Genomic DNA, 71,457 nt, shown 5'->3' on the forward strand with positions numbered 1-71,457 from the left:
TACTTTTTTAAGAATCGTAACGACCCCTGGCATCTGCTCTCGTAAGTTCGGGTGAAGAACTAACGCTTTTTACCACAAACTTAGTCACGTCTGTCACCACCCCACAACCGCTTACAAATACCGGTTCCTGAGGTGGCGGACGGTGCCCTGCTCGCTGCCCAGAGGGAGAAGTCTGTCAGGGGACAACTCCGTGACCCGGCCCAGCTCCCGGCGGCGAACCCGGCCGGGGGGACGGGCCGGGGCGGCGGGAGGAGCCCGGTTCCCGCCCTCCCCCGGCCGCCGGTGACGTGCGGCGGGCGGTGCCGCCCCGGCCTCAGCCCCAGCCCATCCCGCCGGCGGCGGCAACAGCAAGGAGGTAGGGAGCGCGGTGGTCGCTGCCTATGGAGGCGGCAGCTGGCGCTGAGGCGGAGCCGCTGTTGCCCCCGCGGAGCTGGCGAGCGAGGCGGGTTTTCTGGCGGGCCGGTGCCCGCTCCGCTGCTGAGGACGGTGAGTGCGGTGAGGCGGGAGGTGACGGCGGCATCCCCCGGGCCCGGCGCTGAGGGAGCCGGTGCCTGAGGGGGGCGGCGGCGCTCTCCCCTTTCTCTCAGAGCTTGCTCTCTCCCGGGAGCGGGGCGGGCGGGCCGGGCGCCGGAGGAGGAGCCCCCCCGGGCCTGCCTTGGGGGTCTGCCGGGGCTCGGTGGGGGTCTGCCGGTGTTTCGGCGGCGGCTGGTCCCGGCAGCTCCGCCTGAGGCGGCTCGGTGGGGCCGCCTGCGGCCGCCCTGCCTGGCTGAACGCACCGAGCCGCTATCGCTGACCTTGGGTGCAAACCTTGCACTGCTGCAGCCTGAGACGTGGCTTATTTTCTTTTTTAATTTTTATTTTTTAAGGTGCTGACAATTTTTTTTTTTTCCCCCCTCTTAACTCACTGCCTATTCGAGGTCCCACTTCTCAGTTCCCCCCAGGAAAAGGTTCCTTTGGAGACCTCAGGTTCTCTATTATCAGGGGATCACATCACTTAAGCGAATCTTCTCTTTTTGTTGCCTGTTTGTTGAGTGTCAAAAGTGCAGTGGGGTCTGAGAGAGATCCTGCACACCCGAACCGAGCAGTATTTCACTCATTGCTTGTGACTAAGCGTCACTTGCTGTGACTAAGAGTTTCAGAAGAAATTGGGTATCCTCGGTAGCATGCATGGAAAATGCGTGGATTTTCTTTCTTTAAAAACAAACTAAAACTCTTAATTGCTAAAGCAAACATTTCTTGCTAATTTCCCTGTTTTATTTTTATATTAAGAGCAGTTGCTTAGATTCTGCCCTTACAAAATTAACACTAGGCTTGTGCTCCAAGAAATCTAAAGCTTTTGCTGTCCTTGCTATCCTTTTGACTAATACTGCTCCTTTAAACAACTTTATTTTTGTCTTACTGGTGTGTCGTGTCTTGGAAGAGATAAGATCTGCATTGTGTGAGACTAGCTTGTCTCCTGTTTATGCTCAGTCTTTCTTGATTCATATCTGAATCAGTACAAAACTGTGTTGTTGCTTTTGCTCAGATAAATGGTGACATTTAAAAACTGTTTGCAGTTTTTGTAGAAAATTGATGCTGCTGAATCATGTGGAACATAACATTGTTTGGGACTCAGATCAGTGGTGCTTCTGGCATTTCTTGGAGCCTGGAGAACATTGTGCCAGTGCTAGGAGTGACTCAATCTCATCGTATCCCGTGCTGGGATTGCTGTCTCCTGGGAGGAGACAACATGAAGTGCTCCTTGGGCTTCTTCCCCTCTGTGGGAACGTTACGCTAGCACATATTTTCATATCTCTAGCCCCTGTCAGCTTTCTTTTTTTTTCTTTTTTTCCCCTCTTCCTTTTATTTTTTTTTTTTCCTTCCTCATTTGGGCCTTAACTGCTTTTGTGTCTCTTATTGGCTTAATTACCAGGTTGTTTACTCAAGGGTCCTAATTCAAGTGAACTCAAGTGCTTGCCACTTATTCTTTGTGTATGTATCTTCATATGAACTGTTTTGAAGTGTTGCATAGTAACTAATTTGTTGATATTTTATTTCACTTTGTATACTTTCACCCCTTTCTGTCTTGAATGCTGATCTGTTTGATATAGTGATAATAACTTGGGACAAATTTAAAAAAAGGACTTGATTCTCTTCTCATCTGAGTGGAGGTTTCTGTTGATTTTGGAGAGAATGAGATCAATCTAAACCTCAGTACCTTTGTTAAGCAAAAGTAAAAATGTGTAGTATTCTAGTGTCTGATTTTTCCAGCTTCACTTGACTGTACACTTTGTCAAACAATAATTTGATTGAAGCTCTATTGCAATGCACGTTACTTAGGACTTGTCTCTCTATAGAAATATTGCAGTCTTGTGGTAGCTATTTAACTACTGGTGTAATCCATATACTTAAGCTAAATGTAAGAGAGAACCTTTTCACAAAATACAAGAAGATGCATGATCTGTTTGAGATGATTGTTATTTATTTAATTTAATGCACAGTACTGCTGATGGAGCAAATGTGGCAGGAGCTGTCTCTACTTTTGTGTGTGTACAGTGTTCTTTACCATGAGAATCACGGTTGTGGAGCTTCTGTTAACTAATTAGCAAGCTGTAGGCTTTATCTGAAGTACAGAGAATGAGTCTTACTTCTTTTTAACTTTACAGGTGCTGGAGCTGATAATGACCTTTATATAAACCAAGCCATAGTATTTATTGAAGATGCAATACAGGTAAATATAATTGTTTGTTAGCTATTGTGCCTCCCGTGCTGGATATTTGTTGTGCATTCTGCTAGCTTTTACATTTTTATGTGGTCAAGGCAACCTCCACATAACATCATCTTGATTTACAAAGCAAAATCAGAATTCCAAATTCCTGTGGTATGCTAGTTTCAGTGAAGTTCTGCCTAGGAGAAACAAGTTTCTTCGTACAATGAAATAGAGTCGTCTTTGGGGGGTTGAACTAGATGACCTTTAAAGGTCCCTTCCAACCCAAACTATGTTATGATTCTCTTCAAGGTTGTCAAAAGAGATGATGATTTGTGGGGTGGTTTTTCGTTTGGGGTTTGTGGTGGGTTTTTGGGTTTCTTTTTTGTGGGTTGTCGGGGTTTTTTTTGTTTTGGTTTGGTTTTTCTGGTTTTTTTTGTTTGGGTTTTTTTTTTTTTTTGAAAGTGACTGGCCTTACCGCTAAGAGAAACTATCTGAGCAAACCTTGTAATTTGCCTCTAAATCTGACTACTTGCATATTTTAAAAGCTGGTAGAGTTTAAGGCTAATTTCAAACAAGAAGCTGGAACTCTCGCTTCAGCTGAACTTTGGAAGTCTTCATTCTGTCTTTGTCTCTCCTTTACTGGCCATTACTGCATATTCTCAGAACCTATTATCTCCCAGTTATTAGTCACAGGCAGCGGGAATGCTGTAGGGCAATTCTTGAGCTCTCTTGCTGCATTCAGATAGTGTTTGGTTGGGAGATATCTGAGGATCAGGTATATTAAAGGTGCGGATACTTCTCGGCAGAGGAACAGCGGCCCAGGAGCAGCTGCTGAGGAGGGCCTTAGCAGATTTCAGCAAAAGTGGGACAATTCTGAGTACTGGGTAGTTCCTTGAACGTAAAGCATGTTTTGTTTAAGGACATTAGAGGTCTCTTATATTCAGAATTAAACTGTTTGAATCTTATGGCTTTTTGGAAGAGAAAGACAAAAGAAGATCCATGAATGGAATGAATGCTAGAAAGGTAAACGAAATGGGTGGACCGTTTTGGTGAGTAGATAGAATAGGCGCTGAATTAGTACAGGTGCTTTTATTTTTAATGATGATAACCCTTCCTTCAGATGACTGCCACGCAGTTTGATTATCTGAGCGACTGTGTGGTCCTTAGACTAGGAAGACTTCATTAAAATCTTTCCCATTGCATGCATGTAGGCTACAGCTATGGTCACGGGTGACTGACACTTTAATAACTTGTAAAACAATTTCTTTAGCTTATTGTGAAACTGGAATTGTCTCAAGACTTGAGCTTTGTTGATTAGAATTTGGTTTATTTTGGTAACTTGATCTTTGTCTTTGAGACAGACTGAATGTAAGGTTTGAATTATCCTTCTTGCTTTCTGCCTTCAGTATCGATCTATAAATCACCGTGTGGACTCCAAATCCCTGTGGCTTTATCGATGGTACTATTCAAGAACCTGCCAGTGGTAAGAACTTGGTATTCATTTTGCTTTTTCATTTTGGAGTAAGGCTTTATTAAAAAAGAAAAAAAAAAAATCATCTTTCTTTTGTGATAAATAATTAAATAATTGTACTTTTATCCTTATAAGAATTTACTGTACGAAGCAAGTGGGTTGATTACAAGTGAACGTGATAGAAGTGGAAAGCAACAAGATATACAAAAGCGTGATCATGTAGATGGCTCTTTGAAACAGCCATAGGACTGTTGCATGAATAGACTATTGGCATGATTTACAGCACGGTGTGTTAGAGTTTTCCAAGTGTCTATTTCTAAACATGTTAAATAGTAGCGAGATTGTAATGTTAGTTTCAGAAGAACACCACCTAAGGTTATTTGGTGGTCAGCAGTTACGTTATTCTAATGTGGGTAACGGCATGCTAATTAAGTGCTGCATTGCGGTCTAACCCATTTGTCTTAAATATGATCTTATAAAGCTTGGTTTACTTCTAAGAAAATTGCTTTACTGTAAGTATTTTATTGCTCTTTTGACTCATTTTGTGGGCTTAGTGTTTTTTTGGTGTTTTTTTGTTTCATGTTTTTTTGTGGGCTGTTTTTTTGTTGGTGGTGGGTTGTTTGTTTTGTTGGGTTTTTTTTTTTTTAATTTCATCTCTGTCCAAACAGGATTTTGAGCTTAACCATTACTGTAATTCTGGCTTTGGCTTTCATTGAAAAGCCTTCTTCGCTTACTGTCACGTCAGATGTACGATACCGCCTTCCTGCATGGAATCCTCCTTGTGGCCTAACAGAAAGCATTGAGCTGCTTTGCTTTCTCGTGTTCATGGTTGATGTATCCGTGAAGGTGAGCATCACGTTCATCTGATACTGAATGAGATGCTAGGTGTGTTGGGCAGCTCAGTAGGTATAGCCAGTGTGGCTTTCCTCCATTTTATGTTTTGGGAAATGCCTTAGAACTGTTACTCAAATCTTGGATTTGCATGATGAGATTGCTTTGCTATACTAAAGGCTTACTTTCAGGAGAAATGAGAAAATGCGTATTTTCTAAATTAAAAAAAATTGTTTTGTTTTTTTTTTAACCTAAGAAATATAAACTCCAGCTTGTGTGAAAGAAGTGAAATAAATTTTGCGAAGAATACAATGATTTTGCCTTAGCTGCTTGTATTAAGCTATAAAAATTGGGGTATATAGTGATCAAATACATGCCAGTTCATTTAAACAAAATAAAAATAGTCAGAAACTGAACTTTTCTTTGGATGCTTCTTTCTGGAAAAATCTCCTTATATGCTTATTAAATGGACATTTTTCTTGCATTCAAAGGATTCCTCTCACATGGCCTGTGTGCACCACTCACTTTTACTGACCTTTATTTAGTTCTTGTAGAAAAATTCTCTGATCAGTGTATTTTTGTTTGGATGTCACAGAGCTCTTTATGAGCACTGCTGTAAAATTACAAATACTTGGAAAACAGTTGGTGCTGGCTTACTTATTAGGATATTGGAATTTATTATTAAAATAGGTTGTTTCTTTGTTTTTCCTCAGAGTTACTTAGTTGGATGGGAAGAGTTTTGGAAAAATAGATGGCTAATGGCTTATATACTGACGTTGATTGTTTCCCTTACTGATTGGATTGTATCGCTGAGTTTCCTCTGCACGGAGGTAAGAACTGCTTTCTGCAGCAACAATTAGCGGCTCTAGTTGTGGAGAGTGGCAGAGGAGCAGAACCTGCAAAGGGATAGTCAGCAGGGTGGTGGCCTATTGGAGAATTAAGGGAGGAGGGTGAGACAGTTCATGTTTGGTCTTTGATAGCTGGATAATTCAGTAAAACACAGAAAATACGTGGTGTAACGTAGCTTCTCAAGGGATTCTGTTTGATTATTACTATAAGATGTGAGGTCATTAGTAAAATTAGATAAAGCTTTGTTGCTGTAGTCTGTCAACAGTCAAACAGTACGGAGAAAACTCTGGTTATATAGCACCAGTTTTGTCATACAGTTAGAGAATTACATTCTTAACTTGATTCAATGGCAGAGTCTATGTAGTGTAAAAGAGAATTGTATAGTTTAACAACTGCTTTCTTGGATAAAGGTGTCCTGAGAGGAATGTCAGTTTTGTGAAACAGTCCTAAAAGTTTATATAATAATGCAATCTCCCAATTGGTTTTCTCTGTCATAACATAAATCTGCATGAAATTAGTTTTGTTCACTTATAATTATCATTAAGAAAATACAAATATGGTAAAAAAGCTAGGAAGTGAATGAGGCAGAAATCTTGAATTTTGCTTCTTATATCAAAGCCATTATCTGTTGCCTTCAGATAACTTTCAAACCTATTTCAAATTATTGTCTGTATTAGGATTAAGTTGGATGCAGTTGCTACTATTAGTAACCCACTGTTGAGCTGTTCAGGCTCCAGTGGTTATAGTTGACCACTGGTCACTGCTGACCAGGATGTGATGTAGTATCGAAGAGATGATCTTAAAATGTTGAAAGAACATGTTGCTTAAGCTTGTAAGTATCTAACTATAAGAAAAATGCATATGTCCTTTTTGTATTCAAGTCAAATGAATATAATGCAGCTGAAAGAAGGATTGTGCTTGCAACATGGGGACTGTGTCTTGGAAAGAAGTGATTGTAAAACCTTTAGGTGTGATAGTGGACGAGTAGTTTGAACAGGAGCCTCCCATACAAAGCAGCAGCAGAAGGAGCAGTTTAACTGCCGGGATGTATGAACAAGGAAATAGCGAGGGAGCAAGTGATTATTTTTTTTCTTTTTTTTTTTTTTTTTTCCTGTTACGTGTGGCCCTGAGAAGACTGGTTGTAAAATGCAGGATGCTGAATTACTTGAAGTAGCTGATAAGTCACAGAAATAACTTGAAGGCTGGCAAGTGTCTTGAATGCAAGAATCAAACAGCTTAATTGCTTTAATGTATGCTAAGGAAAATACAGGCAATCACCTTTTTGAGTCCTGCTAGAGGCAGAAATTGCTGAGAAATAAGCAGGCCCTTTAATTATAAAAAGGAAAAAAAAAAAGGGCTGAAACTTGAAAGCAAGCACTTATTTTCAAAATGTGTATCTGTTTTTATTGACAGTAGCTTGCTATTAATTCCCTTCTTGAAATGGACCTTGGCAGAAAATATGCAAATGCCATCTCTTGACCTGCTTGTTATGTCTACCAAGAAGTGAAGGTAGATTATTTATAATTAGCGGCCTGATGAGGCTATTGAAATGTCAGTGTGCATTTTTAAAGCAATCCCTCATTCTTTTAATGAGGCACTCACTCATAAGTATAAAATCTTTGTGTGTTTTGTGACTTCAGTGGGATGGATTTAGCTTCTGAGCACAACCTTTTTATGTTATACTGTTGATAGGTGTATCACTGCTTTTTGATAAATTTGTATTAAAAATATTTGTGGCCTTAATCTTATGTGAACTCAGTATCTGATCTGTTACTTTTTGCAGGATGTGAGAATAAGAAGAATTCTTCGTCCTTTCTTTCTCCTTCAGAACTCTTCTATGATGAAGAAAACATTAAAAAGCATCAACAGCACATTGCCTGAAATGGCAAGGTAGGTCATAGCATAGAAAACATCCTTTTGCAGCAAGAATAATACTCTTAGTATTCTGGTGTGTGACATCTGAGTAGCTTCCTTCTTGATGGCCTAGCTAGAGTGGTTGATGAGGTCGGGCAGTGACAGATGGAGGTTGTGTTAACTTTTTGATTCCTTTTGCCTGTAAAATTTCTCAGAATGCATGTGATGTGACTCTAGCTTTTTGATACTTGTTGAGTGGTGTTTTTTAATTCTGTATATGTTACATATGGCCCCTTTGTAAGGGAAGAACTGAATTATCATCTGGGCAAAGGTCTATGCTGTGTTTCTCCAAGGTAGCCTCTCAGAGGTATGGGTAGACACACGTGTACTTGTCTTCCAATCATGAGTGCCACGCAAGAAGATACCTCTATCTTTACATCTTCAGAGTGCTTTACTCCAGCTTTTTCACTTCTAAATGGCTTTGGCAATATGTGTGTTAAATTTTGCCACCATTAGAAATTTGAAGTGGAAACCCTACTGGTGAAATCGTAACCAGACAGCATGACACTTTTTGAAAGAGATCTCTTCCTGTCACATGGGTCGTGTATGTGCACAGCTTATGGAACTCGCTGGCCTTGCCTGTTACTTTTTAACTACCAAGTCCCAGGAGAATTAAAGGTGTATGGAAGCCAAGATGTTGTATTTTGATTGGAGGGTATAAAGAGGGTCCTAACTTTAGAAAAACAAATGTTAGAATCTCATTGACCTCACAACTGTCTAAGCTCATGCTGAGGAGTCCTGAACAAGTGTGATTCTTATTTTGAATCAAAACTTAGATCATCTTTTGTTAATTCCATATTGCTTCTTAAAAATACCCCTGGTTTTCTTTATATGGCATCCTTTTGTATTTTTAGCAAAGGATATTAAGAATAAGATAAAGTTGGTATTAATGCTTATGTTTTCTTTCCAACAGTGTTGTTCTACTATTAGCTGTTCATCTGTCTCTTTTTACCATGTTTGCCATGCTGCTGTTTGCTCGAACAAAGGTAACCAATTATAGTTATGCTTTGGTACATCTTGGTGTTCTTTTTTCTTTACTTCCATAGCTGCTAGTTTTATAATCAAACTGGTGAAACTTATTTCCCCTGAAGAGGTCATGTTACCTTGTCAGACTCACTGGGATGAGTTTAAAGTCCGTTTAGAGAGATTTAACGTGTGCATAGTACCCGTGTATAGTGCTATTTCTGTAAGCGTGCATTAGAATGCCCCTCAGAATAGTGTTAGAATCCCTTCATCTTTTAGTGAAGAATTTTTTCCGGACTGTGCTTTGCTTGTTAAGTGATAACACTCCTTCCTGCTTCATAACTGAAATCTTTCTCTCTCGCTATAAGCTGTAGCTTATTATTTTATTAGTGTAGCTCTGCTTCTCAGAGCAAAGTTAGTTCTATGCTAAAATGTGGTTGACATCTTTGTTTATGGTCCTGCATGTTACTGGTATTGATGCCATTATCACAGGTTTGAAACTGAAAGTCTGTTTATACAAGTGGCTTTCTTACACAATTCTCCAATTTAATCCTTTGCTTACTTTCTCTGCTCTTGTTGAAACCTACACTGTTCTGTGTCCAGAGCTCTTAATCTTGTCACTTTTTTGTTTATATTATCACTCATTTCTTTTCTCTTTTCCTTATCTAGCTTTTTGCTAAGTTTAGTTTCTTCTGTGTTTTCTTATCTTCCAATACTGGTATCCCTGGCCATGCCTTGGTAGGTTTTTGCCTGCATTATTTGGATGTTTTGATTTCTGATCTTTGTTTTTTTCCTCTGTTTTTTTTTTCTCTTTGTGCTTCCGAAAAGCAAATTTGAAATTTTGTTGTTAAAATCACTTTTGTGTTCCAGTACTCTTGGTATGTTCCCTCTCTCCTAAACTTCCTGTACCTTAACGGATCATACTCAGATTTTTATTTTTTTTTGTCCTTACTTTTTAAGATCTTTCATAAATGTGTTCCTATGAGCACAAAGATTTGTTGCATACTTCTCCCAGTAATTTTAGCCTTCTCCTTAATCTCAGTTTTGCAGCTTCGTTCCTACTGCAATTTGCACTTGAGCCTGCCTCTAGTCTTCCTCATGATTGGCAAATTCCTCTAATCCCTGTGTTACAGAATTTCTGAAATTAGAAGCAGAGCTCTATTCCCCCCCCTCTTTGTGTAGTTGCATGCTAGATCTTTGTATTATCTCTGTATGTTGCATCTAATTCCAGTTATGAGCTTTCCCAGCAGATGGGAATATAACTTGTACACCTGAATCAATCAATTTTGTGTATGTTTAGGTGAAAAATAACAAATTAGAGAGCAGTCTGTCTTTCCTTTTCTGATTTGCTAGTCTAATACCCCTACAAACTAATTGTATCTAACAAAAAAAAATACTGAAAGCAGGTTCTAAAAATACATTTAGTAATGAAACTCCTGCCTCTAGATTTTTGCATTGTCTTGTGTATGTCCTCTAGAGGTACATTTTTCCAGTCTTTGCAGCAGATGCAAGGCCTGTTTGTTCTGTGCTACATGATTCATGTTTGTAATGTTTGCACTCTGCATCTTTTTTAGCTGTCTCTAGTTGAGCTTGGGGAAAAAAATAACTATGTGGATGATCCCAGATCAGCCTCTCAGTGCATTTTTGATGAGAATTCTGATACCGCCAGAGCTTTGGATGTTTACACTGAGCCACAAAATAATTTTGATGACCTTAGTCGCCGAAGTATTTGCAAATATTTTTTGGGTGCTGTAACACTGATCTCTGTCCCCCATCCCCCCCAGGATATTTAAGCTCTATGTGATATTTGCATTGATACCTTACATAGCATTTTGAATCTTCATTCTTTTCAAAACAGAACAGTTGCCTGTTTTCCACCTGCCCAACGGCTCCTGTAATGTGCACTAGCACTGGTTATAGCATAGTGCTCTTATCTGTGTAAATATTTATTTCCTCTAGAATAAGATGAGTATCCTTGCACTTGTACTTTAAGTACATCTTTACATACGTTATTGAAAAGAGACCTAAAACTTGTCTGACTGTGTTCTGTGTAGACCTTACTGTGACTAAACAGAACCTCCCACCCCGAGTATTTAAGGGGATAACAGGAGAAAGGGGAATACCTTTGTTCTGAGTAGTGGTAGTAACTTTTGTGCAAATAACTGTTTCGGAGGATGTTAAGTTTTCTATTCGGAAGTCAAAGGGGAAGTGAGAGAGACCTTTCACAGTAAGTATGCTAGTAGAGCTGTAGGTGTTTGAGAGGAGCTCATAATCTACCAGCAAGGATCTTTTGTAATATGGTAGTCATTGAGGCAGCTCTTCATTACTGAGGAAGCTGGAGTGTAGTCCTGGAGTATACAATTCAGGGTGATTAGGTTTTCATCTATGCTGAGGTACAGCATGCTGTAGCTGGAATAACAAAGAAAGCTGCTTTTACTAGATGTTAATTTTTATAATGCAAGTTGAGAAGATGGTATTAGTCTGTGATTTTTTTTTAATAATTTTTTAAAATCATGCTTAGGGAATCCCTTTATCTCCAGTACACTAGTATCTCTTGCAGGTTAAGAGGTTATGCTTTTTGTGTCAGTCAAGGGTGGCTTCAGATTCCTATATTGTCTGTTTGTGACGTTATTGTTCTTCCTGGATCTGGGGTGCTAGCTAGACATAACTTCTGTATTGAGCTTTTGTGTCTGTCTTAGCTTGCTGTTCTTCCTATGTTTTTTTTTTAATGTCTGTTAATAAGTGAAGTGATTGCACTGTATTCCTAAACATTGTCCTAATTTTTATGCTTGTCTCGTGCTTTTTTCACGGGGTAGATCTCATTGTGTGTGTAAGAAATTGATTAGTTGACTGATACATTTTATTTTGATTTTTTTTTTCCTATTCTTTGGTAAGACAGTCTTAGTGATTCTTCAGTGTTTCCCTAACAATGAACATCTCTTTGACTAGGATGGCCAGCAGGATAAGGAGTGGATGGTGTATTTCCGGAATTTGCCAGATTCGCTGACGTCACTGCTGGTCCTGCTAACTACTGCAAACAATCCTGATGGTGAGCAATGTTTCAGAAATAACTCTTGTCTTTCTTTTCAAAGAATAATAGAGTAAGATTACTTCAGTCTACTATAACCATTCTTTCAGCTGATAGCTCTTAATACAGCCAGAGGAAGGTTACGTAAAGATTTTTCATGCCTTTAGTAACTTGATTTTTGCCTTTCCTTTGGTGTAATTGTATGTGCAACTCTAAAGCTGAGCTATATAAGAGCTTTTAGCAGTTGCCAAAAACTGATAGGGGTCTCCCGCTTTCATCTTAAGCATTAATTTCTTATTTCCTTTTTGGTTAAATCTGATATAGTGATGATTCCCGCATATTCTAAGAATCGAGCGTATTCAATCTTCTTCATACTCTTCACTGTATTAGGTAAGTTACCGCTTGTCTTCAGTAATTTAAAGGCAGTTTTTAACTTTGATACTTATACATACCAGCTACAGAGTGTTTTATTTTTCTAGGAAGTTTAATCATAAATTTATCCTTTTTTTTTTCTGTTTCCTCCAATTACTGTGTAGTGTCTTGTAAGATAATTTTCATGGAAGGTACTTACGGTTTGGTTTGTTGTTGGTTTTGTGTTTTTTTTTTTTCAAAACATAATAGTAACGTATCACAGGGGGATGGCTATGTTACATTGTGTTCAAACATCAAAAACGTTTTGGAAATCAAACCCAAGAAAACTTATCCTTTTAATGTTCTACATCTGATTTACTGTATACATTGAAGCTTCTTTGAGAAACAGACATGTATTTCAATAATTCTTACTGCCTCTTTTTATTCCAATAGGCAACTTGTTTCTGATGAACTTGCTTACAGCAATAATATACAACCAGTTTCGAGGATACCTTCTGGTGAGTAAAGCATTCCTAATTTCTGTGTTCTACCATAACCTGAAAACTTTGAAGCCCTGAGTATTAAAATTTCAACTGTATATTAAAGCAATATGCCCCTCCTGGTTGTAGATACAGTTTTAAGAGACTAAATGTTCTTTGATATATATACTTTTCCCCTTATATGCTGTTGTAGGTTCATCCCCTTCCATGAAAAAATTACCTGGTTGTATACTTCCATGTACGTGGTGGATCTGCAACTTTGACTATTATAGGGGAGGAAAAAAAATTAAATCAAACTATTATAAAACTGAACAAGGACAAGTGAACAAGTAACTTAAACTTGGTGTCTGTGAAGAAAACCTGCTGTACTATTTAAATAACTATTGTTGCAGATCCTAGCACTTAATTTCTCTGAGTAATGCAACATTAGAAGCTTTCAATAAAAAAGAATCACTGACTAAAACATCTTCACATTTGGCATTTTTCTATTTTACCCTTGCCATGGTGGGTGAATGTGATGTTAGAATGATTAGGGCAGTCTGCTGCCTCTAAAAGGTGGACTTGGGCCTTGTGATTGACTTGTACCAGAAGCAGTTGCCAATAGGTATAGTAGTTATTCTTGGTAGTATTCAGTCTCAAATAAAAGGAACCTGTGCTTACTCTCCATGAAATGCTAGTCATCAGTGTAATACTTTAATGTGCTTCTAGAAGACGCCTGATCATATGTGGTTCTCTTCTTTTTGTGGAATGTGAATCTGATGTGTAGTGTAATGACCTTTTTTGACTCAGGTGTCTATATGAGAGAAATAGAGGCTGACAAAGTAAGCGTACTTTTGCATGTTGTTCAAGAAGCCTGCAAGCTCGCAATCATCACTAAAGTTCTTTTCCCTTTATTAACAAGCTGTGTGATGTGCTTTGTTGCATTACATACACCAGTTGTTTAGTCTTCAACTGTGAATGTAGTCTGGATTCCTTTAGCAGGAAATAGTGTAAGTGCTTTTGTTTTCTGTATGAGATAGTGCAGTTGAACAATCTGTGACGAATAGTAATAAGCTGAGGCAAGAGTATTTTAGAAAACAGAAACAAAGTAAGTCAAATGAAAGATCATCTTGGTTACTTTCAATAAAATGTACTTCATCCAAGAGGTTAAATTTGTCACTTTCCTATTGGTATTCCAAAAAGACGTAACTGACTGCATAGATGGTGGAAGGGAGACAGAACATCCAAGGTGCACTACAGCCACTTAGCAGTTTACACACATAGTAGATTAGTAGAAATAACACAGTGCTAGGGTAGGTATTAATGGCCATCACACTGATGGCACGCAACTGAATCTTTGGTCAGGCAGTCATCGGTCAAAAGGGCAGCTGTCAGTCTCTTGCTCCTCACAACAGGCTGAGTCTTGATCTTGCTGAGGTGCCATCTTCAAACTGTTTGGGATTTTTCTTTGAGCTTTGTAGTTTCCATGCTGAAATTTTTCTCTCGAGTCTTGAGTTAGTTCCTCAACAGTTTCACTTCCACAGGTGTTTTTTAATTTCCTCTTGCATATTTTAGAAGACTTCACAGCTCAACAGCTGTGAACAATGTTTTTGTACCAAAACAATGGTTTTGGTAAAGCTGAGTCAGGGTAGTGCTATGCAAAAGCACTGGAGTCTGACAGCTAAACATCTGGGCTGTACATTAAGGGTTTTTTTTTTTTTTTCCCACTTTGTGCTTGTATGATGATGGTCTCTCTAGCTTGGAATTAACAGCAGTTCCCAGTTGTGTACGTTCCAACTGGTCTTTTCTCATGCCTATGGTTTCCTTCAGGTTTAGTGGCAGGGGAAACTTGGTGACTCTGACTTTGGGTGTGATTTCCCCCTTACTTACATATGGTCTTATAGTTCCTTCACTACTTACTTCCCCCTTTATTCATATATAGTTTTATAGTTCCTTCCCTTTACTTACATAGTCTTACAGTTCATTGAGCCTTTCATGGGAGGGGAGTTGAGGGCTTGGGTGTTAAAGGGAAATAATAGCTGCTCTAGTAGAGCTCCAGAGAGAAGATAAAGTTTGTTGGATAGTAAGCCTTAGGCAATACTACACAGAAGGAATGGCCCCCACCCTCTTGTGGGAGAGCGGTGTTTAAACCTAGTATGTGCTAAGAGGGATTTTTGTAATCCTTTCCTCCTGCTCTCTTTCTTCCCTTCTTTCTCAATTTTCCTCTTTCCCACGGGAGAGCATGCCGTAATCTGACTCCCAATAAAGTATCTGAGTTTGAAAGTGATTACTATGAAAAACAACAGGAAAAAAAAAAAGGCATGAAAAACTGTGGCTCTGGCTTTCTTCTTTTTGGCAAGAAGCTGAAGTTGGTCGGGCTGTCTAACTCTTCTCTTTGCACAGTAGTATGAATTTCTGTGAACATTCGAGCTTAGCGGTTGCCATTGTCTCCAGAAGCGGCGTGTGCCTATGCAATCCAGAATTAAAAATAACCCATGAGCTGGATGTTTACTTAAACTCCAGAGACTTGTTTGTTTGCTTCCTTCCTTCTCGTACATGGTGTTCTTGAGGGGAGCAAGGCTTAGGGGAGTCTCTTATTCTGATCTCTAATCACAAATCTGGGGTGTGTGCCAGAGGATCAGTACATTGTCTGACCACAGGACACAGTACTGTATGAGGAGCTGGGTAGCCCTGATCTTCTCCAAGCCCTTCTGGTAGGAATGGGCTTCACTGACTTCAGCCTATGACTCTTCATGGTATTCCTGTTAAACTGCAGAGTGTCTGTCTATCTGGGCCTTGTGGACAACTAGATCTAGTAGCGAATGATGGGAACTTTGACGGTGGGAGAAAGAAAACAATATTTTGCCTTCCTGAAAAATCATTTTAGTTGAACAGATATGGCCATTTCTTAGGCTTGCAGTAAGTTCTCTCTAAGGGCTCGGTAAATAATTTACAAGTCTTATTTTTATCATCTAGTTGGATTTCCTTTAAACAAGTGTAAGTAAACTGTCTCCTCTGTGGTGTTTTTACTATGCAGAAATCGGTTCAGTCCTCCCTCTTCAGGAGACGATTGGGAATCCGGGCTGCGTTTGAAGTGCTTTCTTCACTGAAAGAAGCTCCTGCTAATGCACAGCAGTAAGTGAAGAATGTTGAAACAGTAGATTATTTAGGAGCAAAGAGCAGATTTTTGGTCATCTTGTTTTGTTTAGTATATTTACTTCTTGAAAAATGTCAGTTTGTTGCTCATGTCTTTTATTTTATTTTTTTTCTTTAACTGGATGTTTATAACACACTGGGACTCTTATGGGGTCAGTTTCCTTTTTATTTCTACTTCTAATTTTATCTGCTTTTCAAAAAAAAGAAAGAGGCAGGAATGCATTTGGAACAGCTATTTTTGCCATCAAGACACTTACCTGTTTCAGGGCCTGTCCTGTTTTCTTTTAAATAGGTCGTATGTCAATGTTGGGGCCTTACAACAAGTGCTACAGAAAGTTGAAATGGATTCTCGCTGCAAGCAAGCCATAATGAGGGTAAGAACTGGATTTTCTTAGCCATTATATTGGTGACTGTTGAACCCCCTGATGGAACAGCTGTGGAAACTGAAGTTTCCTTAATCACACCATTGATCTAGGAGCAGTAACTTTCAGCTCAGCTTTCTTTATGATGCTTTCTTTAAGTATGAACAGAGGCCCAGCTCTCAGTGTCTGTTCATTTCTGGTCTTCAGAAAAAACCCTGTCTCTAGGCAGTGATTTCACCTTAAGATTGCTATTTCTTTGGTTGGTGTGATAAGGAATGCATTCACCTACAGAGAGATGTAGAGTAATGAAAATCTGTTTTGCAGAGCTAATTTCTTCATTTGCTTTACTTTCTCTCTGGAAGTAAAGCATTTCTCACTGTGGTCTAGAGCTGCTGTCTATAGCAACTTCCCTCTGCCATTTGGAAATATCTTTTTTTTTTTTCTGTTGTATTTTAGCTGTGCTGCTCCCTCTAGGTATTAATACTTGTATCAGGCTACAGGGAGAGTGGTTTTGCTTAACTAAAGACTTAATTAATGTTGCAGTTCATGCCATGATTTTCAGAAACTAGAGAAATTATTTAGCTCAAGTAGGAGATGTGGAGATTATTGGTGTGATTTCAGAAAAAATATATAAAAGTAATGTTGCTTTTTGAGAAAAGCATTGCAGCAGGTTTTGGAAGTCCATATTGTAAGGTCTTCAGCCAAAAGGAAGTGACAGTTCAGAGCTGATGGTTATAGTATCAGGAGTTGCCTGGCTCCAATGTGAAGGTTGGAAGTGGAATGAAGAGGTATCCATGTGTTGCTGCCAGTTGTTGTTGTCTGGGATAGGGGATGTGTAAAAAGTTGCCTGAAAAGAAACACTCTGCTCTGTAATCGTGCTGAGATGTCCATTGCATTGTTAGTTAAGTACACAAATCCAAGTTTTATTTTTTGTTCTGGTTTCTGGTGGGTTCTTTCCATTTCTTTTGTTCCTGTGCATGCTACAGTTGCAGTTAGTGTTTAGCATGCTATGGAATTGTTGTCTTCATGTCACAATTTGTGAAATAATTCCATCCTTTCAGGTTGTAACTTCTGCAGAACAGTGATAACTGACATAGTGTCTTAATTCCTTGCATCATAACATAGTAATGGCAATACTAGATGACACTAAAAATTCAAGAATGTCAAAAGAGCATGCTCCTTCTAAAGCTGCATGTGATCCCAGAGTAGGGAAAATAGAAAAGACGAGACAAATCCCATAGTCATGTAGCAGTTTTGTGTTAAAGCAAAGCAATATTGAAGCTCACTCTAATACCTTGGTGTAGGTTGTATTACATCTCTGTTGCTAGACTTTTAGGATAGCCTGAAGGTGTTGGCACTCCTTGAAGACGCATCTATTGCAGGTGTTGATCTGAATTTTTCTCTTTCATGTGAAGTCACTCAAAGTGTGCTCCTGTGACCAGCTGTCAGCCGCCCAGTTTCAGAAGCTCTTTGAAGAACTAGACAAAGATGCCATTAGACAAGTATGTATCTGACAATCACTTATAAAATGTCTTGAGTGTGGTCCTGCACGAAAACAAATGATGATGTTCTGCTATGAAGTGTATAAACAAACTTCACAACTTGTTGAATGTGGGGCATGATCCCATGTCACTGATATTTATTTTTTTTTAAGTTGTTCATGAATTGCTCTTATAGTCAAACATGGCATTGCTTTGGGGACTTTTACAGCATTAGTTTGGGGGTGCTAGGCAGTGTTAAATATACAAAATGCAAGGTTGGTTGTTCTGTCAGCATTTTTAAGTGACTTGGCCAGGCAAAATAGATGAGGGCTCTGGATGTGTATTTTGTTTAATAGGAAGATTCATTACGAGGAAATGAGCAACAGGAGTTTAGAGAAGGGTTGGATTCTCTCCCTTCTTTGCCGTTATCTTGTATTGTGCCATAGTTGCCAACCCATTTGCTAATCAGAAATGATCTCTTGCTGCTAATAGCCAGAGCCTGAAAGCACCTTCCTACTGAAATGTCAAAATTTAGCATGTGGCCTTGAAAAGTTTTTTGCTTTGAAAAGGTCTATCTCTTAAATATGAGGCTTGGTGTTTTTTCCTGCATCATTATTAAAATGTTTATACTTTATATCAGCAAATCCTTTGTGTTCTTTTCAGCATCCTCCCAGCCCAGACTACCAATCCCGTTTTATGCAGAAAATGCAGTTTGCCTTTGGCCATCCCTACTTTGGCTATTTGGGGAATGTTGTAGCCCTTGCAAACATTGTTTCTATCTGTGTAAGTAAAAAGGCTTTTTTGGTTTGGTGTTTTTTGTGTGTGTTGCGTTTTTGTGTTTGTCGGGTTTTTTTCCCTTGCTACAAACTTCAGTTCTGTTTTTTGTTTTTTTTTTTAGTCTCTGTTCTGTTAACCACTTTTTGCAGCAGATGTCTGTGATTGGTGTGCTTTAGTCATACTAAGTCTTAGAGAATACCTGCAATTAAAAATTATGTGCTGGGAATGCTTGAAAAGGTCTGTGCAAAGCATAAAAATCTGTTTTGTTCATCAGTAAAGCAGTGGATTCATAAAATATTTCTTGTTGTTTAAGGTGGTTTTGGTGATGGATGCAGATAAGCAGCCTTCTGAAAGAGATGACTTCTTTCTGGGGGTAAGATCCAACAGTATTCCTACAATTATTGCGGTTCCCTGAGTTGTCAATAATTCTAATTATTATTTTTTTTTGGGGGGGGGGTAAAGGCTATCAACTGCTTCTTCATCCTGTACTATCTGCTGGAAATGTTGCTGAAAATCTTAGCAATGGGCTTGAAAAGATACTTGTCGTACCCAAGCAATAGATTTGATGGACTTCTGACTGTAATTTTGCTGGTAAGCTTTTTGTTAACTTCTGTATTCCTAGATTTTTTGACTAGGATGGTTGGGAACTGCAAGAGCTAGTGGAATTGCTTTTTATTCAACACTTACATGCACAGTTAAACAGCATGAGCTAGTGTTATGGTTTTCAGTGGCTTGTACGTTTTGGTCGTGCATAGTACTCTTAGTGTCTACTTTCTGGTGTCAGGCTTCTTTAAATTCATGGAAAAGGTGAGCTTTCTTATAAGCAGACTTTCTAATGTTATTTGGAAGCATTCAGCACTTGGAGTCCTTACATAAGGAAGTCTGTTACATAGCTAAAAATCACTTTGCTTATTGGATAAATTAAAAAGTGGCAGAAGATTATTGCCATTATTTGATGAAAGCCTGAAACCCATATGACGAATGAGGTCAAATTGATGGCTCTTGAAAATGTTTCCTGTCAAGAAACTTACATAATTTTTGAAACTCAGAATTACAAAGTAAGGTTTTGACCTCTTTTCTTTTTTCTTTTTTTCTTTTTTTTTTTTTTTCTTCCCTAACTGAAGGTCTTGGAGATTGCAACTTTTGCTGTGTACGGATTTCCTCATCCTGGTTGGTGTGTAATCTCTGTGAACTCTTGCACTTTGCTCTGTGTCTGGGATGGGTCAGGGGAATGTTCATACATGTCCATACACACTTATGTCGTTATACTATGATTGTCAGCCTAGTCCATAATTTACTGAATCTAGTAAAATTTCTTACCCATTTAGTCACTAGAGGCCATGCAATATGGACAAGTGAAAGAAAATTACTATTTTTTCATAAAATTTAGAGTTTTGTTTAGCTATTCTGAGAAAGATGCATTTTTATTACGTGTAATCTGATTTTAAATAAAATCTTAGCAGACCTATGCTTACTCAGGGTGCAGGAAGGAATTTGGTGCAACATAAACAACCAGCTACTAACCTAGCATGCTTTAGCATCAGATTGTGCATAAACCCAACTACATGAATTCCTAAACAGCTGGCGAAGCCCCTTCACTCCTATGTCTAGATTGAAGTCCAAGTTTTGTTTTGAGCTGTAAAATTTAATAGAAATATTCCCATGGACTTAAACTATTTATCTATACTGGAATAGCAAGAAGTTGTATTTTGATTTTCCCTAAATTCAAGCAGTTCTTGGATCACTTCCTTGATCTAGTTTCTTTATCAAGAGCATAAAAACCATTGTTTCGTCTCTTAATATTTGAAAACTGCCACCACAACAAAAGAGGACTTCTGGAAGATTTCCTGCCTCTTACTTTCAGGAGTGATTTATAACACATTCTAATACTTTGTTTCTTTACACAACCTCATTCTTAAGACATTTGCTCTCCCTAATTTTTCAGGATATTTGTTATGTTGCAACCAAGAAGTTATCTAAATTTACACCAGTATCTGAAAAGAGACCTGATAGATGTTACAGCTAGAAATTGATTCATTTTTGAACCCTTCTTGCATTCCTATCACTCAAAAGTGAGGGCTGCCATAAGGATATTAATTGCTAATAATTTAATGGCATTAATTATTGATCTAACTTTATAATTGACTATATTTGGGTTTGATTTTTGACCTTTGATTCTTGAATGTAGACGATTATTTTTACTATAATAGTATCTTGAAGCACCAGTAATACTTGCTAGATCTTTATTGTGTCAGTCACTGCAAACGGATTATAACCGGGATGAGTCATTGTGAGTCCTGACGCTGCTTATGGTGTGTGCTGTTGGTAAATGCTAGGTCTGTACATGTAACATCTTCAGGACAGGTCTAAGTCATGACTGTTATTCTAGAATATGTGTTCTATGCAGTATTGTCTTAAATGATTTGTTTTATTATTAGATTTGAATATATTAGTGATGCAAACCATGATTTAGCATCTGTGTTACCAAGGAATTTTTCCATTAACATCTGTTGTCCCCCAAAACCTGCCCACCTTTCCAGCAAAGAAGCATCCAGCATGCCAATGTAAAAGTCAGCTAAAACTCAGGCGGACATTTGGAGTGTGTGGGTATCATCTGTGGAATACGCATGTAAGGTGGTGGGGTTTTTTTATCCCCAAATTTTTTAATATGCCATAGATGTTAATCAAAAGTTATGGGTATTTTACAGTTACCTGCAGCCCAGTAGATTTAACTGTGTCTTTCTGTCATGGGCTGTGTCTCTTATTTGTTATTTTCTTCCATCTCTCCTAGGAGACCCGAGTTCATAGGCTTGTTATCCTTGTGGGATATGGTGCGACTGGTGAACATGTTAATTGTGTTCAGGTTCCTGCGGATTATTCCTAATATGAAGGTGTTTATTTATCCCTCCACACTTCTTTTTTGGTCGGAGTATAAATTTCATTAAAGCTTTTTAGAATAATGTGTAGTAGACTGCAATTCTCTTGCATCTGAGTGAGATTATAACTCAGCTCTAACTGTCCCCACTATTGCACAGCACCTCACAGACTCATTCTCTCTTTGGCTGGCTTTCTCTGTTGAGGTGGTAGGGAAGTTCTGTTGATGTCGCTGCGATTGATGCTGGTATTCTGAAGTGGGCAAATGCATGCAGAAACATTTTTGCAACTTGCGTAGTGCTTCAATCTTAATTAGATGAGTGGATATGATATTCTTGAAGAACTTTGTACTCAGGAGGTGATAGACTTGCTTTGACTAGATACTGCCAGACATTTTGGTTATGCAAAGGGTTATTTGGGACGAATCCCTCTTTCCACTTTTCCGGTATGGGTATTCCCACCAGACTACATGTGCTTGAATCTGAAATCACTTTGAGTTGTTTGATTGCTTATTATAATCCTGCATTTATACTTGCTTGAAAGCTAAGCCCAAACTGTTGTCAGGTGTAGGACTTGTATCTTAGTTCAGTAAGCTGTAAATATCTGATGTAATCAGAGGTCATAATATCAGTGGAAAGTATAAACTAGAAATTATGTGGATCAAATATGAAGCAGTCCCTCTGGAGCTGTGGGGCGCTTGCGATTTTATTTATTTATTTATTCCCCTATTCTAGTCTTGATAGGCATTTAGCCCTTTAAGTCACAGTGCCAGTGTATGTTTAAAACTTACAATGTCTGTGTATGAGAAGGACTACAGCATTGTTCATTCATTTTAAGTACCTCATGGAAATAATCACTGTATAAAAGATGACCTGCATTTAGGTATATGTCACTTTCCTGGCTAGTATTTCTTTGTCCTTTTAGTAAAAATAATTTGGTATGGATTGGAAGCATGTTGAATGTTATGTATATGAAATTCTGCTTTGTTTTAGTTCATGGCTTTAGTTGTTACTACACTGCTGGATCTGGTGAAAAACTTGAGAGCCTTTGCAGGAATCCTTGTGGTAAGTCATGATGCAAGACTGTAATTTCCTTTCTTAGTTAGCAGTATAATAAGGGTATGTCTTCAACAAAGTAAACTAGGTTCTTTGAATGACAATCACCACTTACAGTAACAGTTCACCTCAATCAGTCAGTTCTTCTCCAGGACATGTCTTGCCAAGCTGCAGCAAACTACTGTTTTGTTTTGGGCTGCGCACAGTGACACCGCCTCATTTATCAGTTTCCTTCAGGAGTGCCTTTAAAAGATGATTTAAAACTTCCTCAGAGTGCTTGGCTCAAGCTGGAGACTGTAGTTTCAAATAAAAAAAAATCATCCGATGTTGAAAGTAGCCTCATTTTCCTTACCCTGGCTTTCTTATGTTAAATACCAAACAACTTTAATTATATTTTTTCAGTTGAGAAGGTCTTGAGATGGCACGTTTGGACAGGATTTTTAAAAGCCTCTGCCATCCAGTTTTAGGTGTGTCTTTGTAGAGCATGTACTCTGTAAACATGTGATTAAGGGATAGATCACAATACGTGATGTCTACTACATAAATTCCGCGTTTCCCAACTCTTGAGTTTCTGGCTTTGCAACGAGGTCTTCCTGGTGCAGAAAATGAGTGCCTGGGTGGCTTTTTTCTTGTTGTTTGTGTTTTATTTTAGGATACCTTAATTTGAAATAATGGTTAGAGACCAAGGATTTGCTGTGTTTTAGATATTGTCTAAAAAGTTGTTCTAGACTATATACTTAGCATGCAATTTACTCAGAATATCTGGTTTTGTCATTATTAATCTCTGCTTTTATCTGTAGGGGAGGGGCATTAAGTTGCAGTCTGGAAAGGTTTATGTTGCAATTTGAAATAAGGGTATTGGTTTGGACAAAGCTGACTTAGTATCCACTTTGTTGTGCTGTACAAGTCACCCTTGCCACTGGAAACTGCTCTTGAAACTGAGAAATACCTTGGGAGTGCACAAACTGTCCTTGATGCTGGGTGTGTGAATTGTAGTTTTTCACCAATTGTGAGGCAAGTTTGCCATGGTGTTTGCCACTTCCATTAAATTAATTTCCTTTACTTGAGGCTACATGGAAGCTGTCAGGGAGCTTCTACCATAATGAAGTCTGACTCCATTACCAGCTGATTCAAAATGTCTTTCCTAACGTTAGCCTGGAACACATGCTGCTGAAGTAATGTAACTGATTAGCTAATTTCTCAGGCGGTGCGTGTTTTAAATATATCTTTTTCAAAGAATAAAATTAACTTTCTTATTGTCAAACCAGATACCCCATCTTCTGGCAGGCTGTGGAATGTCAGCTTCAACTTAATCCAGTAGTGTTCAAGGTGCTGTGGCTCATAGGAGCGATCTCTCTTCTGCTCCTCCCAGACTTCCCTCCTGGGTGTGTTTTGTAGCAAAATACAGAAATATGACTAATGACACTTTCATTTGAAGACTCAGCTTGTTGCGAGCCATCCTAGGACAAATGACTCAGAGGAGTGAAGTTGTAGGTTTTTATCCTATAAAGATTGTTCTAGAAATAATTGCCAAATCACCTAGGCAGCTGCTGAAGACTGTGAAAGGTATCTCTTTAAAGAGAGGCTTGCGTTTCTAACGACTAAAAGGCAGAAGTTCCCAAATCCTTTGGTTATCAAAACCTTTGTTTTTAAACTAACATAACATTTTAAAAGAAGTTGCTGATGTAATATAAAATATTGACTTAGTTTTGTCCTTCAGTTAAGTTTAGTAAAAGCTTATTTTCCCTGAATCTAGCAGAAAGGCACCTGGATATTTAGGTAATTCCTTGTAAATAAAAGTACTGTTTTTTCATTTTTTTTAAGTCACTGTTCTACAGTGTTAATAGTTAAACATCAGCATTCTGAGACACAGAAAAATAAAGTAGATCATAAAGTAAAGTGATTTAATGCATTTTAACAAGTGAAAGTTAAATAAAATATTAAAGAGTAAGAGAAAACAGTCAAGTAATACAGATGTTGAGAAGTATGTTCACTTTAATAGCTTCAGGCATTGTTCTTGACCAAATTCCTTTAACTGTGGTACTATTATGAATTCCATGTTAATTGCCTTATTTTCTTATTTAGGGACAGAAATATTCAAAAGTAATACTTGCTTATATTCCTTCCAGGTCGTTTTCTATGCATTTGCTATAACTGGCATAATGCTGTTTAAAGGTGCTGTTGTTCCCATGGGAAATATCAGGTAATATTCTAAACATCATTATTCAGAAAGAATCTGTTTTTCAAAAGCATCTGCAACTCGGTACCTCTGAGTTGTTTGGTGGGTTATTCTTGGAGCCACCCTTCTTTTAATGTTAAGTCACACAGGCTTTTTTCATCTGTTACTCCTGCTTCTTCTTGCTGTATTGAAGCTGCAGGAACGCTTATCTGTAACTTGCAATTTTACCCTGCTGTGGCTTAAATACTTTTTTTTTTTTTAATGACTTCTCTTGTTTCCTGCCCATATGAGACAACTTTCTACAAGGCACTTGGAAGAATCTTGTTCTTAAGGTAAAGTATGTAGAAAGCTATCCTCACATCAGCCTGTAATTCTGTTTTAGTGCTGTCAATACAACATATGATAATGGCACTCTGCAGTGTGGGACCTATGAACAGCTGGAATATTGGCCAAACAACTTTGATGACTTCGCTGTGAGTCTGATCACTGTCCCTCTTTCCCTCTCTGCTTGTCTCTTCCCTCATTTTCTGGGGCTTAAGTGTGCGATATAGCCACCCAACTTCTGTTTTACGCATGTTATTTAGGCAGCAGTGGTGACCCTCTGGGATGTGATGGTGGTAAACAACTGGCAAGTCTTCTTGGAAGCATTTTCAAGATATTCAAGTCCGTAAGTAGCAATAATAATACTGAAAAAATCCTATATAAATTTAGTTTATAAGGTAACTGAACAGGAATTATACACACTGCACTATCATCTGCTAGGAGGGGTGCCACTTACCTTATTTTTGGGTCCATTCAGGTATATAGGAAACAAACTTAATACTTCATGTCCATTCTTTAACTTGTGTAACTTGATGATTCCTCTAGCGCATGGTGGATGCCATGAAATCTATGGTCACATTTGGTAAGGATTGGGAACTGGCTTCGTATTCATTTTGTTTCAAAAAAGAGTGAATGGATTGTAAACAGGCTTGCAACGCGTCTTAGGTGGGTGGCTCTTGCTATAGAGCCAATCTCACAGAAGTGAGATATTAGCGAATTGCTGTAGTCCATTTTGAGCTGCTTCTCTATTTTCCCAGTGGGTAAAATATTTTTTGTAGACTTAAAACCTTAGACATATCTTTCATTTGTATTTAATTACTTTATGGGAATGTTTGAATAAACTGGATAGCCTCTGGTTTGAGCTGTTCTGGTGATCCTTGGCTGGTTAACCCAGCATGTAGTTAAGTTGTGGAATGATTTTCTACAGGCTGTTGTGTGTGATAAAAGTTTAACGTGGTCTGGTGAAGACTGGACAAGTTGTGAAAGAGAAATCCATTGGGATCTGCAATGAATGGAAGCTACTTCTAGCTCAAGAAATCTCTGAACTGCAAATGGTTGGAGATAGGGAGAGCACTTAGGGGGTAGCATCGTAGGTACTTTGCTGTGTTTTTGCACTCTTTGCTGTGCTTCTGCTTTTGTCCGCTTTTAGAGGGTATTAGCCTAGATGGATCTTTTGCCATGATTCAGTACAGCTTCTACTAGGCTGCTTTTCTGTCCCTTCAGAGTTTGGTTAGGTATATTAAGTGGGGGGAGCAAGTCTTGTTTGGCTAACTTAATGAAAGGCTAAGACTTTTATTTTTATTTTTGTGTTCCAGATCTCCATTTACATTAAGAAAGTAGTAGTTTTATCTTTCAAGGAAAAATGTGGTTTCATGGGTCTGTTTGGTTACTTTCAGGCTGAGGTTATTTACTGCCTACTTTACTTATTGTCTCTTAATCTGATCTGCAGGTGGGCAAAGATCTATTTTGTAGCCTGGTGGTTGATCTCCTCTGTCATCTGGGTTAATCTATTCGTAGCTTTACTTCTAGAGGTAAGGAAGTGTGTTTATTTTGTATTAGATCTTGGACACAGGTTCCGATTTGGGTGGGGAATGAAAAGAACCCAAGCAACTTTTTGGGAAAATTATGTTGGCTTTGTGTGTGTGTACTTAATCTTTCTTTTTGCCTGCCTTCCCTTGAGATGTTGAGGAACACTTTCTTTTTCCTGGACAGTTGTGTATTTTATTTGCAACTTTATCATAAATCTGATTGCATTTAATTGGGTCTGTATATTTGTCATTATAGCTTACTCTCTGTAAAGATGAAAGATATTTTAAGTATTACAAGATTGCTTGTCTTTTGTAGATTAGCCTTTAACTTCAGCATTATTTATTCAAGCTGCAGGCTTTTTGCATTTTGACTTTTCAGTAAATGAAGTTAGCTCTTTAAAACGTAGATTTTTATTTCATTTGGCTGTCCTGCATTTCTTCCTACCCCAACTTGAATTATTACACTAGAAGAGTGAAACAGATTGCTTATTTTGAAGATACCATCCTCTAGAGTTTTAAAAGAAGCTGTGGAATTGCAGGTACGTAAGCAATGTCACGAAGAACACGTTTCCCGTGTACGCATACTTCTCTGCAAATCCAAGTGCCTTTTGAATTTTTGATGGTGAAGGGAATGTTCGTCATAGCCATCTACTCCAGGTTAATCATTGTAGACTTCTAGGTAATGGAAAAAAATGAGTACCTGTAGAGGGCACTTCACCCCATATTAAAACCTATGAAAACGTCTTTTGGAGATGCTCTTGTTGTTGACTCTATTGAGAACGAAAGTTTATTACTTTAGTCAGAATAGTGAACTTTTAGACAGAAACTTAGGTGTGAGTCTCATGTTGAGCCTCAGTCTTGCCTATGACCGTTTTAGAAAAGTCTTTCTGTTCTAGCTGGAGGCTAATCCTACAAAGTCTTCTACCTGCCTACCTCTGCAGGACTGTGGCTGAAGTTTGCCCTAAGAGCCAAGATGTAGCGTTCTGTAGCAGGAGAGTAGGATGACACTATTTTTGTCTTCCGCCCCCACCCCTTTTTTTTTTTTCCTGAGCCATTGGTCTACTCCCTAGGTATTGATTTGTCAGAGTAATTTAAAATGACAAGGAAACATAGCAAAACCAGAAGCTGTTTAAGTTGTGATGCCTGGAGTCAGAGTGTGTTTATATACTGTAGGGTTTTTAAAGAGGAAAAAATTCAAAGCGGGTGAACTCTTGTGGGTAGTTCACACAGTTATCTTGGGGAGTCAATCCTGGCTAGGAGGAGAAGGCAGCAGGGCTGTCTTCTGTTCTACTGTTCTTTCAGTGTGTGATGAAAAAGTTATTTCATTCCTGAACAACAAGCTTGAATAAATTGGTGACCCGCAGCCAATAAATATGCTAATGCCTAAATAAGTCACTGTTTTGTCACTCTGTTAAAAACAAACTTAACCCCCCTCCCAAACCTTACCCCCAAGCATGTTGAGCTGATACAACATCTTTTTTTTTTGATGTCACTAGAAGTGGCCTTTAATTTTTTCCTGTTCCTTTTACTTTCCAGAACTTTATTCACAAGTGGGACCGTCGCTGTCATCGAGAGCCTCTTTCAGATATTGAATACCAAAGGACAGTCGAACTAATGTTCAGGTGAGTTGACCTAGGCTTGATAATCAGTCTAGTTTTTTATGTTCATCTGTCTTAAAGAAAGTGTGCTGGCTTCAAGAGGATAAAAGGCTTGACTTTTATTTCCTCCCTCTGAAGCAAACTGTTTCATCTGTTAGCTTGAAGAAATTCAGTAAATACATTAGTTAGGCCTGCTTTAAGCTGATTTGGTGGCCTAACCTTTATATGCTTTCTGCCCATAGCATGATGGGAGAAGAGGTGTTGGGAGCCTGGGGGGAGGGGGACTGTGCTGAGAGGGAGAAGAAAAAGGAAGATGAGGAAAGTGATGTATGTTCTTGGCTTATTATGAAATTGTGGGTGGTGAGTTGATATTTGATGATCATGCACAAGTGGAACTTCTGGTGCACATTGGATATTCAATAGTAGCATTGGGAACATGTTCTCATTTGGGAGTTTTTTCAGGAAAACAAGTCTACTGACCTTCAGTTGTATTGTACTGTGTGCAGGAAATTGCTTCCCTGCTTCTTATGGGAAAACAGCTGCTGGTTTCCAAGACACATCTGTAAAGGATGGATCACTTGCAAGTAGATGCATCTTTAGGGAGCATCAACTTATTGTAACTTTAATTCCTTGTTTCATTCTTGAAACAAGCACATGTTACATCTCAGTGTGTGCATTGCAAAAACAAATGCTGAAAGTTCCCTTTGCTGCCCCTAACAACTCATGCTTTTTCTTTGTAGAGATGTTTTGGAAGAACCTACAGAGGAAGAGTTGATGGAAAAACTGCACCAGCACCCACACCTGCAGTTATGTAGGTGACTGGTGGGAAGGACTGATTTATTTAGACCTCTGTTTTCTTGAGGTTGTCAGCTGGAAGAAACTGAATGGATTTTCTGTGAGGTGCTGTTAGGAGGGAGAATTGTAGGACAGCGTGTGAGGTTTTGCTTGGCAATTCTCTGCAGAAAGAGGTTTTTTTATTTTTGGTTCATATCTTTTTTTGAAAAAGATTTGAATCCTGCTAGTTTGACTTGATTTTTAAGTTGCAATTTTAGAGGAATATTGCAGCTGTTATTTTTATAAACTGTTGGTAGAGGAATGTTTTATTTTCTGATTTTTTTTTTAAGAAGGGAAAGTGTGTTTAAAATGACAGAGCACTTTAAAACATGAACTTTGTAACCACTCAGCCTGCTACTTTTTTCAGCACAAGAAAATGGAATTGTCTTTGCTGGTAGGCAGGTGTGGCAAGGGCTGTGCCCTGCAATTCAGGAATGGATTAGGCAGGACCAGAACAAAATCCTTAATCTTTTTGTAGTGAGAGTTGAAACACTATTTCTATTGAAATGTGACACCAGCATATTTTACCAAATTTTCAGGATTAATCATGTCGGAACACAATCAATTTCAGCTTAGTAACAGGGGGTGCCTACTTTGCACATCCTCTCTCTTTCATTGTTTTTGATCTAGAATTCGTTGCTGATTGCATCATGCTGGTAACTTTGAGAGCAGTTATTACTTTGAAAGGCGCAATTGCACTCGTGGTTTTCAATGTGGTAAAATCGAGCTCTCTTTTAGAGTAAATATTTTTGTTTTAGTGAACTTCGTTCTTTTACTTTCTCCCAAGTCCTGTTCTACACTGTATCATATTCCATGAAAGAGCTGAAGGGAGTGAACTTTGGCCAGAATGTAGCACCATGATCACTGTGGGTCTCTCACTTGAAGGCAGGGGGAGGAAAAAAATGTTGAATGGGATAATCAAAGTGCTTAGCAGTTCAAATTTTTGTTTGAGTCTGTGTGGAATTGAAAGTGCTCAACCAGTATTGCAAGATCACATTCTTTTAGAGCTTAATGACCACATGCTGTATACCACTAACTTTCACCTGGGTAATACTTTTTGGGTAAATAATTTTGTCAACAAATCTAAAGTGGAGAATTACCAGTAAGCCATGTCCACGTGTTTTTCATTATTCCTTAGTGTTCCTCTAAAAAAGGTGGTTTTGTTTGAATCTCTGTCATATAACTAGTATTCACTAGGAAGAATAGAATCAATCCCAGCTACTATTTTTATATGTAAAAATGAAACTACCCTTTGGGGTGCTGCCTTGTCATTGAGATACTTATCACCAAAATAGACATTATTGTGATCATCTCTGCATTGACAAGGACTTGGGGAAGGTAATCGACTATAAAACACTGCTACTATTTAAGTTTTTTGATCCTTTTTAGAAAACAAAACACTTTTGAAAAGTGCCAAGCAGTCATCCTGTTTACTTTTCCTCTTTTTTTGTCATCTGTCTTTTCTTTCTTTTCTGCATAAGGGAAAAGAAATATCTGTTGAGCTCAAAAGCATATTTCTGCACTGTTGTCTTACTGTTTAGAAGTTGTGTAGCGATTCTTGTCTATTTCTTTATCTTCTGCTTAATGTTTTTCTTGTGCTGTGGAACAAAATATATGTTGTAGCTTGTGGGTGTGTGTGTAAGAAATCTGAACTGAACTCTGAGCCACTCCAGCCATCTTTCCTTGCTTTTGCAATCTTGCCTCTTAAGTCACGATCTTGTCTCTGTTCTGGCACTTGTCTCCATTCCGGAAAAATACACCCAGTAACTCACTTGCACTGGCTTCAGTGGTATTACTATGCTCGTTTTCAGTTAAGCGCTTAGACCACACATCATGGCATAAAGGTATCAGCCCACAGTTATTTGAGATTTGAGTTTATTTTTTTCAGTATTGTTTTATGTTAGGATGGTTTCTGCTTCTTCAAGCATGATGTAATCACTGCTACCAGTTTATTGGACCATATTAACAGAGGTTCAATAATCTATTTTACCTTTTTACTTGAAATTTTTTTTCCACTTTTCTGAATACTTGGAGAAGTAGCTTTGCCTTGCCAAAAAGGAAGTAACTGGTTCTTATCTGTCTACAAGTTTAATTTTTTTTTTTTGTCTCTTAAAGTTGTTTGGCATTGGTGTTTTTGCCATTACATTCCACTACAATCTACCAAAGCAACACAAATTGGTGTGGGATTATCATAAAAATCACAAATGTCTCCATTGTGCGGTCTTTGCATTTGGACAAACGTGAAGAAGGTTTTTGGAAGGGAATAGTCTTAGTCTTATTCTTGTTTCACATTTGTGTAATTGACTGAAAGTGTAACTAGAACTTAATACAAAAATGTGGTACCTAATGTCACTTGTGCTGGAAGATGTAAATGACCAGAAGTCTTATGCAATAATTGTATAAATCAGGAAAATGAATGTATGTAACTGGGTAAATTTTGAGGTTTGCATTATTAAAAAACAATTCCTTCTCCTTCTTAAAATATGAAAAAAATTGGGGTGTTGAAATAATTCTTGTGGTTTGTTTTTTCCCTTCCCCCTGCAACTGATTTCTGTTGTGCTTAGCATCTATGCTCCCATTGTCTTTACTAGTTGAAGGCTGGGCCCATGGAAGAGGTTATATGCAGATGGGACATAACTGCCTGGTTTCAAAATGCAGAATGTGTGCTGCACTGTTATTTTCCAGTTCTAGAGCCACATAACATCATCTGCAGGTACTGGATATGCTTAATTTTTAAGGTGAAATTTCATTGAACTGAGCACTGAGGGTGTTGAGCAGCTTGATTTTCATTTGCTTTTCAGTCTGCATCTGCAAACTACGTATTTCCTCATCTCTTTTTCTTGAAAATATTAGTGCAATAAGCACTCTCATAGCTTTTCAACTGGGACAGATTTTGCACATAATGTAGCAGAGTCCATGGCATTATTTTGAAACAGGTTTTGGTTTAGGAGGTGTTTGTTTTTAGAACAGGACAGTGTCAATTCTGGGTCAAGGTAAAGGCTTAAGCTTGATGTCTCTGACAATGGCTGTTGCAGATGCTTAGTAGTTTGGATGCAGTTTGGATTTCAGCAAAAAGGGTTGCTAGTTATGAGGGATGCTTCCTAACTCTGAGCACTGTACTCTAGGAGGTCACAGGCTCCCCTTCACTTGAGTGCACTTTCAGGAAGGGTTTGACAGTCACCTGCTGTAGCTTTGTCTGGATGTTTGTGAACCTGCCCCTGCTTGGTGGTGCCTCAGATGGTCCCTCAGATCCTGTCCCGCCTACCTCTCTGCAGCTTCACTGGAAAGAATTCCCATGGCTGTAACAAACCTAGCTTTTGTTGTTACAGCATGTGCTGTTGGTTTTACTAATGGCTTACAAATGTTTCAGCATGCAAGTATTTTACAAGTAGGGATAGCAAAAAAAAAACAACCAAAAAACACTCCTTCAGCTTCCCATTGTAAACAGAAGATGCGGTTTAGTTGTGTGTTCTCTGTTGCTAATACTTGACCAGTGTCCCTTGGTCCCTGTTCTGTCTCCCCATAGTTCTCTGTGCAGTTCTCTCTGCTGGGTTCCCTTTAATCTCATTTCTACATCCCTTACCTTTTTAGGCAGGAGGAAGAATGTGCTGCCCTTCTCCCAGTTTGTGTTTGCTCACTGGCAAGCCAAGCAGATCAGATAACTTGATCTTTCCCGTGGTGAGAACACTTAATTTGAGCGCTCTGCTCTACTTGCTGCCAATTCTCACAAAACGCATGACACTTATGCCTTTGACACTTTAGCTTTTCTTTCAAACTTGGTTTCGTGAATGAATTTAAAAGTTATTATCAGGGGACTGATGCTGCGTAATTCCTAGAAGCAGCTAGAAAATATTACAAAAAGGTAATGCTGTAGGGTACAAAAAGGTAATGTTGGGAATTATGTTAATTGAAATTGGTCTGATGTTTCACTGGATCCAAGTCACCTTAGGATCTGAAGCCTTTTAATGAGAATAGAGCACTTAGACTCTGAAGAGGAGGAAAAAGGGATGGTCCAGAGACTAAAGCATGCTCAGCATCATTAGTCAGTTCATAGAAGTGTGGGCTCATGTGTTTGGGAACTGTGAACTGGGCTTTCCTGAATCCTCCAGCGATACCATCACTTTTTTTAAAGATAAAACAGATCATCGAGTATCTAAATGAAGAAGTTACGTTCATGGGAAATCTATTGCTAATTCAGGAATAAACAGCAGAATCTCAGACTTCCTTAATCTTAAACTTCATATTTCATTCTGTACTTAAATATTTTTTCTATATTTGTAGAGCTACTATTTTCCCAGCATAAAGTGAGAGAAAATGTTCAGGAAAAATCCTCGAGGCTGAGATGGCATATTCAAATACTAAGTACATAGTGATGTGTACAGCAAACTACTGGGGGTGCCACCTATTGTTTGCTTCCATAAAGAATATGAGAAGAAATTCAAGACTGTGTATAAAATGGAGTCATAAGGCATAATAAGTATGTGTGTTTTTCAAAAGTGTCGTATTCAACTAAAATTGTGGCAATTCTGGAGGAAAAACTGTGGTATAGTTACCTCCATCGTATATACACTTGTTTTGCCAAAGGTAACAAAATGATGTTTTATCATGAATTACCCATTTTACCTATTGTAAGGGAAAACTTAAACGTTTTCTCTGACTTTTATAATTCCAGCCATTTATGTAGTTTATTTGCATTCATTTTCATATCTAGACCTATACTTCAAATTTTTCCATAGTAATTGTATAAAAAAAAGGTTTACTGTTGCTGACTTTTTTTTTTTAAACTTCAAACTGTAAGTTGAAGACAATTGCAGCTTGTCCTTTTCTTTAATGCTAGAAATTCCTTATAACAGTCTCAGTCATCTTTTTTCCATTAAGCCTCTTGAGCAGGTGTTGCCTTTGTTCTGTACAGATACTTTCATGGCCCCCATCATTGCATTATTTGAGTGCCTCCCAAGTACTTTCCTGAAAACATCCTGCTGGGATAGGAAAATATTACTATTCTTATTTTGTAGATGATCAGCTGAGATATTTGGTGATCTGCCCACAGCTGAGCTTGAAATCCGTGGGAGAGTTAAGAATAAAACCTGCAGTCCCTGCTCACTGCCTTTGCTAACAGACAATACTGCTTTCTTTTTTTGCAACAGCTGTGAACTTCAGTTGTATGTTTATAAGACCATGTTGATATTTCCACATCAATTGCTTTATAATTTTGCTACTGCCTATTCTTGTGTGTAACTTTTTTGTTTATCTTGTTTAAAATTGCAGGAAAAATCCAGGAACCTCTAAACTTCTAACTCTACTTATTTCCCACCTTATCAAAAGAGGAGGAAGGACTATTACTGATTTGCCATCTGATTTATAAATATTTAATAGGGATGATCTGAGGCTGGCACATGTGCTGGAAGTTTAGTAAATGTAAGTTAACTGCTAGATTCCAGTAATTAAGGTGCTACCGTAGCTGTACAAAAATACAGGAAAAAATACAGGATGACCATCCTAAACAGCAGTTATTTGACACCTCCAACTTTCATTTCTGTCAGACCTGAAACTCACTTCAAGAAAGCTTGAGTTTTTCTTTAGCCTCATCTACCTTTGTACTGCTTGTATTTTGTTCTTCGAGGTGAGTGAATGGTCCGACTTCTCAGAGCTGGTGAGTGCTTGCAGTGTCACACTGAATTTGGAAAACTGTCCAAGAGGCCAATTGCCCCACGTGGTCTTGCTGACAAAGGATCATCAGCGCTTGAGAGAATGGAAATTCATGTCAAAATCGAAAATGGAGTGCATTTTTAAAACCAAGTTCTATTGTGTAGCAGGTGTTTGTGTAATGTGAAATACAATCTCTAATATGACTACAGGTTGCCAGGTTGGATGCAGAAATTACTGAGTCAAATTGTGAAGATTATGTTACAGAGCCTGTCGCAGCAGGTAAGACCAGAAGGGATTTCGATCTTTATGTTTAAAGTTAAGGTGGTTGTGTAGGATTCTGGCTAAAATCGGACTGGTTTCTGTTAGCTTGCAGAAAAGAATTAGTGTTTTGTGTGTGATACAGAACTGTAACACTGTACCACTGAACTGGGTAGTGGTAGCATAACAATGACCTTGTACAATGAGCATCACAGAATCATAGAATCTTCATGGTTGGAAGGGACCTTTGAGATCATCGAGTCCAAGCATACACACACAAAAAACCCCTACAATCTCTGCCACTAGAGCATGCCCTGAAGTGCCAAATCTACTTGTTCCTTAAACACCTCTAGGGATGGTGACTCAACTCCCTCCCTGGGCAGGCTGTCCCAGTGCCTGACCACTCTTTCAGTAAAGTAATTCTTCCTAATATCCAACCTAAACCTCCCCTGCCGCAGCTTCAGACCATTTCCTCTGGTCCTGTCATTACTCACCTGGGAGAAGAGGCCAACACCCACCTCTCTCCAGCCTCCTTTCAGGGAGTTGTAGAGGGCAATGAGGTCTCCATCCTACTGAGGTGAGCTGGAAGACCACTCTAGCCTGTATTATTTTATTATATTAGGTCTCCTTCTAGCATTTAGGAATGAATTGGTTCCACACACGATGTGCTGAGCTGTTGCCAGTGCTGTTTTTTATTGACTAATGATCTTAAGTTTTACTTTCTAAGTCTTTAGTGTGTCTTCCCTTATCTGTTTAATGCCAGTGAGAATAATCTTGTATTTCACCAAAACTACAAGTGTTTAGTTTCCAGCGTTGTGGATAATTGGTGGTTTCTCTGAAAAGACTTAAACGATTACTTGGTATAGAAAAGCGGCTCTACAGAAGTTCTCTGTAAAAATCAAAGGTGAAGGTGTTAAACCTGGACAATAAAACTTAGATCTAAGTAGCCAGCAGAAGGGGCCATAAGAGGAGCAGATTGTCCTTTAAGCTTCACTGTGTTGTATAAGGTGTTGCCTCTCTCTTTCTCTAATCAGATTTCATGAAGAAAGCAAAGCTCTTCTTTCCTGATGTAATTCAATCGGAGCCCTCAGCTAGATCAGCAGGAAAAGCACCTGTCTTTCTTGCTTTGCATTTGGTTGATAGACCCCAGTTTTTGATAGGAGTTGGTTAATCCATAACCCAAGCATGTGGCCACAGCAACACCTGCCATGCAGGTGAGCTTTTAGTCTTGTTAATACACAAATATAGTATAGATTTTTTGTATTAACTTCACACATATACACACCCAATAGTGATCATCATAAGTAGGAGAATTTAATAAAATGAGATCATAAATGTCTAATGTACTTTTTGTTGGGCAATGAGGTTGCCCACATGTTGTAATTGAGGTCTGAGGTTAACTTGCTTGCTGGGGCCTCTCTAGGGTAGATTACATGGACTGATTGAGCACATGAAAAAATGGGTTTTTTTTATGCTCTGCTTTTCTTCCTGTTTTGTCCACTGACCTTTTCTCCTTAACTCTGTCTTGGGATGGTGCCCACCGTAATATTGACTGCCATCAAACTCAGCACTTTAAAATTAGGCACGTACTTGAAACATCTGCTCGATTGAGACCCTCCACGGTGACTATTAAGCTTTTTGTCTCTGACATTTTCCGAAGTCCTTGGTTCTGTTCTCATCTCCTGAGTGACCCTGCTATAGTCCTCCAGAGATCTGTAAAGCAGGCTCCTTTACTTTCTAATTGTGCAGATATTGAGAAGTGAAAGTGTGGGCTGAAGGTTTGGGTTCAGGCTTGAATTTTCTATAGGTGGCCCCTGTGAAATTTAGATCTGGAGCACCTTATATTCAGTTCTGCCCCAAAGTTTCACGTGTGTGATTTCTGATTTGCACAGAGGGAGGCGTTACCTGGCTTTTCACCAGACTCTCATGAGCAGGTATTTGGGGAGGAACACACATAATTTACTAAAGGAGGAAGAGTTGAATTGAGTCCCATATAGATAAGATGGTGATTCAGATAAAAAGCGTTGTGACCCATCAATGTATGTGAGAATCCCACTGCGAGGGAGGCAATTTCTCTGTGTAAGAAGGAATTTCACAAGATTTGTGCCAACTGCATTACATTACAGCTACCTTTCTGTGGCCACCCGTGCGTTAGTGTGCTAACAGACTTCACAGAAAACAGAACTAATGTTACACAGACCGTTGTACTGTATTGTTTTACAGAACAAACTCTTGGTGGAACATTTGCGAGGATTTAGCTCTGCTATTTCATTGCTATGGTTGCTTTCTCCCCTAGCAAATTTACACTGGCTTGTGCCCTTATGTCAGACTATTAAGGGGTGTTATGGTACCCCATGACCTTCCTTGAGGCTGCCTTTCCATGGCCTTTGGTGATGGTTCCACTGTTGAGGTAAAAACCTTCCCATGCTTTAATGACTATTTTATCATTAGATCTGATTGTATTGTACCTTGTGATGGTGTTCGGGCTCAAGTAAGTTATGTGTAAAATGTTGCCACTTGAATTTGGAAGTATCTTACTGCAGAGGTGTGCTTAGCGGTGACGATAATGGGACTGGAGCCCTCTGACTAACATGATCTGCTTTGACATGTGTGCTTTAAGTAATTTTACAGGATTATGGTCACAGCACTATACACAATCTTTCTAACTGTACTGTATCATCTTAGCTGGAAGATCGTGGTGGGTCATACACAGTGCTCTAAAAGTACTTGTAGAATAAGCTCTAAAAAGCTGAGTTACATGACCTATCATGGAAGGCAAAGGGCGGACACCAAGTCTGCTCTGTAAGCTTCTTGTGGCAGAAATCCTATCTCTTGCAGTCAAAATAGATGAAGAGAAGAAGACAGGGAAAGAATACCTTCCAGTGAAGGAACCGAGGCAAAATGACTTTGGACACAAGAATTTTTTTCAGGAGTGGGGACTGAACACAAATCCTACATTTGCCAGTTCATTACCACAGTAGACCATTCTCCTCAGTAAATTTGACCTAAAGTTCTAATTGTGGTCCTTGGCAAACACATCTTAATTTGCTGCTATGGTGGTAGATTTCTTTCCAGAACTTCTGCCTTTTCCTGTAAAGGTCCTCTCATTGTATTGTTTGGCTGTCTTGTCACAGATACCATGCTCTCTGTGATCTGTTGACAATGCTTAAGAAGGAAGTTGTTTGTGCAGGAGTCATCTGCAGAGCTTTCCAGTCGCAGACCGGTGCTTCATGGGAGCAGTAAACAGGGAGATCAGGAGTTTTCCTTCCAGGTGCTGTAATCTCACTTTGAGACACCAACTTGCAGAGCTCGGTAGGCTTTGGGTAGCAAGACACTGGTGTGGGTGTGTCTAATGCTGGAAAGCCTAGGGGCAAGTGCAGCCACGCAGATGGGCAGCCTTGTCTCTTTCCCCTGCCCAGGGGAGAGGCAGGAGCCCAGAACAGTCTTTCCCCCGGCACCAGCAGCACCGAAGGTGTCCATCACCTCCAGTGATGTGGAGAGGAGAGGCCAGCAGTGGGCAGGAGAACGCGAAGGTGGGAGGGTGTGAAGGGAGGTCTGAGTTTATAGAAGTTGGAGAGCACATGCGTACAGAGGACCTAAGGCTTCCCTTTGCGAGTCTGTACTCAGTGTGTATGTGTATGCTGAATTTCAACCCTAACTATTACAGAAAAGGAGGAAGCAAGGAGAAAAAAGACATTAAAAAAAAAGAACCAATGAAAAAAAAATCCTGAAAGAAGATATAAAGATTGTCTTTATTTTACTTGAAAAAAAAATAAATTACGTACTATTTTTTTATTTTTTTTTCGAGTGTGACAGGTTTCTCTTTAAATTCTCTACTTGTGATTTTAGCCAGCAGAGGGTGTTCAAGACCCCGTTATAGGCTCCAACTGTGAGGGCTCTATGATCAGCACTTCTGGATGCAGTTAATGGAACATTCTCAGCATAGTTAAGTGCTGGGGCCTGAATCAAGGGGTTGGAATACAATGGGGTTTTGTTTTTTATGGCAAAACGTAAGAAGGTATGTTTTGAGGAAGTGAATTATCAGTAATATGCACCTGTTTGTACCAAAATGTTTGTATCTGGAGCACTTCTGCATTGTGTTTGACGTATGAAAATATAAGAGTAAGAAAGTGAAACTTCTCACAAAGTGGCAAATGTGGTTTCATTGTCCTATCTGAATGAAATATAGTTAAATACCATTAACTGCAAATGAGCCTCCAGACAATCTCTGATCTTTGAGAGCCCCAGAGAGGAGCAGTGGACAAAATGTTTTGAAAACAACCTCAAATTTTAAGACAATGACCAAATGTTCTTGTAGACGGTTCTTGGTAAAGAAGTTAATGCTTCCTTTCTTTAGGGTTTTAGTGTATATTCTAGGACCTGTATGTTCTGGTGGCAGGGACATCCCACTACCCCTTATGTGCCAAAACAAGAATAATAATGAAACGTGAAAATAAATCAAGCACTGCTGGGCTTCCTTTAAACCTGTAATTGTGGTTTCTCTGTGACAATAAGCTCCCAAGTGAGAATTTATCCATTTAGCAGTCAGGGTCTTTTATACCATCTCAAGCTGATAACTGAAAATGTAAACCACATTTTAAAGTAATTCATTGTATAAATTGGCCTTGCAAATGTTAAATTATACTAATTTGAGCAGATGCGTGTGGTGCTGCCCTAGCAATCTGGACAAATTTTTCAGAACCGAGCAGCTTGTTCTTGTGTGCAAATACGTATTGACAAAAAAGTCTTTGCTAGTTTCTTGCATTTATTTAAATCTGCACTCTACAAATGTATATTTTTACTGCAAGGAAAGCTGAAGTGTTTAAACGATTGAAGACTTAATTGTAGGTGGGGTGAATCTCAAGATAGAAGTAACAGCATTTCTCTTTCACTTAGACCTGATGAGTCTTGTGTTTGTATACCATTGCAAACTTAATTTAGATGTAGTAGTAAGGACTAAAACAAGTTGTGCTTTGTGAAGAGACCAAAGAAAGGAACTGAGCAGTCCTTGAGTGAAAACAGTGAGGGGAATCAGCGTGTCTGGCATTGACATAATACTGCGAAATCAATGCTTTGATCAACTATAAAGCATAACAGCTGTGTGAAAGGTTTGCTGTGGTTAGCTGGCATTATCTCTTGTGTAAAGGAAAGTACATTGTAAACCAGTAAAAATTAACTGCCAGAGCACAATGATGTTTTTGTGACTGGGAATTCAGATAAAGTTTTGCTTCTGTTGGCAGAATGATAAAAAGAACTGGGGCCATTTGCATACAGGTGAAGAGAGGCCGTGGTGTCCCATGTTCCAGAGAGGCCAAGCCACCACAGGTATACGAAGTACTTCAGCTCTAAATGCTGCCTTTAATTTCACTTCTTTCTTTTTCTTTTCTTTTTTTTTTTTTTTACCTGGTTAGTTACCAAGTGGGAGGAAACGGTCTTAGAAAACGGGCAATACCAGGAAAAGTCATTGGGTGGCAGCAGAGCACTTGCCACTTCCCGTGGCATCTCAACAGAATAAAGGCAGGCAAGACTGTAGTAATTTTGATATAGGTAGCTGAAAATGAGATCTCGGAATGGTATCTATGGTGAGAGAGGGCTCTGAGACAGCAGATTTCTCTCCAAAAGTGTGTTTCCATGTGTGTATGTATTGGTGTGCATATATATATAAAACACATATTTGTATATAAACATATGTACATGTACACATTAAAAACTATGTCTCTGTGTGGTGTCTGCAGGCTTTAGCTCTGGGATAGAATAGTGAGAAGCTTTAATGTGATTACTACAACTACCAGCTCCCAAATTAGATCCCATATCCCTGATAGTTCAAGCTTGTGCCGAAGATATATAGCTTGGTGCCGGGGTGATTAAAGCCATGTAATAGTTCTAAATTACTTTTCTGCTGGAAGGAATCAAGTGGGTCTGTGAATGTGGCCTGCAATATCCACCTTCACCAAAATTGATAATTTTTGTTAGTCTGTCTGGGTCTTTGTAGCAAAAGTATGAAAAGCAGGACAGTTAGTATTTACAAATCTTTTAGGAAGGAATTGACCTCTCTGTATTTATTCTACAATATAAATATTGAGTCTTTTTGCTGAATGATGTGGATGGAGCCTGAAGGACTTGGAAAATACTCTTCTTTTTTTACAACTAGAAGCTAAGTGTATTTTGTATGTGTTCGTCTCAGTGAAGAGATAGAGAATGTATTTTTATGTGTTTTGTGTTTTCCTTTAACATCAGGCCTGGAGAGGGCTGATGCTGTATGCTTCACAATGTAGCTCATACAGTGGAACGTGTTACGTTCTTGAAGACACAAACTGTAGCACACATACATACAAACATGCATATTTCCTTTTCATCATACACATTATGAAGTTACAACTTTGTCTGCTAGCTTTTGCTAAGTTGTTTGTGAGTTGTTGCTATCGTAAGTAAATATCTTACCTTCTAATTGCCCATTCTGCTATCGTTACTGTGGAAATCGATCTAATACTTTATGGGCAGTATCACTGCAGACATGGAAACTCAGTGATTGAAAGGAATTTAACATCTTTCTTTTGCTGCTTTGCCTGGGAATAGGAAAGTTTAAAAATGGGCAACTGGAGAGAAGTATTCCACCACCAGGTTTTAATTTCCACTATGTTTGGAAGGTCCCACTAACAATTCATGCTGGGAGCAATCCTCCATAGGTTGAATGACCATGTGTGCAATGCTATGCTACACGGCCATATTTTATTTTGAAGATAAGCAGTTTTTGGGCAAGTGCCCCCACTTAGGGTATTTGAAGGAAGCATAAGTGGCTGCCCCCATGGACTTCCTACAGGTATCATGGACAGGCTGGTCTGAGAATTGTATGTCCCTTCGACAGGGAGGGACCTCTGGCTCACAGCTCCTACAGATTGCTGAGCTGAATGTGAGCTACCAAATCCTTAACAGTTTGGACTCAAGATCTTGCCTTGGTAATGCTGAGTTTTTCTGAACTACACTGACTTCTGTTTCATTCAAGACTCGACTGGATTTGGGAGTCCCTGCTGATGCCAAGGCCTGCAACCTATAGAAACAAGATATTGCCTGTGAAGAAGAGCTGCCCTCTTTCCAAGCTCTCACTGAGCTCAGAATTCAGTGCTTGCTCCTGCATTCTAAAAGTTGTTATCTTGTACCAGTAAGAGTCAGCATTTCCAGAATCCTAGCTCCTTAGGAGCCTTAAACCCTTGTTCACTGGTGGCATATAGCCTCTTCAAAGAATAAGGGCTTTTGGCTCCTGCAGAGCTTAATAAACCTATTTTTACACCCTATTTTGAATACTGTTGGGAACTCTTTGAAGAAAGATGTTGCTAAAATTATATTACTATTTTAGTTGTATTACTGCTAGAGATAGTTATTAGAAGTTAACACATCAGTTGACAAAGACATCAGATGTCCCCTGCTCTGAAAAGCTTACAAAATAAGGCAAGAAACAGTGTGAAAGGAAAGCTGTTCAGTTAAAGGAAGGTCTGGTTATTGTTTTCTTTAGTTTTACTCACCCATTCCAAGCAAGAAGACATTGCATGGAGATGAACTCTAGAAAACCCAAAGCAGGAAACAAATTCCACAATTTCAGCCTTCACTGAGTGCACCCGGACTTGATTCTTTGTGATGAAACCCTGCCTCTGTGTGTTTGTGCCTCTGTTTGGGAAGCCGAGAGGGCAGGGCATCAGAGTAAGCGTAGAAGTTTCAGGTGATCTCAACTGTCATGGTAACACAGAGCGGGGTAAGTCTTAGAGGTATCAGCACTGATTTGGTGGGACAAAATGAGTGCGTCTCTCTCAGTAATGAAGTAACGTGCTTTCTGTGAGAAATGTAGTCTACCGCATCACTTAGGGAGCAGTTAGGAGGTAGATGTTACAGCCAAGGGAGCTGCCTAGTGGAAGGCACAAAACAGAACGGGAAAAGATGGCAACGATGGTATGACAGTAGTGAGACTTTGTTCCTTATATTTGGACCAGATGTCATGAAGTTATTACATTAGATGATCTTGTTCGTTGTATCTGCAGCAGTTTAAGTATAGGGAATTCAGTTCATCCCTGCCATTTTCTCTTATTGGCTTAAGTAATTCCCGTGTTAGTTGCTGCATCCACACAGCTCAGCATTTATTTGTATTTGCCTGTACAGGGGGAAGATGTCCCCTCGTGCAGTGCTTCATTATTTGCTTCCATGCTTTGTGTTAGTTTTTGCAGAATGTTAAGGTGTAGACTGGCAATGACAGGAATTATGGTACTGAAGGTCAAGCGTACAAACTCTTATGATACCTCTCGTTGGCACTAATGTGCATACTAGGAGTGCAGTCATCAGTGGGAATGTGACGGTAGAAACAACACTGAGCTTTTTATCTGTAGAGAATTTATTTGAAGGCACTTCGGGATTATGTCAGCCTGTGGTGATGAAGAGAGTTGGTGGTAGAAAATGAAGGCGACTAATGGGAGTACTGTCAATTTTTTGTTTGTAGTATGCATAGCAGAAATTTCTTATCTTCTCTTGGACACAGACACTGGTTGAGGAAAGAGGCTGATATTTGAAAAACTTATAAGGCTATTTATTATAAGTCCATTTTAACCGTTCTAGTACTGATGTTTCATGTCCTCTTCGAGACTGTGTGCTGCTTCTGTCTCTTTGAGAAGTCAGCTCTCTAAACCTCAACTTTGTAACCCTTAGTTAATTAATAGTTTTTTGGAACAAATTGCCTCTGACTTTCATTTTCTTCCTATTCAGGGATTTGTCAACCTGACTGCAGAAAAAACACAGTGCCTATTGTCCTGTGCCTATTTTACATGCTGACAATGGAAAAACTTTTTTTCCCACAAGTTTGCAATGACATTCTCGTCTTCTCTAGGGGTTACTTCAAGAGGATAACCACCATTTCCTCTCAGTTAAGCTTCCCTGTGTCAAAGATATTTGATCGTTTCCAGTGGGTGGAAAAGGGCATTTCGCAGGCTGATAATTGCATGTGTACCTCTGCAGGCTGTTGCGAAGGATGCTATCTTAGGGCAAATCTCTAAGAGACATAAAAACATCATGTTAACAAAATAGCATGAGGATCTGTAAGATAGGGACTTGCTGGTGTGTCAAGTCCCTACAGCCTCAGTGACTGCAACCAAAGGTCAGATCTGCTACTAACGCTAGCAGGAATTCCTGAGGGTTTCCTTGGATCTGCCTTGGATTCAGCAAAAGTGCATCCAAACCTCACATGTTTAAAAGGGTGATTTTTAGGCTCAGTGACTTTCCTGTTTCAATGCAAGTTCGTTTGAGCTAGAAAGCTTCAGGCTGTGTAATTAGGAAAGATGCTACACAAATTTTTGAGCAAACAAAGAGGAAAGAAGGCATTTTGAAGAAGGGCAACTGAAGTCATCAGAGTATCAATGTATTTTTGGGGCACTTTGAGGTGAAACGCAGTTACTCTGAAGTGACAAGTCTGTGGACAGGAAAGCAATGTACATATGTCCATATAAACGCTAGTGGCATCTGGCAGTTTGAGGTGCCTTGGTGTCCTAGTATGTGTACTGTCCTCATGGTGGTAGTGATTTCCCAGGAATATTGAAATGTAAAAACTGTAGAGTAGTTCGCTTGAATCTACGCTGAGTATGAGCTATAATGTTGACAGGTAGTGGTAGAGCTATCTTTGCACATGGTAAATAGCTATCAATAACCCATGTGGTTGCATTAATACCATGATTTCTTCTGTAATATGGTCTAGGGCATTTCAGAGACATTCTGACCATAGATGCCAAAAAAAGCATGTGTGCTTCTTTTTCTTCAGCATTTTGCATGTTCTTGTTTAAGTCCTGACTCATTACCCTCATTCAGTGGTAAAATGGTGGCCCAATTACAAATCTGGGTGTTATGCCTCTTTTTTCAGTATACCACAGACCTCTGGAATTTCATGTGGTCTTATATAAAAAGAAATTAATGATTATGTATCATTCATAAAATAATGTTTCCATCATTTTGTCTGTTTCCTCTCCCTCACTTCACCAGCAGAGGGCTGAAGGATTTATCACCTACTTAATTTAGCTTAAATTCATGGATAAACTACTAAAACTCCCTTCCTGAAAGAACTGTTCCTGCCAAGTTTTGACCATAGATCTAATCCGCTCTGTTCTTTCTGAACGCATGAGGTATGGTGCATATTAAGCACCATGGAGCATATTAAGCATATGGAGAGGTACATCCTCTCCATATCTGAGTAATGTTCACAGCAAAAACTTCAGATGTCCCTTTTCAAGCAGTATGGCATTCTGAAGCATTATTGTTTTACTTCAGAGCTGCCAAGTGGATGCCTTTCTGGAATGTGCAGTTTTAAGCTTTTTAGATCTGCCTGATAGTTTCTGGTCTGCATGAGGGAGGTGATTAGATAAGGTGGCTGTAATGGTCCATCTTGATCTGAAACTGATGTCTCTTTCTACAGCAGCCTTGGCTGACTGCTCAGCGCACGCTCAGGGAAGTTCTTCCACTCTCCTTGTTTCATGCCCTGCTGAGTTGGGTTGAAAACAGGACTTTGTATTCTGAGAACGTAGCCAAAGGTGGAAACTTGAGCTTCATGGGAAAGAAAACAGATCCTTTGGCATCTCAGAATGCGTTAGTCCTTGCAATAACCCAATACGTTTTTCCTGACTAGAAGGCTGTGATTCTGAGTTCCTGCTTTCTGAAGAGTGATAGAAATTCATCTGCTACTCTGCAGAATTTGTGGTTAAGTTGCTTTTGAGCTGTTCTGCAGAAGAGGGAATTATTTCTTGATTCTAAGTCCACTGAAGAGTCTGAAAGATTTTCAGTGGCCTTTAGTCAGACATGTGGTGTGTTATGAAAATAGCAGAGAATGTCACTGTGGGGTTTTTTTGACCCTAAGAGCAGATGGGTGACATACCTGTAGCCTAGCTTTTCATATTTTCCAAGTGCTTTGCCACTAAGAACGTGAAGTAAATCGTTACTATAAAAGTATCAGTAAAAAATATTTAGATGCTGAACATGTTCAGAAATGTTTTGTTTTTTAAATGGTTTTCAAGGTGTCTTCCTGAGTCTTTTGAAATTCTTCTGTATCGAAATACGGTCTCTCATAGAACTACTTTTATGAATTGAACGTTTTCCTAATTGTATTCAGGCAGCTCAGTGAAAAGAGTGATTGTGAACAGGTATGAATTACTCCTAAGTACCCTGAAAAGATAAATGAGCAAGACTTGAATAAAAACAAATTTGCCACCATGATTTAATGTTTCAGGGATGCCTAGAATAAAAGTGTGATTACATTTCATGGTATAAAATTTGTTTGGAATAAATGTTTTTCAAAAGCAATAGTGATTTAAGTTCTATAATGTTTGGCATGTGCTTTCTGGGGTTCCTTTTGCAGAGATGGATAAACATAATTGATGTCACTCTGGAGAGCATTTACCTAGGGCAAAGGCAGTTTGTTTTTATTCTCAACTTCTTATGGTCATGACTGGAGTCTGGGTAAGATCGGGGTTGTGTTTGTATTAGTATACAGAACAGTAAATAATCCCTGTCCTAAAGAAACTGTAATCTAAAAAGGCAGCATGAGGAAAGGGACATACAGAGAAGTAATGATATAATAAAATACCATTCATTTCAGTAGGTTGTTTTTTTTTCTTTTCTTTTTGAGATAAGGTATCTTCTAGGGGAAACGAAATGGATTGATGAAGAAAAGGATCTGGCTGAACCTGCACAGGAGGAAAATGATGATGGAATGAAGCTGAGGTAAAAAAACTGAGAAAGGTCAGGAGAAAGGTGGCTCTAAACTGGGTGGACAATGCTGAGTCAGAGCCTCTGGATGATCTCTGACTGGGGATCACTCTTCTTTCTGTTGAGAAGTGTAGGGTGTTTTTACATATACATTTATGTGTATGTTTGCACATGCGTACTCAATAGCAGACATCTATCCGCTTGTGCTTTACTAGTGGTTTCTTGGGAAGTGTATCTGTATGAATATTTAGCAACATTCTTATCATTGTACTAGGTTTTTATTCTTGTCTTAGGAAAAGCTGAAAGACAATATCCAAGAAACATACTACTTTTTTTTTTTTTTTTTTTTTTGTGAACCTGGCTTCCCATAGCATACAGTGTCTCCTTAGTGCTTCCTGTGCTGTGGGCGCAAGGTGAGATACTGCCCCAACAGTAGCAATGGCAGAACTCCAGCATGGTCAGTGGTGGAATGTCTCGTGGTTGGAGGGAAAGTCCTGACTTGGTGTAAGGCAGTGGAATGTTTTATGGCAATGGTTCTGACATAAAGATTATAAAGCCAGCTCAGTTTTTCTGTATGTCATGGAGTTCAGCAACAACTCTTGTTTCTGAGATCCCCAAATCCTTTTTAAAGCTGTATACATTCTATGTCTCTCTTCAGAAACACGTTATTTCCTGGGCCAGGTTCACAATTTAGACATAAATTTGGGGTCCAAGGCTTCTTGTTTTCAGTATCTCAAAGGTGTTATAGTGTAACCTCAAAACTTTGATTAATCTTCTTTTCATTCATTGATGGGGAAAAGGAACATGTAAGTTGGGAACTTCCTTGAGTTTCAAAAACCAAAGCACACAAGGGCCTATTCTCTTTGCAGTAAGCCTCTCTGCTGAAGAGCTCAGAAAAAAAGTGCAGGTATGAAATGCTAGATTATTGTATTATTTTTATTCTGCAGATCGTAGATGGGTTTGGAGTTATTTTTTCATTTAGCCAGGGAAGTTGATTATTGTTAATAATGCTACCTCTAATGTTTCATTGTAATCTTAATTTAAGGAAAAGTTTGAGCATTGAGCATTTTCCCACAGCAGTGAAACAATGTACCTTTCCCTGCCAAAGATCACATTCACATATATCCTCCTCATTCCTGTAGCTGCAAGGTGAAGTTTGGAATTTTTCCAGTAGCCCAGCTGCCAATTTACCATCATTGATCATTATCAGGAGTCATTTGACTGAGGTGTCTGATGTATAACAAAGCGTGTTCTTGGCTGTGTGCGATATAGTAGCTGTTTCAGGTTTTGGGGTCCTGCTTGTACTGGTTTGTGGAAGGCTGCACTTCATACCTGATTGTAGTTTGCTGAGAGATAGGTCCTATGATATAATTAAGTTGTAGTGCACTGATTAGCTGGTATGTGTGTGTGTGACTAGGGGGGGACGAGTTTGCTGGCACCCACACTATAAACAGAATACCTAATCCAATTCCTTGGCACTCAGTGGAAGTTCAGCTATTGAATTCAATGAGAGGAGGCGCATGCCCAGTGCTCTTTTGACTTAATATTCAATTCTCTGTCCCCAAAATGTTACACTATCCCTTACGGAAGGTATTAGAAGGTTGTGTGACTTGAGTTTAGTATAATCCTCAGACAGTTAAGTGGAAAGAAAAAAAAGACAGAAAATCTATCGGAAGCTCTTACTTCGTTTGAAGAGAAATCAGATTTTTGTCATGTGAAGGTATCTCATAGTATTTAGTACCTTAAAGTTTACCAGTAAGTGAGATTGCAAGACTTGTCACATCATGATAATGCACAAGATGCTGTAAATGCTCTGGATGCTGATTTCGGTTAACTTCTAAAACCAAAATTTCATCAGAAGTGAGATTTTTTTATTTTAATTATTTCCCCCCCCCGCTCTGTGACAGCTAAGCACTTAGAGTCAGCATCACACTTTGCATCACTGCCTTGTTTTGGCAGTGTAGCTAGTAAGCTAAGATATAAAACCAGAAGGAATTTCAAAAATTCAATGGATCTTAGTATTTTATGATCCTTCTATTTTGATTTAGTGATGCTTGTTTCATTTTGAGTTTTTCAGTCCTGCATTGTTAGGATTACATATACCATATGAGAATTTGTTTAAAGATCATTTTTATTGGAAGTAAAATAAAACCTGGAAATCTCTCTGTTATTCTAAGGCTTTATAACAGCTTGTTTGTACAAAGTCTAAATTTGGAGTCAGATGTGACTTGTCCTTTAAAATAATAATAGCCTCAGAACGCTGCTAATAAATGTTGGGGGATTTGTTAGTGCTCAAACAAGTTTGAAGATATTTGAATTGTTTGCCAGACTTAGCCTTTACACTGATGGAGTTCGGGCTATGGGTCTGCATTGTACTTTCCTAAAATGCTGATCATTAGGTGTGTAACAGCTATCCTTATTGTTGATAGCTGTCCATACTTTTTTAACATTTTCATAATCTATTAATTATTTGTTAACCCTTTATAAACCATTTATAAATGTACCATGGATAAAAAAAGCGTGACCATTCCGTTTTTTCCCTCAAGTTTAATATTAAAGGCAAGTCCAAGGTCAAGATGGGCACGGGGAGGCTTTAGGTAGTTGGTGTAGTTTATATTTTGGCCAGTCAGCTGAGGAACCACGTGGAACTAAAATTAGTAAAGTGTGTGCAGAGAAGAAAGTTCACACGGTGTAATGCGCTGTGGGCAGTATTAGCGTTGATTTACCCAATCTGTTAATGGTGTCTGTCTAGACCTTTGGAACATTCCTTAGCTCCTTATTTAATGTAGGAGGAATCATTTCTGAAATTAGCATATAAATTGTCCAGAGTCAGCAGCCCTTTAAAACCATGTTCTACCCTTGTGTCATGGCACAATAACTGTTTTTTAAAAAAAAATAAAGTCCCCAATCAGGCATGTTCTCATGAAGAAGCTCTTGACTTAAGATTGCATGCTGAAAAAGTGCATAAACCTGAGAAAATTCATTAAGTTTAAAATGGGGAAATGGTCAGGATTTGATTCGGGTAAGTTTTATTTATTTAGTCATGTTAATAAGGGGAAGTGTATTATGATAAGGAAACATCTGGCAAGGTCTATTTGTGTAGGTTTACATCTATGTAATTGAAACTGGAGGCTTTTCTGACTTTGATGCTAAATTTTTTTTTTTCTTTCCTTGCTCTTCCATATAACTCGTATATAAGCCATGCTGTATGGTGTGTTCGTTCCAGGGCTCAGTCCAACTGAGACTCATATGAGAACAAGTCTGCTCTTGGTACCAAACACCAGCTTGCTGCGGAAAGGAGGTGCAAGGAACCTGTCAGAGGCAAATCCTCCTCCCTGGCTGCTGTTCTTTTCTTGGCTCTTCTGAAGTCCTGTACGTACTTGTTCCTGCTTTAGTTGCCAAGAGTAACATACAGCACCCTGTTCTTAGGTTATCATTTTCAAGGGAAGATAATATAACATGCATTCAGCTTGTGAATTTGTGCAGGAATTAGGATCTTTCTTTTTAGAAAGAGTATATGTGTACACAGAGATGGAAAATAAATGACGATACAGTGTGGTAGGTTTTTTTGGCATGAATCTCAGATGACCACACTGAGCGGTGAAGCCAATAAGATCTTTGTACTACAAAATCATGTGTTCTGAACATGCCATGTACTTTACAGAAAAACTATTCCAGGAATGTTGCTAGAGAGTTTTATATGTTTATTTGGTACTTACTTTTCGTCTCCCTTGCTCCAAAAGCCAGGTGCTTTAATCACAATGGAAATCAATTGCTCAGGTCACAAAGAAAAAGGAATGGAAAATAATGTAATTACAGAAACTCCTAAAAATTATCTGAAATAACAACATTTCATATGTAACTGAATAACAATTTTAAGTTGGGATATTTTGTTACCTCCCAAGGGTTAAATACTGAATTTGTTACTGAAAATGCCTTATTGAAAAGCTTTTTCCATTCCAGAAAGGTTTGGCTTGTGGCCAGCAAAGCCTCCAAGATGCTGGATCTTCAATTTGTCATGGTCCCAGTGTCCATCCTGTGTGTCACCCAAGTGTTCTGAAGAAAGCATGTGTTTCAGAGGAGGGGGGAGAGAATGTTTTGGGTTTGTTTTTTTTTTCCCCAATAGATAGTGAAGAGCTGTTCAAGAAGGAAAAAAACCCCAACAAAACAAAACCCAAGCCAGCTCCCTTAAAACAAAATAAGTTGCTTACATGATGCTAGAGTAGGGCACGAGAAGAGTAACTTTGTAAATGCTTTATCCTATCTTGTGTTCAAATCACTTTAAAATTTTTATACGTGGACAGTCCCAGTGACCTTCTGATTGTGATGTCGGATTTAAGCTTGTTTTACTTTTAGTATGAGGGTTTCAAAACAGTAGTTATTTGGTTGGGTTTTGTTTGCCTTTTTTTTTTTTTTTTTTAAAAAAACCAACCCAACCTTTAGTTAAAAAAAAAAAAACCACCTCAGATGGCTAAACACAGGGATACTGATAGATGCAGAATTACGTGCAGTGAGCAGGGTTTGTGTTCTGTGCTAGTGCTCTGCCTGGCACGGGGAGGCCTTGGCTGGTGTCTGTGGGCCATAACCTTGATGCAAAACAAAAATCACGGTAACAGCGTGACAGGGAAACGGTATGGCTTGAAGTAGAACACAGGAGTTCTGGCTTTTATTTGTACGTTCCAGTTGGGGTGAAATGGGTACACAGAGCCTTCCCGCTAGAGTGAGCGATAGCAGTTATTTTGTGACCATGAGCTTAGCAACCAAAGACTTGCATTTATTTCACAGGCTTTAGAGAGTGTCTGATCCAAAGATAACCGTGCTCAAAAGTGTCAGAATGTACTGGATGAATCAGTGCAGGCCGTTCGTGCAAACCAGAGGTGGATGGGAGTGCTTTCGGACAGGCACAGCTTTCGAGAGGTGCTATGCAAAGTCTCAACACGCTTCTCTGCACACCTACCGTACCTCTGCCCTAGCGCTCCCGGAGAGCTGCCTCTGCCAAGCGTGGGGTGGTAGTTGGGATTTTTCACAAGCACCTCTGAGGCAGCAGATCTGGGATTATTTCACTAAATTTGGAGCCCAGGTCAGACCCAATCCTGTGACATGGAAACTCTTTGCATTCACTACAATGATACATGGTGTTTGTGGGGCACAGAGTTCTATTCTCACAGTCTGCGTGTTGTAAGAGCCACGTATTTTTGAGTAGTCCCTAGTGGAAAAAGGGCTTTGGATTTTCTTATCTATTCCCCTCTCTGATATTCTGTGGCTTGTGGCAAATGATGTATGCTTGTTTTAGTGTTTTTCTTTTAAAATATTTCTGCTTCAGTGGCACTCTAAATGTTTGAAGGGTTTCCCCCCCTCCCTTATTACTCAATTTAATTGGAATTATGGTGCATATCAAAGAGTATTACTGCAAGGTGACCTGGAAATAATCATTTCCTTTCATCTATACCAAACATTTGTAGATCGTTAAAATGTCACAAATAAAAAAGTCTTATTCACAAAGAAATGGCTTTATATGAGCACAGTAAAATATGAGATTTCATTATACACAAAAAGGCTATGTTTTGTATTCCTGGTTCACAGAGCAAACCTCCAACACATGTGGAATGCATGGCAGGATGTAGGACCCTCTAAGGGCTGCATACAGATATGTGAAGGGGAAGAGGAGGAGGGGGGAAAAAAAGCGCACTTGTGGGTCTGAGGAAACGACCCCTTTCAGGAACAAATGGAGCATGTGCTCTGGGTCCCGGGGAGGATTTGTGCGGGAATCTTGCTCTCCATGTGCGCGCATTCCTCCGAATCAGACAGGTGTTAAAGTGAAATGGTGCCCAGAGGACGCAGCACCCTCCTATGCTATCAGCAGCCTAACCACATGACGGATCTGAAAGCAGCCAAGCACAACTGCCGAGGGGTTTGCCAAGGGGTTGGATGCCAAATTCTGTGAGAGACTATCCTTGCCAGCTTGGCACCTTTAGGCCATGTGGCTGCTGCTGGCATGGAGTTGTCATTGTAATGTGCTGGGGAGAATGGAACCAGAAACTGTGTTAATAGTGCCTCGTGAATGAAGCTCTCTTATTGTTGTGAATATAAAATATTAATTACCTTACAAATGCGTTTGGGAGGCTGTGCGTGGCTTTGGCGTCTGTCCAGCCTTGCAAGTGGCGAAATTAGAGGATTGCCTCCTGGCAGTTGGATTTATTTGTGTCCCCCACCCCCAGCATCACACTGGAAATAAGAGGGAACTAGTTGAAAACAACTGACGTCTAGGGAAAGATGCTCATTGGCTTCTGAGATTTGGATCAGTCCCTGAGCTGGTGCCTTAGGAGTGGATTTAACCAATGCTGTAATCTTTTGGCACCTGTTGCAGTTTTTGGCAGTGGCACAGGCCAGCTTTGATTGCACTGTGACTGGAGTAGGGAGCATATGTCTGATGCCCATCCCAGAAAGAACAACTTAGTGCTCTTAGTGCCTTTCCTATTGTTTTTCTTCTACTTTCTCTTCTCTTATTCATCAAGCTGCTGTTAGGAGTTATTACATGCAGACAAGGATCTATGAGCATCTTCAAAGCAAACAAATCAAGAATGAAGGAAGACAACAGGAACTGGGAGAGTCCTGTATTAGCAGATTCCAGCTGCTTTTTGCATTTGACTTTGAATTGTTTGTCTGGCCCTGAATTTTTAATAAGTGTGGTAAATAAAGGACTCCAGGCAAAATGATACATGTGCTAGTGTCTGAGATCTAATCAGGAGTATTTGGGTTTATGAATACGTTAATCAAAATAACCAAGTGTGTATCTTCAAGGAGAGAATTCAGTGGACCCAATAAAGGACATCTCTGCCTACATGTCTCTGTACCGATTGTACATCTGTAAATGGCTGCCATCCAGCAAAGCTCTTAAGTGCATGTTTAACTCTCAGCACAACTTGGCTACAGCAATGTTGCTAACTTTGGCATGTGAGCTTTTATACGTTTGAGGCATTCATGTGCCCAGTGTTAAGCACATGCTTATGTGCCCTTCTGGATAACTAACTCTTCCTTGTGTCCTACAGGTTTTTAGCCAGGAGTACAAGTCCAGTTTCCACCTCAGTTTCCTGCTCCTGTAGAAGGTATTGAAGGTGACAATAGGACAGCACATCTTCTATAGCTCTGAGGTTTTTACCTTTCGTTTGAACATCACTGAAATACAGAGGTACAAACCCCTGAATAATGTTACGAAGCCTAGCGATACTGCATGCACTTTACCTTTCCTCGTGCCTTAGAATCAGTCCAAGGATTCCCGGGGGTCTCTTGAACATAATCTGAAGACTGTTAATCAAAATGTGTTTGTGTTTCTGAAAGTGTCTGTCTGTAAGCCACTGCAGTCACCAGAGCACTTCATTAGGTTCTGATGGACAGACCCATTCTTACAAAACAGATTAGTAGGTTTACTATGAGATTTGTCCATAAAAGTCCCTGTTGTTTTAAATCACTATTCTAAATATATTACCAATACAGTCTGTGTAGAATTTAGTGTTTGTTGAAAACAACTCCTCAAGTAACCCATGCAAAATTGTGGCAGAGGCAGGGAGGATAATGGGAAAATGGCGCTCTCATATCACTCTTAAAATCCCCGTTGCTGCATCTCAGTCATATGTGCTTGTACTGATGGATAGTCTGAGAGTTATGTGTGTTTAAAATTTATCATTGTGTTTGCTGCCTTGTGCAAAAGTCAGTCTTGAGAGTTGGGGTGATTAGATTTGAAGAGAAAGTCCTCAGGTCCTTATGGTGGTTCTTTGAATTGTAACTCACCTTTGTTATCTAGAAAGTCAATGTAAGATCTTAGGCTTCCTATCTACCTATGGATATCAAGCAATATGAACATCCGTAAAGGCAGCTCAGCTGTTAAAGCTCTAAAATGATAAATAAGGGAAATTTTATTAAATATAATGTAATTATCAAAGCTCTGAGATCTCATTAAGTACCTCTGTCAACATACCTTGTTTAGAAAAAAAAAAAGGAAAAATTCCATCAGTAACAAACAACTGTACTCATAAGTAAAGTCCAAGCAAGCAAACTCGTCAAAATATTCCGGTGTGTGCAGTTCAGAGTCCACTCGGATATTTTTCCAGACTACCATCTGCATCAGAAAGTTGCTGGACAAATAACTCTGATTCTCTCCGGTAGCTTCTTGGTATGCCTGAAGTGGGATTCCAAAACAGGAATAGTTGGCAGGTTGTTGTGTTTTGTTTTTTACTTTCACCAAAGCCTGTTTGTATTACAGGGATCATAGTGCCTCTCTGGTCTTTGGTACCTGTACTCATTTATTTTAAGAAAGTTAATTTCTTGGAGATCATAACAAAAAAAAATACAGATGGGGAAAGAATATCCTGTTGTTAGAAAGTTCTTATCTGCTGCATTGAAATAATGGAAAATGGCTTTCTAAGTAGCCCAAAGAAGTTAACTTATGGGCTAAGACCCAAATTTCCTTTTTTGTAGATTTTCTGTAGACAAAAAACGCAAGTTCAAGGAATACTTTAAAATATCTTTGTCCAGCTTTTTTGCCCCTGGAGGAGGAAGTGAGAAATTTAGAAAGCACCACATGTGACAGATGCTGCTCAAGATGCTTAACACATTACTTAAAGATGCTCTGTAACCGTGATGTTGTGAGTAATAAAAGAATGTGAATGGATGGAAGAAGAACAGTCCAGATTTACTGTAACCACATCTGTAGCCTCATCGCTCTCACATGATGTAAAGAGGTCAACAAATTCCTGCCAGTTCCTGGAGTATTCCTGAATGTATCTCTGCAGTGCAAGGCAACATCAGCTTAGGGAGCCCTCAGGTTGCCTCCAAGTGAGCTGGCATGTCTGTAGCAGATTACCACACAGGGATACAGGCTTCAGTGCCAGAAACAGTAAAGCTCTGTTACTGCCATACATAGTTAATTAGCTCGGGTGTCACACCGAGCAAACACAGCTATATTGCTTCTGGTTCTGCAGCTAAGTTAATTGAGGCTGGCTTGGGGATCTTTGCCCCAATGTGCGGTGCAGACATACCCAGGAATGCACTCCTATTGTTGAATGAATACTGTATTTTCTCATAAATGTGGCAGGAGTATAATTGCAGGGTGGAAAAAGAAGGCCAATATACATTCACTTCACTTTAGAAACTAAATTAAACCTTTGACTTAACTCACTTCTATACCAGCTCCCTGCAGGCATTTCTACAGGCTTCATTAGAGCCAACCTAGAGGCCATGGAAAAGGTCTTACAAAAGACTAGCCAGGAAGCCAGTCACAGACCCAGATCCTGCTGCTACAGAATACAATCTGCCTCTTGGCACCTCGGGCTTGCAGCTGCCAGGCACTCTCCTTATGTGGTCACTGGTGTTGGCTCGGGGGCTGGAGCAGATAGACGAGGAGGGCTGAGGGGGAACACATTCATCACTGCCAGCAATGAGAGGAGGCAGTGCCAAGTCACTATGTAACTAGGCACATGTGCCAATTTGCTCAGTAATTGGATTGCTATTTGAAAAATTAAAGCGGTGTCTAGAAAATTCTAACCTTCGCATTTACGAAGTATGAAGTTTGCAGCTGAGAGGCTGAGCAGGAAGAATGGAGGTGATCAAATGTAGGTGTTTAAGGAGAGCAAATGTAGGAAGTAATCTGATTACTTTCCAAAGTGTTACACCAGCCTCAGACGCAGCCGCTGTGTATCGGAGAGACAAAGAGCAAGATGCAGTGCAGCGCGGAGCCGTAGCATTATAGACAAGCTGTAACCCATTGCTTACTAAGGAAAATTAGTGAGGACTTATCAGCTGAAAGCCATTTGTATAAAGAAAACGTATAATTAGAGGGAAGGGCTTGATATACTTGCTGTAATTATTTTATTTTATTTTATTTTTCCTAAAGAGAAAAACCTGTTAATGGGCATTATTGTATCTTTTCAGTTTTTTTTCTGAGCCTGCAAATTTGTCGCTTCTGTCTACATTGCTCTCAAATACACTTGATGAACAAATCCTGTGTGCTAATATTAAGTGTAAATGATATTGAATTATCTAGCTGCAGAGAGAATTTCTCATTTGGAAGTATGCCTCTGCCACAAGCCATTTCTGCTCCTCCTGAAGTCTAATTCAGACCTTGCTTTGACTTCAGTAGAAGCCTAATTGTATCCAAAAATATAGTTACCTGAATAGTCCTTCAGGCATTTAATTATTCCTTGCAGTTGAGCTCACTGGCCACCCTTGTTCAGCTGAAAACTTTAAGCATATGGATATGATGGATTATAAATTGTTCCTGCGGTAACATTTGTAGTTTAAAGTATAATCCAGTTGCTAGTAGACGCATAAAAGTAGTGCCTGGGTTCTTCATCACTGTTAAGCGGAAACTCAAGCTGGAAGCTCTGTATTTAAAATAATAAAAAGTAAAAATCTATGGACTCATACTGAGGAAGAACTGTTTGGAACCTCTGTGAAATGTCTGATTATTTCTCATGCGCTCAGTCCTGGTAGAATGAGGTTAACACATGTCAAAGCAGAGGCTAAGGAAATTTTGGGTTACATTTCTGCCCCTAGATGGAGTATTCTGCACACTGGTATTTTTTATATTTTGGGAGAATGGAGCTGTGTTAGAAGCCTTGAAATGCCTCTTGTTCTGAATTCCCTTTACAGTGTATCAAGTGCTGCCCATTGGGACTAGACTAACTGGGTCCCAGAGACCATTTAGAAGAGAAAAATCAAAATAGGCGTTGTTTGTATAATTGATCGGATACTATATATGCTGCAATTTCTTAAGGTCTCTTATATGTTGGTTAGCGATAGATGCGTATGTCAAAAAGCAAGAAGCATTACAAAATGTCACTAATTACTATGAAACATCTGAGGCTTGCAGTGCTGGAAGTTTCTGTGATTTTCATGGTCTTCCCTTCTCTTAGTATACTCTGAATACCATGGTAACCTTAACTGCTTGTAAAACACTTTAATAGTGACCACTGTAATATGGTGGTTGTGTGCAAACAGCACGCACCATTGCTTCAGAGGTGTTTGTAACATTTTGTTTTTGTCACAATCGGAGCAAAATGTTGCCAGATTTCATAGAACTGAATCCTAAACTTGCCAAAGAGGGAGCTGAAAGTAAGTTCTCCTCTTCTCCAGCTGCTGTCTTTGATCATCTCTGGAGTTTCATTGATACATTCCTTCCCAGCATTCACAAGCTTAGTGAACCATGGCTCCAGAAAGCACGGAGTTGCTTGGGAAAAGCATTTGGCTACAGACGCTGTATTTGGAGAGGGGGGTGGGTGGCAGATTAGAAGCCAGCTTTTGAAAAACCTAGATTGTTTTCTATGTGTGAGTGAGAATTCAGCTGTAGGCTTTTACCTCAGGTATGTTCACATGTGGGCTTCTGGTTTCGCCCGCTCTAACAGGAGGAACCAGCTGCAAAGTTTGTCCCTGGACTGGGAGCTGAATTCCTGCAGAATCCGGAATTTTGGTTTGGACATTTTTAGATATGATGTAAATGCCAGCAGCTTCCTAACAACTGTTCTTGAAGCTCAGAGCAGAATTTAGAGCAGACCCTTGTGAGTTAGGGAATTGCACAAGACATCCCTTCTCAGAACAGAAAGAAAAAGGCCAACAAAACCTAAGCCATCTGACTAGAGTCCTGAGAAATGCTTTCCAGCTTTCAAAGAAAGAAAGGGTCTTAATTCAGATTTGCCGGAATTGTCTAATTAGTCCCTTTAATGCCATGCACCTTATAGTCTGTGCCACCGGATTCGTCCTATAAATGAGACGATGGGCTAATTCATCTTGGCAGCAGTAAACAGACCTTGTGATTGTCCTCCTTACAAACACCGGCCTGATTTTAGGAAAATGCTTTGACCAAGCCTGTGTCCCTGCTCCCTCCCCCGCGAGCCCCCCCCTCCCTTTTTCTGAGCGCTGCCTGTGCTTCTTGCCCTCCTTCTTCCCCACCAACCCAACCCACCCCGTCTCACACACAGTGACATACCTCACACATTTGCCACTGCTAACAACAACCTGTCAACTCTTTCTTTGCACCGTGCTAGGCGCCCTTTGTTTCTGCAGCCCAGCAAGCCTTGCAGCTGTTGTCCGAGGCCTGCTCCGACAGCCTGTGATCAGTCAGCTGCAAAATCCTCCCTGAACAACTCGGTATTCACAGCTCTAATCGGGCCAGCGGACTGTTTCCTCCTCTCTCGCAGTAAATCTTTATCACTTGCGCTCTGCTCGTCAGTTAGTGGCGCCAGGCCTTTGGGCTGCTCTATCCCTTTCCCATACTCTGCTGGGCTGTGTGCTCTGAATGCTAACTCCAGCCTTCTTTAGACTCCGGGCTGCCTTGGTGCCGCAATCCACATGTTGGGAAGGTCCGAATTCCTGCTCCCTCCCCATCTTTTAAGCTGAACGTACATCAAGTTTGTAACTCTCCAAAGGTGAAGATGCTCAAAGGCTCCCTCCCTCTGCCTATTTCATACTTTCTTCATATAAGTTAATTATGAGATTATCTTTCTGTTTCTTCCCAGCAGGCTGTTGTGCTTCTGTGTAAGAGCTGTCTTTGGTGGGAAGAAGAGGGTGAGCTGCCCAGCCTAGGGAAGCCGGTGATGGCAAGGGAAACCCTGGGGAAACTGGCACAAACCTTAATTTGATCGCATGCCCAGGGCTATTAACCTTCCTCCTAATGGTTCCCCCCACGGACGGAAACACATTTCCCTCCATCCTGTCCCTGACTTGATGCCATCTCAGTCTTTTAAAAGATTTACATCAAAGATGTGGAATTGTGAAGCAGATTTTTTTAGAAAAAAAGGATCAAAGTTTGCTTTCTTAGTGTCCCAGCTGAGTTGAGGAGAGTCCACGGAGCTTGTAGGGTGAGGTTTCCGTCAGCGTGGAGTTGCTGAGGATTTATACTTGTGGAGCTGAAAGCACAACTTTATCTGTGCCTGTTACTGCTTCTGCTACAGCATGAAAACTCCTCCTGCCTCCTTTGGCAAAATGTTCTGGGTTTTATTTCCCTGTGTGCTGTATTTGGGCCTTGGATTGCAGATGACAGAGAGGGTAATTAAAGCTCAGTTAAACAGCTCATTTTGCAGAGACTCAACTAGCTTTTAAGTAAAGCTTACTGAAGATTACTTTAAAAAATGAATAAAAAAAATCAGGATAGCGAGCGCTATTTCAGTTTATAAGGAACCTGGGAAGCTCTTGTCTGAACATTGATGTGAGGACCAAAAAGTAATGTTTTTTGATCTTGTCTCTGAAGCTGAGTCCATCTTGGGCATCTTTCTGCATCAGCTTTCCCCACCTTTCAGTCCTTACGTTTCAGCTGTTCCAAGTGTGTGTGCGTGCACACCAAATACAATAACCAAATATAGAAATATTCCTTTAAGAGTAAAACATGCACTGTCTTTAAAAATACGTTGTTGCTATTAATTTTGTGAGGCAGTTGTAAAATAGATGCTGCTTGGAAAATCTGCGTTTATTTCTATTCAGACTTTCTATGCCCCAGTTCCTCATCAGTGTAGTATTTGCTTGATTAAAGATAAGCTCATATATAAAGGATACTTACATTTTTGGCATTGGTGGTCAGTTTGAGCCTGTAAAGAGTAAACTTAATGACAATGACAGCCAATTTGTTGTGCAGAAGAAGGTTGCCATTGGGCTGTATTATGCACGCATGTCCAGTAATCCACAGGTAACACGTGGCACTGCTTATTCACCGAGCTCACAATTTGAGTCTAACAACCCTGGGCACGTACCCGTGTCCTGGTAGTGCTCGGTTGGTGCGCCCTTTGTAAGCAGCTCTCGAACACCCTTCCAGGTGGGATGTGTTTTGTCACTGTGTAACCAGACCTATAAACAAACATGTTTTAGGCTTGATTTGGGAAATTAGCTCAGATTTTGCTAGTATTTGCCACAGAAGCGCCCTTCTGTCTCGGTGTGTTCTCCAGTGAAATTGAACGTACAGGAACAGGATTTGAATATTGGCCCTTTTTCTGTGGCCCGTCTACAAGGGCAGCAGTAGAAATATGATCTCGTAGAAATATGAACTTGTAGAGATAGTAGAAATATGGAGTGTCCCACAAACGGTCTGATTGTACCATTCGTTGGGGGGAGCTTCACTGCTGAAGGTGCTGGTTTGAGTTGGCTTGGTGAAACCTAAGATAGAGGATACAATAACATCCTGATAGGCCCCAGGTAAACATCTTAAAGATAACCCTTTTTCTTCTGATTTACTTGCTCTTGTGTGACTGTTCTCAGTGAATTCCTGTGTGTCCCAGGGTTTTACCTCTCATCCTTTAGTCACGTTTTTCCCTCACTCTCTCCGAGCTTTCAATGGCTATGGTGGGACTGTTATGGTGGTGGAGTTTCTTAGTTTGGCTCTCTTGGCTCTTGACGTGAAAGGAAACCTTCTACCCAGTCAACCACCTGTGCTTCCTCTGTACCTCTAAGTCTCGTCTATCCTGTCAGCCTTGATGGAGTGACTTCGCCTGCGGTTTTCATGGCTATATCCTTTGGAGGAAATCCTGGTTGTGTTCCCTGACCCCTTCAAGCCAGAAGTGTAATAGCAGAGTTTGGCCCGTTTGTTTTCTGTCAAATAGTAAGTTACTGGACATGGTTATTTTGTGATGTGATTGTCTTCTATTTTATAAAGCAGTGATGCTCCACCATGCTTGGGGGTGTGTGTGCGTGGGTAATTTATCCGTTGTCGTCTGCACAAAAAGCAGCTGATTTTGAGGTGTTCCTCAAGAACTTGATGTCCTTTAGAGAACCAGTATTTTGTACATCCTAATTTTTATTTATTTATTTTATTAAATTCATGGTAGCTTGAACTTATATGCAACCTGATACAGTGGAAGGAAATATCTTGGCTTTGAATTACAAAGGAAGATTCTAACAGCGTGAACTGAAAATGAATAGAACAAGAAGACTTTCTCAAAATTATTATTATTTTTTTAAAAAATGAAAACAACTTGAAACACAGCACAGTATTTTAACTCTCTTTACGCAGAAGTAAGCAAGGCTGTGCACAGCCCAGCATATAATTCCCTTAGTATGTTGCCACTGTCCACGTGTCCTGGTTCTCCTGCTCATCTACTGATGTTTGTGCCTCGAAGTGAGGTTTGGTTTGAGGGATGCAGCTGGTGCTCACCTTGGTATGTTTGTAATTCTGTGGTGCTTGGTGATGTGGGCTTTGAATAATCAATCAGAAAAACGTCTTGAAGTTATGACAGGAAGTTTTTGTCTGTTCTTTTCCTCAGAACTTTGTACCATAGGGGAAAACTCCTTGCAGGAGGCAAATATCCTTAATGAGAGTGTATTGTTGTTTGAAGCATCCTATCTCAGCTCTCTTGTCTTAGAGAGGTAAGTTGAGTCTTTTCTTCATTTCTACCCAGACCTGCAATGAAGGCTTCGTATTTTTTTTCTGTTTACTTCCTGCTAGAAGACGACTCGTTCATGGTTGTAGCATGAACAGGATGAGCAGCATTTGAGAACAGCTTATGGATTCACTGCTCCAAATTGAAAGTGGACTTGACTGATTTTTCCTAACACATCTGGATGTATATACAGGAGCAGGATATTTTATTGTTCTGCTTTTTTAAATTCAAGGAGCAATGTCAATTTCTTTTCGTGCTCCTCTCATGGCCTTTAAGAACATCTCAGACCCCAGCAACTTTCTATTTGATTTATTTTTTCCCTTGAGTTGGTGATAATATGCTTACACAGTAATTCCATTTTAAAATAGTCTTTTAGTCTAGGAATTTCCTTGTCTGATTTCCCTCAGACTTTCCAGAAAAGTTCTACCTTGGCATAAATTTTGCACCTGTGAAAGTTCAAGGAAATCAGTTTAGCTTTTGCTAAATGAGGAAGGGATTCTGCCAAAATTTAGCTTATAATAAAAGGCTAGTTAAAGTATGGAGAGACTAGTTTCTTCATAATTACTAGGTAGCATGAGTGTATAATCACTTTCCTAAGGAAAAATAAGATTAAATGAGTTTCATATTGCTTATAAAAATGAATTTTTGTTTCTTTGCTCAGGAAAGGAGGCTCATTGCTAACCCATCGTGTTTAATTTTGTGAGCCACTTCTTGTGTGTGGATTTCCTGTAAATCTTGAATAAAACCATGTAAAAGATGAACAAAGAACGAGGAGAAAATTATAAATGGATCCATGTGACTGCCTCTTCTCTAGACATTTTTTTTTTTCCTCATTTAAGAAGTTTAGAGGGAATGCACGGCCATGCAGTGTTTGTTAAAGCTGATGGAATATCTTTCTCCCTCAGGGTATTTCTTTAATCAATGTTTCTTTATACCATTAGGTCATCTCCTCTTTTTCTTTTTTTCATGTTTGTTTTTTTTTTTTCCCTGAAGAAGCCTTGTTTTGTACATTTTCATGCATCCTGACGTTTATTCTCAGAATTATGGCCTGATCACTTCCTCTCTTTTCCTCAAAAATTCTGTCGTTTTATCTATTTTAAGTGCTGGAGCACAAAGATAAGCCCATCATAGTTCTCTCATTTTCCCCAGCAGTTCCCCCCCTCCTCTCCCCGCAATGAAAAAATGAAAGGTCTCATGGTCTTACAGATTTTCTTTATGCTTATTTTGGCCTATTTGCAACCCAAATACATCATCATGCTATAAGACGGCTCTCTAAGGCTCTTGGATCAATTAAAGGTAGCCCTATTCATTGCCAGTACAAACCTTTGCCTATTAACTCTTTCAAAGGGCATTTGTCATCGCAAAAAGCTGTGAATGCCGTCTGGGTTCATTGATTAAAAAAGGTATTGTTTTAAGGCTGCTGAATATCTTAATTAGTTGTAATCAGAGGGTAGCTTGTGTCTGTAAAGTGATACAGTTACCTTTCACCTACTTGCTTTTTTTCTGTGTTTTTAAAAGAAAAAAATCTCAAATGTAATTCAAGCATACTGTTTTTAGGGTACAAGAGGAGTGCGCTTGCTGATCACACTATAATTTATGACACTTATTTTGTAAAGCCAAATATTTAATGTGGTAACCCAGAATACATCTCATTGGCCTACGATCAGCCAAGAGTGAGTAAGCGGAGCGGCACCGCTCGTTGCCAGCGATCATCCTCCTTTCTTCACTCAGAAATCCAGTGTCTGTATTCTGGAAATGTAGAAATCCCCCCCAGTTCTTCAAGCACTTGCACGTGTGCTTAGCTCGAGCACGTGAATCGTCTGTTAATATAGAGTATATACAGCACTCGTTGGCAGATCAAGGTAGAACAGGGTAACGTTTTTTAGACCAGTAGTTCATCTAAAACAATTGTTGTCTCAAATCATTTGAAGCTATTTATGAATGTGTACCAAAGCGCTGGCAAATTGTTTTAGCTGGAAAAATGTCTCTTCTGCTGAATCAAAACACTTCTTTCAGTAGTTAACAATACAAATCTGTTTGCTATTTAAAGAGACCTTTTCAAAAATTAAAAGCAACTCTTTTCCTTGCACTTTGTGAAAAGTTTTGCTTGTTGCTTTCTTGGTTTATTTTCCTGAGAAAACTACATAGTTTATATTTCTCCTAAAATATTTTGCTCAAATCAAATGGTTATTTACGTGCCTCTAATGGATGCATCGGGGTGTAGACAGAACCCTTCTAGTCACGTGTCTCGATGGTGCAGCAATGGCTTTTGTCATTTGACCCTCACCGTCTGGAGATGCATTTCCAGGGAAGGTGATTTGGGGAAAATAAGCTTTTCTTTCCATATTTGTGCAAATATCTTCTTACAGGGAGGAAAACCTGCTCGACGAAAATCCTTAAGCTAAGCCACAGGTGGTAGAAATGCGTGCTTTTGAGCTTGAATAAGATCCTAAATACAGTGATAATAATAAATAGCATTTAATTTGTTTCTTTATGGGAAGGGGAGGGGGCACAAATGGTGTCTTACAGAGAATCACCCATATCTAGGTCAAAAAGTCCTTAGAAAATACCTAACACTAGACACATATATCAAATTGCTGGTGCAGCTTGGTCATCTGGAAAGCAGGGCAATGCCACGTCTGGGAACCACCAGACAAATGAATCCCTGACACTCGCACTCAACTTGTGGTCTGCTGGATGAATTTTATTACAGGAAATCCATGCATGCACATGGATTCTCAAGGTAATATGGCAGAGTCATGTAAATGCAAGTGATACTGCATTCAGTCTCTTATTTTCCAGTGAATAATTGTACTAGACAACATATGGCTTGAAGTTAGAGTATGTTTGTCGTATATTTTTTTCAGAAGCCAAGACGATATATGCACTTCCCTTGCAGGATAATTTTGCTATACATGTCTAGATTCTGCTTGAAGTACTCTTCATGAGTACTTTATGTTCTTTTTTTTAAAAAAAATTATTTTTACAAAATGCTTCAAAAACCCTTGTCCTGTCTTCAATTGACTGTGTAGGTAAGAGCCTGTTATCATCTCTGTTTCACAGATGGAGAAGAACCGTCTGATAAAGATGAAAATCCCATTTCAAGGAAACGCAAAAACTTAAGCATGTATTTTAATGTTCCTATGATTTTGACATCAACTATTCTGAGAAGTTTCTCTGGGCTGCTGTCAGAAGCAAAACTAGAACATGGGTTTGAGTTGCAGACAGTACCTCAGCCGCAGTATTCCTTGTTGCGGTGTGTGGACGTGAGAATTTTTCTACTTGATAAAAAGTGTGGTGTATGGCATGGTCATACAGGAGACATTTATTTTCATAGTTGGTTATTTAATTCAGTGGTTCATATACTGTGGTACTGATCCTGTTTTGGCGTGGATATCAGTGCAGTTCTAACCTTTTTCTTCAGCTTTGTACATTTTCAGAGAAGTGTGTAGTGTCTTTTCTTTGGTCAGGTGTCTTGGAAACAAATTTAGAGAAATAAATATGCACGTTTCCACTGTAACTGTGATGTGCATATGTATTTATATATAATGGTATTGTGTGTCTTGCTCTATATAACATTTTTAGGTGTCTGTACAAGTAGGAGATTTATGAAGTGTGACTCATTTTTCCTTCTCCACACTGTTCCAGTGGAAGAGCTCAGACTGCGATGAGAAAAACTAGTACACGTTATTAAGAATTCCGATAAAGTAGGCTGAATAAATTTGTTTTCTTTGTGAGCCTTAATCCTGTGTTGTATTGGCTTCTTGGACATGGCTAATTTATTTGGAATTCCATTCTGTTCCCGACAGCATTCCTGATTAGCAGTTTGATCACCCGGAGCAAAGTTACATACCAGCTTTCAACTCTTGTAATCTAGCAGTGTAATTTTTTCAAATGGACTCTTTTCTTTCCTTCTTTGTCCTAGCTCCCTTTCTTTTTGTGTGCAAAGAGACTTTAAAAATAAGCAAGATAACCTGTTAGTAGAATGAAAAACTTGTTCAAAATCCAATATAGTTTGCTGAATGCCTGACTCGGGTCTGGCTACAAAGCCTCTGATGCAAAGTTGAGACTGGAATATGGACACTTCTGAAATCATAGAGAGTCACATCAGCCTGTGCTTATTGTAAATCTAATGTTGTGTGGCTATTGAAAATGAGACTTAAGAAAGTAAGTAATTAAGGAGACAAAGCCAAACCATAAAGCCCAAGCCATTCAATCCCACACCATTTTTATTTTTTTTTAATTTAGTATGATAATGGTAGGTCTGATAATTTGTTATTACTCATGTGGCTTTAACTAAGCTTAGGAAGTCTTTTTCTAGTTATTATTATTTAATAACAACTTTATTGAATGCAATCATATTTTTGATCATCTATTTTCAAATATACCTTTCAGATAATGTAATTTCATTATTAAATATACAAATAAGCTTGGGAGCTGTGTCAGTGCAGCATGTGAAATATTTACCTTCCATCACTTATAAAGGATAAGTTTTTTCAGTAATTGTATTTTGTGGGTGGTGTGATACTATCTTCGAGTTCTTTCCGCGCTCTGTAGTTTGCCAAAGCACATTTTTGCCTATGGTAAGTTTTAAAAACTTCATCCTTTGACTTCATTTGCTAATTAAGTTTGTCATGTGCTGGACCTTGGTTCGAAATTGCAGTTGCATCACTGTTCACTTCTGTCAATACCGGTTTATGCTGGCATTGACAACAAATGATGGCTGGGAAACCCAAATTTAATTGTACACCAAAGGCAGGATTCGACCTGATTTCTTTTGGGCAGAGCACAGGAGGTTCCCTCTAGTTCTCTCTAGGTTCTCTCATCATCTGAGAGAACCTAGAGGAAACATAGCATATAGCAGCCCCCTTCCGTATGTGCTTCATCTGCTGAAGACATGTAGTTACAGATGAGAGGGAACTGGGTTTTCCACCCTGTGACATTTCTTAAGGCCCCAGTCTGGTTTTGTACACAGCGAGAAGGAAGTAAGGTTTTTAAGTCACGAGAGACTTGGGAATAGCCCAAAGATCGGTGGCCGCCTCACTCATCAAAAGACACAAATTGTGGTTTTATGCATGAGCGCCTTGATGGTATAATGTTTTGAAGAGCTTAATCTGTCTTTCTGTTTTGTTCTGATCTTGAATTTTATGGATCTGAAAAGCAGCTCTTGACAAACATTTCGTCAAAACTGCAGCGTGTTTTGCCGGATTTCTGGTTTTGAAAAACTGGCATTTCAGTTGAAACATTGTTTTGTCAAAAATAATCGTAATAAAATTTTCTAGTAGATTGATGTGAATTCTATGAATGGAGTGGAAAAAAAAATAAGAAAAATCCACTGATGAAAGAAGAGCACTGAGAAAGTGTGGTTTAGGGATAGATGCCTTATGTCCAATTGAATTCAGTGATAATTCCTTAATTTCACCTGCAAAAATCCAGAGGTTCTTTCCAAACAAAAAATCATGCAATTAACGAAGTGTGAAGACTTAGCAACTTGTGTAGGGTCTCTGACAACTAAAGAGAGAAAGGGACTTCATAATTGCTTGATAACAAGCTATTCCAAATGTTGTAACATAAATTCTAAATATTTATGCGAGGCTTTTTTCCTTTGGGTAACTAAATATTTTTGTATTTTTATGTTCGTTCACCGTTAGGTGATACCCATATCCATTCTGGATATTACTGATCTTTTAAACGATGGTTGTGCTTAAATATCATGGCACTACTTGCTACTTCTAGATCATGTTCTGATCCCACTCCTAACAAGAAGTTCCTGTAAATGAAAGGGAAATGTCTACTGCTGGGCATTGCGGCACACAGCAGCGTACGGAGGTGACAATGGAGTGACAGCTCCGTAACTGCAAAGGTCTCATCAAGTCCTTTTTTTTAAAATACAGACCTCTTCAGGTAATCACTTCTAAGACTGATTTGTAAGTTTTTGTTTCATTTCCTCCTAAACCTTTTCCCTCACTTTTATTATTGTTTTTCCTATGATCTGTGCTCTTTCTTTGCTTTTAAATCTCCCTTTTGACTGTGGGGTCTTTGAGGATGAGCTAGAGTTCTACAAACACTTCTGGTTTTATGGACACTGAAGTTATTCTTAAGGGAGGAAATATGTAATAAACAAAGTATCTTATTTCTGTCCTTGTTTTTCTTGATCATGGAAATGGGCATATTGAACCGATTGTAGTGGGAGTATGTTTGCTGGGGATTTTCCAGTAGAAAACCAGTGGGGCAGCTGTTTGCTTTCCTTTGACTCAATGCAACATTGAATGATCTTGATATGTGCATTTGTTATCACAAGTTATTTGAAGCAGGAATTGACTTTGAATGTCAAATTTTGTCCTCTAAAGCTTTGAATACCTTGATCTGCCCCTTTGTAAGTGGCATTTTGTTTTCAGTGCTGTGTAGAATGCCTGTTCAGGAGATTTCCCGTATGTAAACTGGAGCAAGGTGCCTTTTTGACTCTGATAACTACAGAAGGCACGTGATTCTGAGAGATAAGTTCTGGTCTTGAGTTTTTCTTTTTTTCTTAACAATGAGCTGGGAACTTCTCGTTAGCTGTGCCGACACATGGAACTCTGCTGTTTTCTTTTGTAAATATCCTGACTTTGAATGTGTGGTAAATACAGTAAGTCTAATATCCTATTTTTTATTTCTAATTTATTATGTTTTGGTATATATTTCAAACTGATAATAACAGTGGATTTTTATTATTACTGTTGTATTGTCTGCTTTGTTGCTTCTAAATTCACTTGGTATTTTAAAATTTTAGAAATGTAGTGGTATTTTAGGGGATAGACTGCTTTGTAGTTGGAACTGGAAAGTTAGATGGGAAATCTGTTGCCTTACGAGTTAAAGGTCAACAAGAATGCGTAATATATACTTCTGGGTTTTTTTGCTAAACTACCCTTCAATGGGTACTGATTACCAGGACAACTAATCGTGATAATTTAAAAGCAAAATATGGAATTTGTCTTGGAAATAATTTCAAAGTAGAGTATCTTAATAAATATTTAAAGGAGAATAGGGTAATAATGTTGGTTATGTGATGAGAACATATGTTAGTAATAAAATATCACCCATCAGGAATACTGTTCCATCATGCCATTGTTCTCTAGAGAGATGATTAGTTGAAAAATGATTTTAACAAAATAAACTCTGAACGGAGAGGATGCTTTTATGTGTGATACAGCACACAGTCTTTGGAAGGGCAAATCATTAAAAATGGTGCCAGGCATTAGGAACATCTGTTGTGTGAGAAAGTACATTTGTGAAAATCCAAATAATAATTATCAATAGATAGGCTTTGCATAGTGCTTTTCCTCACTCAGTCTCAAAATACTTTACAAAGGAGGGAAGAACAGCTATCCTTATTAAACTGCATTTCCTAAAATGTAGCCACACAGTGTTTTCATCTGGCACGTAGATTCGCCTTGCTTATGCTGTGCCGTGAATTTTCTGTGGGAGGAAATCTGTCCTAAGAAGTGAAATCTAAGCAGGAAGGCACTATCCTTCCATCTTCAGCAACTGAAATGCAGCATTCCTTTGTGTGAATAAACATAGTACCTGTGAAGACTGCCAAGTTGACAGCCGTGGCATGTGGAGCCATAGAACTGCTATTGACCAGGCAGCCGTCGTGGAAGCTTACCCGGCTTTGTGTCAGCCTGTCCAAGCAGATCCCAGCGCCAGGCGTGAGGGTTGTGCGGGTTCTGTTCTGGCTTTGACACCTCTTGGGGAGCTCTGGAGACGGCATAGCTGAGAACCACTTGTGAGCCCGGGGAGGAGGCACCTGTTCACTTGGCACTGGAATAAACCACCAATTCGTTCCTCGTGTGCCCTTAAATAACCAGTGGGCTTCTCGCTGCTAACAGATTGAACTGGGGTTGATGGCCAAGGCGTAGCATGTGCGGTATTACATGACAGTCCCATTAGCTAATATTGAAATTGGTAAAATCCTGCTGGTGGTTTTCAGCGATCCTGCTAGAGTATGGACTGCAGGATTGCACCAGGGTAAAGGAAGATAGTTGTCACAAAAGATAATCTTTCAGGTACGGCAATCACATCCATCCAGAGGAGACAAATATGTGCTTTTCTGAAAAAAGGGCAGATATCATTGCCTTGACCAATACATTACTTTACAGCTACAAAATAAGCGAGTTGCCCAAGTGAGTATGTAACACAGAGCCCTTGGTTGTGGGCTTACAGTGGTCATATTGTAGCAGATAGAGCCACTGAACAATTTGTCATACTGTTTTTCCTGCTTAAATCCCTTTCAGATGAGATGAAGATTTCCTTTCTCCTCATCTGTGTGGATGTAGGTCTCTTAAAAAAACCAGGTTAGAGAGACAGCTGTCAGGAATGGCATAGTTGATCTTGCTTTAGGGCAAGCTGATAGACCTTTTGAGGCCCTTTCACCCTTTTTCCTATAACTGGAGATCACCCTAGTAACATATACCTGTACATATATTTGTTCACTTCAGCCTGCTGCATTTTTTCAGCAAAACCTTTGCTAGTTGAAAGGAGTAGTCCCTTTAAACTCAGCATCTTTTGAAGTCTGTAGGTATAAAAAGACACTCATTGTTTGGAGCACCTCCACAAAGATTCCTTCTTAATCCTGATTGTGTGTACTCATCCCTTGGTTGAGCCTTCCTGTGCAGAGGAATTTGAGTTGATTCACATTCCTTCATAAATGCACATAAAGTAATGCATCAGACTTCCTTTCCTTTTAAGCAATCTGATCAGTTCTGACACTTTCCAACTCCATTAAAAAATCCCTGTAGTAGTTAAGAGCACCCATTAATGGGAACAAACTCCTGAAACCCCTTAAAGTATTTGCTTTGCCATGCCATTTGATCGTTTACAAAGACTGGAGCTTTGCTCATGATACACAGTCAATAAAAGGGAATAGACTATTTTTTTATATGTATTATAATGTAAATGTATTTGTGTTGTCCTTGTAGAAGGCAATGTGTTGACTCTCACGAGGTTACCCCAATCAGGACAAATTTGACCATGAAATGGTCTGTAAGAGAGTAATGACACTCAGGATTTTGGTATGCCATTTGGTTTGATGCAGAGATTTGAAAATCAGGGAAGCAATCCTGATGCTGTGCCTATTGCTTAGACCTCGTCCAAGTCATTTCACTTACTGCTGATCCTTCATGTTTTTGCCTTCACAACTCCACTTGTCCAGGTCCAATCACTGAAGTCTAGGCCCAGACAAGGTATTACTCAAACATCTATAAAAGTTTCTTGTTTTCTTCTTGAACTAGGTCCTAGAGTTTGTACTTGTTCTAATGGGTACTTGGCACTAACAGGGACCTCAAGGTATTACTGTACCTATTGCCTGATTTTAAAGGAAAAAGAATGTAAAATTCAGAGAGCTTTATGTCTCTGAATCGGGCTTTATTTTCTTTTTAGATGGAACGTGTGGTTTCTGGGGAAAGGAGCTTGCTAGTTGAGTAAGTTCAAAAAGATCTTAGCAGTTCCAGTAATTACTCATTTCATCAATCCATCTATATTTAAAGTGAGCTAAACCGAGTTCTTTCCTATAATGTCTACTTCAAATAATGCTGCTTTACATTTGGAGAGCCAATTGAGGAAATACAACATAATCGTCCAGGAGTTTCTTTTCCTTTTAGTTCGTATAACTCAGAGACTTGCTGTAACAAGAGCCCTTCTTTCTATGAAACCTGTTTAACATATTCAACTAAACAAACTATCTCCTAA

The 71,457-nt window shown here is 39.3% G+C and overlaps 1 protein-coding gene and 1 long non-coding RNA gene across 4 annotated transcripts; both read left to right on the plus strand.

Moving 5' to 3' along the window:
* Nucleotides 1-287: 287 nt before the first annotated feature.
* On the plus strand, nt 288-31,245 carry TPCN2 (two pore segment channel 2). Of its 3 annotated transcripts, XR_012586904.1 has the most exons (27): nt 288-486; nt 2,646-2,710; nt 4,096-4,172; nt 4,829-5,006; nt 5,705-5,821; nt 7,624-7,730; nt 8,668-8,740; nt 9,387-9,455; nt 11,667-11,766; nt 12,070-12,135; nt 12,550-12,614; nt 15,613-15,710; nt 16,024-16,105; nt 17,509-17,595; nt 18,238-18,357; nt 18,665-18,724; nt 18,814-18,942; nt 19,476-19,525; nt 21,143-21,242; nt 22,218-22,289; nt 24,410-24,483; nt 24,842-24,932; nt 25,044-25,126; nt 26,231-26,312; nt 26,778-26,848; nt 27,846-27,931; nt 28,648-28,699. XR_012586904.1 is itself a non-coding variant. In XM_074586329.1 (26 exons), the coding sequence occupies exons 1-26, from the start codon at nt 381-383 to the stop codon at nt 28,724-28,726; spliced, it is 2,316 nt and encodes a 771-aa protein (XP_074442430.1). In that variant the 5' UTR covers nt 288-380; the 3' UTR covers nt 28,727-31,245. The 3 variants fall into 3 exon arrangements, 2 of the variants coding, with proteins under 2 accessions (XP_074442430.1, XP_074442431.1); XM_074586329.1 differs by lacking the exon at nt 26,778-26,848 and having other exon boundaries at nt 28,648-31,245; XM_074586330.1 differs by lacking the exons at nt 9,387-9,455; nt 26,778-26,848 and having other exon boundaries at nt 28,648-31,245.
* A 17,939-nt stretch (nt 31,246-49,184) lies between these two features.
* Nucleotides 49,185-65,472, plus strand: LOC141742872 (uncharacterized). The gene is made up of 5 exons (XR_012586906.1): nt 49,185-49,394; nt 49,599-49,744; nt 53,422-53,561; nt 61,612-61,714; nt 64,792-65,472. It is a non-coding gene; the product is annotated as an uncharacterized LOC141742872 (long non-coding RNA).
* Nucleotides 65,473-71,457: the final 5,985 nt, after the last annotated feature.

Source organism: Larus michahellis, chromosome 4 (assembly GCF_964199755.1).
Source record: "Larus michahellis chromosome 4, bLarMic1.1, whole genome shotgun sequence".
Taxonomy (NCBI): domain Eukaryota; kingdom Metazoa; phylum Chordata; class Aves; order Charadriiformes; family Laridae; genus Larus; species Larus michahellis.

Bases quoted from the DNA above. Each gene is read 5' to 3' on its own strand.
- TPCN2 (XM_074586329.1), top strand. From the start codon at position 381: ATGGAGGCGGCAGCTGGCGCTGAGGCGGAGCCGCTGTTGCCCCCGCGG. The intron at 17,596-18,237 runs GTATGTATCTGA...TGTTCTTTTCAG, and splicing joins ACAAAGATGCCATTAGACAA to CATCCTCCCAGCCCAGACTA. The intron at 19,526-21,142 runs GTGTGTAATCTC...CATCTCTCCTAG, and splicing joins GGATTTCCTCATCCTGGTTG to GAGACCCGAGTTCATAGGCT.